The sequence below is a fragment of the Vombatus ursinus genome, unplaced genomic scaffold (assembly GCF_900497805.2).
Source record: "Vombatus ursinus unplaced genomic scaffold, bare-nosed wombat genome assembly UNPS02014801.1, whole genome shotgun sequence".
Lineage (NCBI taxonomy): Eukaryota > Metazoa > Chordata > Mammalia > Diprotodontia > Vombatidae > Vombatus > Vombatus ursinus.
In genome coordinates this window covers 310,214-382,302 of record NW_020954579.1, presented here as the reverse complement: position 1 = coordinate 382,302, position 72,089 = coordinate 310,214, and the positions used below count along the sequence as shown (strand labels likewise).

The 72,089-nt window shown below is 38.7% G+C and overlaps 1 protein-coding gene across 1 annotated transcript; it reads right to left on the bottom strand.

The window, feature by feature from the left end:
• Positions 1-18,678: 18,678 nt before the first annotated feature.
• Positions 18,679-40,922, bottom strand: KRT23 (keratin 23). Its single transcript, XM_027873135.1, has 8 exons — positions 40,441-40,922; positions 28,409-28,491; positions 27,022-27,178; positions 24,733-24,894; positions 24,515-24,640; positions 21,872-22,092; positions 20,562-20,593; positions 18,679-18,991 (listed from the first exon to the last, which is right to left on the bottom strand). Exons 1-8 carry the CDS (start codon positions 40,852-40,854, stop codon positions 18,906-18,908), a joined length of 1,281 nt encoding a protein of 426 aa, XP_027728936.1. The 5' UTR covers positions 40,855-40,922; the 3' UTR covers positions 18,679-18,905.
• Between the last annotated feature and the right edge of the window lie 31,167 nt (positions 40,923-72,089).

Sequence of the window (72,089 nt, the reverse complement as noted above, 5' to 3'; positions counted from 1 at the left end):
CTATAGGATACGGACCTAGTAGTGGTACTGCTGGATCAAAGGGTAATGCACAATTTTATAGCCCTTTGGCCGTAGTTCCAAATTGCTTACTGGAATGGTTGGATCAGTTCACAACTCTACCAACAGTGCATTAGTGTTCCAGTTTTCCCACATCCCCTACAACATCCATCATTTTCCTTTTTTATTAGCCAATATTAGTCAATCTGATAGGTGTGACGTGGTATCTCAGAGTTGTTTTAATTTGCATTTCTCTAATCAATAGTGATTTAGAACATTTTTTTTTGGCTAGGCAATGGGGTTAAGTGACTTGTCCAGGGTCACACAGCTAGTGTCAAGTGTCTGAGGCCAGATTTGAACACAGGTCCTCTTGACTCCAAAGCTGGAGCTCTATCCACTGCACCACCTAGCTGCCCCCTAGAACATTTTTTTGATATGACTATAGATAGCTTTAATTTCTTTGTCTGAAAACTACCTGTTCATATCCTTTGACCATTTATCAATTGGGGAATGACTTGTATTTTTATAAATTAGAATCATTCTCTATATATTTGAGAAATAAGGCCTTTATCAGAGATACTTGTTGCAAAAATTTCCCCTAATTTTCTGCTTTCTTTATAATTTTGGTTGCGTTGATTTTGTTTGTGCTAAAACTTTTTAATTTTATACAATAAAAAATTATCTATTTTGTAATGCTCTCTATCTTTTATTTGGTTATAAATTCTTCCCTTATCCATAGATCTCACAGATAAACTATTCCATGCTCTCCTAATTTGCTTATGGTATCATCCTTTATGAGTATGTTCTTCCAGATGACTTTTGTTATTTTTCTTAGCTTTACAAAATATTTTTTGATTGGTTTGGTTGGTTTGGATTGGTATGTTTGGTTGGTATGAATGGATAGATTAATTTAGGTAGAATTGTCATTTTTATTATATTGGCTTGACCTACTCAAGCCAAGGATGATTTCAGAAAAACCTGGAAAGACTTACATAAACTGATGCAAAGTGAAGTGAACTGAATTAGCAGAATGTCATACACAGTAACAGCAATATTGTTTGATGAAGAACTGTGACTGACTTAGCTATTCACAGTAATATAATGATCCAGGAAAATCCCAGAGGACTAATGATGAAACAAACTATCTGCCTCCAGAGAAAGAATTGATATTGTTTGAATATAGATTGAAATATGCTATTTTCACTTTCTTTCTTTCATTCTTTTTCTTTTATTCAAGTCTTCTTATACAAAATTACTAATATGGAAATATTGTACATGATTGTACATGGGTAACCTCTATCTGATTGCTTACCATCTCAGGGAAGGAGTGAGAGAAATAATTTGGAGCTCAAAACTTAAAAATATAAACAAATGTTAAAAATTTGTTTTAACATGTAATTGGGGGAAATAAAGTATATTAAATTTAAAAATTAAAAAAATAAAGATTACATAGCTAATAAATTCTGCAACTGAAATATGAAAAAAAGATGGATAATAATTCCTATAATCTCACAAGATTGTTTAGGATCAGAAGGAAGTATGTATAGTACTTAGAAGGAAAAAAAGTACTACATAAATGTGATCTATTGTTACTAAAAAAAAAACAACAAAGTAGCAGTTTAGAGGGAGGTCAGAAGGGATGGTTTATAATTTCCCCACATGACACCTTCAGTCCCCTAAAGAGCACATGCTGGGTGTCGAGAGTGTAAGAGGGCCAGTTATGATGGTGAAGAGCCTCTGTGCCTGGAAAATGCTTTTTTCCTCATCACCCCTTGGTGAAAACCTCTTGTTTTAAGGCTCAGCTTAGATGCAATGTCCTCCACGAGGCCCATAATCCTTTCCACATTATGCTCTCTCTCTCTCATTGCATTAATCTACGTCACTTTTCTCCCTCTTTTCATTGTTCGATCTCATTCTACCATGTATTAGAGTTATATATAGAAAGAGCCATCCCTGATAGTTGAGTGCAAACTCCATGAATGCTGAGGTTATGTAGCATCTACCTTTACATCCTGCGTGTAGCAATGTTTCCTTAATGATTTTTTATTGAATTGGATGTTCCTGTGTAGCAGCTATCCTTTGCTGTTCTGCTTATCTCCTTAAGTGCTGAGGGATAGGAACATCATTGCATTTATTGACACGAAGCCCCAATAGTTCTCATTCTTTTAAGCCACCTAAGGATTGAATCCTAGATAAATCTACCACATACTTCAGAGCCCAAGCCAGTCCGTGTCAGGCTGCAGTTACTACTTTGGCCAATAGATGTCACACTTACTCTTCATAAACCGACAGCTACCACGTTATTGTCAAGGCTGTAGGAAATCAGACGTTCCTGCAAAGAATAACATTAACCCACGGGGGAAAAAAAGCCCTCTGAGAAGTACATTTAGGTACTGCACAACTGTGAAAACAAAAAGCAGAATCTATATTCATCTTAAACCATTACCACCAGCACCACCAGCACCATTTGCTTAAGTAAGAGAATGTCTAGGTCATTTCATAAGGAGACAATAGGATTTCACCTCCCCCTAAAATACCCTTAAAAAGAATGCCAAATTTCCCCTCAGGCCCAGGAGAATGGGCCTTCAGTTATTGTTGGGATCCCTCTGCCAATGAATATGTTTCCCCCTGCTTCTTTAGGTCTAAAGTTCTTCCTTAAAAGAGGTCGCCTTTTCTTTCATAATCAAGATAAATGACCTAAATGCAAATTTAGTTATCTGTCTGGGAGAGGAGGAGTTTCAAAGGAAGGGTAATTATTCAGTCAACTAGTGTCATTGACTATCAAATTTACGACTGGGCACCTGAGGGCATCCCAGGAAGTTCTCAAAGTAAGATTGTAGGACTCAGAACTAGAGAGGGTGTAAGAGATGTTCCAATCCAACCCCCTCATTTTAAGATCAGGAAGGAGGCTCAGGAAGTAACTTGCCCAGGGATGTGTGTGCATGTGCATGTATATCCATATATATACACACACATATGCATGTATATGTGTGTGTATGTATTTGTGTATGTATATCTAGATATACACATATATACATACACATTCACACACACACACCTGTGTGTGTGTGAGAGAGAGAGAGAGAGAAAGAGAGGATTCAAACCCAGATCCTCCTGACTCTAAGGCCTGTTAGCTATCTAGCATGAGTCCCTCCATATACCTAACCTCCCAAGTAATGAGCGTCAGTTTAATTTGTTTTTACTTGCTTTATCTTCCATTGACTTTGAAAATGCTGTTACCCCTTTTTCTGTGTGTGTTATGCTTTTCTTGTGATCAATATTTTTTCCTATTTTCCCTGTAAATTATCCTGTGCAACTAAAAGTTGAAGGAGATAGAGGTCTGAGACATCTGTTTGGTTGTGTGTGTGTAAATGTGTGTTTGTGTATGTGCATGCCCAAGCTCAAACATGCATGAATGTTAATTTCAAAGCCAATTCTAAACCAGTGCAACTGGAATTGCAAAATGGCAATCCTTTTATTCATCTCATCCTTTAATCCATCTTTAAAAGGAAAGGTGTCTGTAGTAGTTTACAATAACAGGCTCTGGCTAGTTGAAATATCCCAGGAATACATCGTTTTAAGGTTTTTCAGAAGTTCATCCAAGAGTATCATGGTCTTTCTTTTGATATATTGAGAGGTATGCAAGATAATTATGGGAGCCTAGAACCCATAGATGTTGATGTGGAAATTCATTTTGACAAGAATTTCTGTCACTACTAATCATATTCATAAGAGATGCCTCTGTAGGAAAGGGCAAGGACTAAAGTTTCTTTGTCCAATGACTAGGTCCCTTAAGCCCCTCTTGTTTTTAGACTATTTGGCAATTGTGTTCCAGCTGTTGGTTTATTGGGGGCTTGAGTGGGCTGGGGAGGGATGGCCTTATTTTAACTCAGTATAGAATAACAAAACAAAACATGGTTGTGACTTTGAGGACCCTGATCCTCTTTCTTCATTCTCCAGCTTCCCACGACTGAGATCACAAGTGACATATTCACACCCCTCTAAATAATACAATCACAGATCTACAGTTGGAACAGACATCTAGTCCAACCCTTTTATTTTACAGATGAGGAAACTGAGCCTCAAAGAAGTGCAGTTACTTGTCCAAGGTCACTCAGACAGTAAGCAGCAGAGCTGGAATTGACCTCTAGCTTCATATTCAGTGACCTTGTCCCTGTACCATTCTGTTGGTGAGAAATTAAAATGAGGGCTGGTCATGGAGAGAGAGGTAATGGGAGGTGATAAAAAAGAAAGAGAAATTTTAGATGCTAGAGGCTAGACTTTGGTATGAACTTTCATTATGTAGTTTGTGCCCTGCTCTTACCCAAATATGAGTGTCAAAGTTGTTTCTTTCTTTGCTCCAGACTTGTGATTTTATTCAGTCTAGGGGTCTCCCACTGCAGAAACTGCCTCCACTAATGCAGAATGGCTACTCATCTATAACTTAATAGAATTAGAGAATTGTCTGGAGGACTGAGATATTAAGTGGTTTGCCTGTGGTTGGTTAATATATATCAGAGGCAAGACTTCCAAATATCTAGTTAGGCTCTCATCAGTATGACATGATGCCTTTCTGTTATGTAGCAGTAGTGGTGATGGTGGTAGTAGTTGGACGTAGAAGCAGTAGCAGTAGTAGTAGTGGTGGTAGTAGTAGTAATAGTAGTAGTGAAGCGGTGTAGAGGTTTTGGGGTGCTGAACCCCAAGATCGCGGGTCTGCCTGAATGAATTCAACCCAAATCTTCTTCCAGCCAGAGAAAAAGTTTATTAAAGATAAGTCTCATATAGGACAGGTCACAACTGTGAGGATGGGCAGGCATGAGAGTCTCAGCCTCCGGGAGTGAGAGGTTCTCAGTTTCTGAATGGGGGCTGGAGGCTAAGGTGACACCTGTAAGGACAGCGGGCATGAGAGTCTCAGTCTCTGGGCTTGAGAAATTCCCAGTGTCTGAATGGGGGAGGTCAGGTGATGCAGTCTCAGCCTTTGGGGCATGAGATGCTCAGCATCAGAATGGGGGCAAAGGTGAATCTTAAGTACAGAAAGACTGTGGGAGGGATCTAGGAGTGGCCAAGTAGTTTGGGGTGAGGGAGGAAGGGCCTAGGGAGATCTGGATGGGAGTGGCTAGTAAGCTGGGATGAACAGAACTCCTGGGTCCTGGACCTCATAGCACCTAGCTAGGAATAAGAGTGAGAAATGGCCAAAGGCCATAGGAAGGTAAAACAATGGAAAGGCCAGTTGAAGGGAGGAGGTATTTGAGAAAAAGAGGGTCAAGGTGAGGATTTCCTTTTGGAAGGTCTGAGAGATTTGAACAAACAATGAGAATAGATAACAAGGGAACTGGAGGAGGGGAAGTTTGCTTTCAAATGGAGCTGGGACCAGTAGAAAAACTTCTTCAAAGGTGCTTTCAAAGAGAGATAAAGTGAGTCTACAAGGAATCTAAAGTTCAAGGTTTTTCTGGGAATTGTAGACAAATCGGAGCCAGGTTCTTTTTAGGGCCAGGGAGGAAAGTGCATCTGAATAAGATCAAAAAGGTGGAGGTAAGGGGAATCTCACAAAAGAGCTTAACAATAAAACTATTACTGGCAAAGGTCTCAGCTTCTGAAACTGAATGAAACCCTCTTCAGTAGTAGTAGTACTAATTGTAGTAGTAGTAGCAGTAGTAATAGCAGCAGCAGCAGCAGTAGTAGTAATAATATCTAGCACTTTAAGTTTTGCAAAGTGCTTTAAACTATATCATTTGATCCTCACAACAATTCTGGGAGGTAGATACTATTATTATCCCCATTTTAGAGATAAGGAAACTGAAGTAGACAGACATTAAAAGACTAGCCCAAGGTCACAGAACGTCTTTGATTAAATATTCCCACTTTTGTTTGTTAGATGAATTAATAAATAGATGAATATTAGAATAACTAACAGTAGTTCACGTGTATTCAGAACTTTACAGTCTGCATTGACTCTGTAGTTAAAGGATTTGGATTCAAATCTTACATTGCATGCTTAATAACTATGACTTTGGCCTGTAGTATGACTATCTTTTTCTGGCACAGCAGATGCCTTTAATACTTACATTAGCTGTATGACGTTGGCCAAATCACAGAATCTACCTGGGCCTCAGTTTCCTCATCTATAAAACAAAAGAATTGAGCTAGATAGCCTTAGAAGTTCTTTCAAGTACTATATCTTTTTTCTCTTATGTCCTTGTAGGCCTTTTGGTGGCATAGTACATAAAGTGCCTGGGCCTAGAGTCAGGAAGACTTGAGTTCAAATCTGATCTCAAACATTTACTAGCATTGTGATTTTGGGAAAGTCACTTAACTTCTATTTGCCTCAGCTTCCTTATTGGTAAAATGGAAATAATAATAACACTTACCTCCCAGGGTTGTTGTGAGGGTCAAATAAGATAATTGTAAAGTGCTTAGCAAAATGCTTGGCACATAATAAGCACTATATAAATGTAGATCAACTCTGTGAGGTAGGCATAGGTATTATTATCACTATTTCATAAAAATGAAAAAAAAAAGAAAGTTACATGACAACTTTATTATGTATTTAAAAGGAATAGCAAGTTGTACATAATAGATTTGCAGTTTCATGTACAATCATACATCTTTTTTTCTATTCTTCTATGTTATGAAAATGCTTCTTTTAAGTTCAGAAAAAAAGGAGAATGACAAGTAAAAAGCAAAGTAGTTACATGATGTTCCTTATAAAATCAGACAACCAAATAGTCTCAAAATTAAATATTAAAACTATAACAAATAAAAATAAAAATAAAAATGAGAAAACCAAGGCTCAGAGAGGTCAAGGGACTTGTCCATGGTCCCAAAGCTAAGAAAGGGTACAGCTGATAGTTCTAAATGTTTCTTTCCTTTTTTTAAATTAAGATTTTAGGATTAAGATTTAGATCTGGAAGGAACATCATTGAGTTTAATGCCCTCACTTTTTAGATGAGTAAACTGAGGCACAGAGAGGTTACATGATTTGCCTCCAGTCACAAGGCTAGTAAGAGTCTGAGGCAGGAGTTGAATGAAGGCTTTTCTAACTCCATAACCAGAGCCTTATACACTGAACCACATTGCCTCTGTCACTCCCTCCTGAGTCATTTCTCAGACAATCCAGGCATTCCAAGGGAAATAATTAACCTTAGAGCCACTGGGCTGAGGCATCTCAACTTGGGTTGAGAAAGCTTCATTCTTCTGTACTAACTGATTACTGCTGTATGGGTCACTGCTGGTAACTCAGGTGTGAGTCCTACAAAGCTCTCTATTAGTGAAGGCTTCCACTGGAACCTGTCATTCCAGTAACGACTGCCGCCCTCAGAAAAAACACATGCCAAGGCATCATTAGGGGGCAGGTTTGTGTAGTAATGCATGGATATTTGAGAAGGGTGGAAGACTAGTAATAGGAATCTGTGTTTGGAACTAAGGTGAAAAGGTGCATAACCTTGAAAAGGTTTTTGAAGTAAAAAGAATTCCAGCAAGGAAAAGGTGTGTGTTTGGGGAGGGGGAATAATCTATCACAGTGAAAGAAATTCCTATTTTCTTTTTGTCTTTCTAAACTCAAATTCAATTACTTTTGTTAACTGGATAGGCAATTGGAGAAACAAAGGTAGTAATTATTGTGGTTGGATAAGCAGGATAATTCTGGTTGCCCAGAAATTTGCTTAGGCAAAGGTTGGGTTTCGGTTCCTTATTTTCTTCTCTGAACTTCCCATTTCTAGAGCTTTCTTGTCTTGAATACTTCACAGTGCCCAGCAATGTTCTAGGCACATAGTTGGGGCTCAGCCAATACCCACTGAAGGATTATCTATCCACTTAAATGGATTAGCTCCAAGAAACCTGGCCCAGTTTTTCTGGGTTGGGAATGGAATAAAACCAGAGTTTCACCGTTTATCTTCTCTACTTTCTTCTCTCAAATTTTCATTTAGTTTTTGGGTCCCTCACTTCAATACAGGGGGCAGCTATGTGGTGCAATGGATAGAGTGCTGGGCCTGGAGTCAGAAAGACTCTTCTTCAGTTAAAATCTAGCCTCAGACACTTATTAGCTGTGTGACCCTGGGCAAGTCACTTAATCCTGTTTGCTTCAGTTCCCTCATCTGTAAAATGAGCTGGAGGAGAAAATGGCAAACCACTCCAGTATCTTTGCTAAGAAAACCCCCAAAAGGGGTTACAGAGAGTTGGGACACCTTTGAAATGACAGAACAACAACAATATCACCCAAGGCTGTTTTTTCCCCCTACATTAAAGGAAGCAATGAAAAATGCTTGATTGGGAAAGTTGCCTTTCTCTTATAGTATTGCAATGTCTCAACTTTCATGTTAACATATTTACTGTGATATGAATCTAGATAAATTCTGGCCAGTAGCATCTTTTTTCCAAATGACATGATATGTGCAAAGTTGTTATGTACACCTTAAAGAGCTATATAAATATCAGGTATTGTCATTACTTTTGCTGTTATTATTGTTATTATTATTCCAGGTTCGTGAGTTATAACTCTCTGGCCACCTGTCTCACTGACAAACAGCACTGTTAAAGTCAATCCTTTTTCAGCTCCTTATATTCTGTGCAGGAAGCAAAGTGGGGTGAAGGGAAAGAGCATTGGACTTTCAGCACTGGATCAGACGGCTTGGGTTCAAATCTCCCCTCTGATACTAACCATGTAACTTGTGCCTCTTTCCCTCCCTGGCCCTGTTCCTGGCTTCTGGACTTCAAAACTACATTTCACCCATCCCCCTAGCTTTTCAGTTCCCTTTTCTGTATTGTCTGCCCCTATTAGAACATAAGCTCTTTGAAGACTGTCTTTCTTGTTTGTATTTGTATCTCCAGGGCTTAATAAATCCTTCCTTCCTTCCTTCCTTCCTTCCTTCTTTCCTTCCTTCCTCATAGCAACTCTGAAAGGTAAGTGCTATTATTATCCCCATTTTGCAGATGAGAAAATTGAGACTCAGGGAAGGGAACTGAGTTACCCAAGTTAACACAGATAGTAAATGCCTTAGGTGGGATTCAGACCTGGGTCTTCTTGGGTTCAAGCCCAACACTTTATCTATACTCATTTCTGATTCCTCTTCCAATAAAAAAAAATGCATATGTGTTTGTTTGTGTTAGTGTATATGCATATGCAGTCACCTGTATGATCAGCCTTTGTATGTTCTGTAGAACTGATATAAATTGCTTAGTTTTGTGATTATTAGCATATGATGAATAAAATGAGATTTTATTTTTAATGAGTATTACCTGTTGCCCAAATGGGCTCCTGAACCAGAGTGAATAGTGTCATCCACATTTGTAGAAAGGTATAGAAACCTCCTTAGGATGGTGAGGTCATCAAAGAATTAAGATCAGAAACCCTGGCTTCTCCCTTGGGCATGACCTCACTGAGAGTCTCTCTGGAGTTCTCTATTCTACTTGAGCAAGACCATGAAGGATGTCTCAATGAAGTACATGATGAGTCAGACTCACAGGAATGAACCCAGGTATGTCATCCCAGGGAAATAGAGAAACCAGTCTTGTTATGGCAAACAAATAGCAAACCAAAATATTTCAGAAGACTTATAAACACCAAAGACTTAAATAAGTCAGGATCATAGATTTAGGGGCCGTCTATTCCAGCTTTACAAATAAGAGACTTTAAGGGCCCAGGGGAAAAAAAAAGCTGAAGTGACTTGCCTAAGGTCATTTAGATAGTAATTGAAAGAGTCAAGATTTGAACCCAGGTCCTCTAACTCCAATTCAAGAGTTTTCTTTCTGTAATTTTCCCTCTTTATTTTCACCTTTGTGGGGTCTTTGATTTACATACATTCATTTTGAGAACATGGCAATTAATAAGATTTTTTGGGATGGCAATTGGGTTTAAGTGACTTGCTCAGAGTCATATAGCTAATAAGTGTCTGGGGTTAGATTTGAAGTGGTTTGCTATTTCCTTCTCCGGTTCATTTTACAGATGAGGAAACTGAGGCAAACAGGGTTAAGTGATTTGTCCAGGGTCACACAGCTAGTAAGTTCCTGAGGCTGAATTTAAATTCAGGGGCCTGGAGTAAGACTCTAGGGTCAGTCAGTTCTCTATCCCCTATGCCATCTAGCTGTCCAGTTAATGAGATTAAGAGACAATTGTAGTTTGCATAGAATGTTAAGCTTGGATTTAGGAAGACTTGAGTTCAAATTCTGAAATTCATTAGCTATGTGACCATATGCAAGTCACCTAGGTCCTAGAGTCATAGATTAATTTGAATCATAATTAGATAAATCATACATGGACCCCCCACTTAGGCAACCACAAGTATTTGATTCATTGACATGAAATCACAGAACCACAGAATTGTAGAGTTTGAAGGGACCTTATCCACCATCTAGACCATACTTTGCCTGAAAAAGAATTCCTGCAGAAATTATGTTATAAACTTATACTTATTCACATAGGCCAAATGGTCACCCAACCTCTAATTGATGACCTCCAATAAGAGTGCCCACTGTCTTCTGAAAAAGCCTATTTCGCTTATCGATGCTTTCAATTATTAAGAAGTTTTTATTTACATCGAGTCTAGGTTTTTCTCTTTACAACTTCTATCTATGGCTCCTGGCTCTGCCCTATGGGGCCAAAGAGAACATTTTAAGTCCCTCTTCCACATAAAAGTTCTTAAAAAACACTTGAAAATAACTATTATGGATAGATAAGTGGAGCAGTGGATGGAGTACTGGGTCTAGAGTCAGGAAGACTCATTTTCCTGCGTTCAAATTTAACCTCAGACATTTACTAACTCTGTGACTGTGGCAAGTCGCTGAAACCTGTTTGCTTCAGTTTCCTCATTTGTAAAATGAGCTGGAAAAGGAAATGACAAACCACTCCAATATCTTTGCCAAGAAAACCCCAAATGGGGTCACAAAGAGCCACACAAGACTGAAATGACTGAACAACAACAGTCATCGCAATCATGATTCTCTTTCCCCAGCCCCCTACCCAATTTTCTCTTAACCAGGCTAAACATCTTCAATTCCCCTATGTCATCCCCGTATGTAATGAGCTGGAGACTTTCTTCTGGGTACCCTCAAGTTCCTCAGGGTCCTTTCTAAACTGTCTCTTACTCTCAATCTCTATGTTCTCCAAACTGTGGTGGCCCAAACTAAGCCCAACGCTCAAATATGTTCTGACTGGAGCAAAGTGTACAGTGACTATCACCTTCTTGTTCTTGGGTGTAGCACTGTTTACATAGAACAGCTTGACTAGATAAACTGAGTCTCAGGATAGCTAGAGTCTAGGCCTAGCTTTATCCTAGGTCTAGACACAGCATCTCTCTTAGTGTAGCTAAGTGTAGTCTCAGGATAGCTAATCACAACCTTGCTGGAGTTTGGAAGAAACATGAGTTTGACTTTTTAAAGCTGACAGCATGCAATCCACTTAACCATTTAAAAAGCTTAACGCTGAAAACCTTGTAACGAAGTGCTATCCTTTATGTGGAGACAAATCACTTAGGGGATTCCCAACAGGGTTGACAGATTTCTTTAGGACATGTGATACTACTCACCCACCACTGAAATACAACCACCTTTGGTGAAACTGGAGCCATAGGTGAGTGCATTCACAAATATTGAAGGAAAGCTGGTCAACTCCCTTGGAATGAGGAACCTAAAAGGACTCTTGGTCAAAGGGGCTTGTTATCTGAAGATAAATATGAGTGATTGACCTTGGCAACCCACCATGCTTTCTGGGGGATGGGAAAATACATTTCCAGCTGCATGCAGGGGTGGACTGAAACTGAATGGCTCTGCCCATGCACTTTACTAGGCAGAAGGGAGAAAGTGGAGAAATGTCTCTGTCTGCTTGCCTGTCTGTCTCATACACTTAAATGCATAGAATAGTCCTGCTATTCACCGAGCTGCCATAAGGGAGCACATTCATTGAAACAAAACTAATTAAAGTCCTTTCTTGGAATCCCATAAAGTTTATTCTCATATTGCTGGGACAAGATTTGTGTCCAGTTCCATTTTATTCAATGACAGGAGGATAGAAATCTAAGTGAAAAACATAATGACTTAATAATAGTTTAGCTTTAAGACACTGGCTACTTGTTTTAAGAAAGTAGCAGCATATAATAATCATTCACATTCCTATTGCATTTTAATGTTTGCAAAGGGCTTTCCTTTCAACAATCCCATGCCATAGTTCAAGTCTGTAACCCTTCACCCAGGGATGTTGCTACACAAACTTGGTAGAGGGGAAATGGTACTATGAAGACATCACCCAGAGTTGCCTAATTTTCTGAGAGCATTTGACCTTGGAAAGAGCTTCCTTCCAAGGAGAAGCCATGTAGTCAAGACAGAGAAACCATGAAGGTAAGACAGAAGAGAAGGAAGACTGTGAGCTCTTGCAAATGGCCAAGAAACAGGGTGAATGGGTGCTATCTCTATGACAGAAAACAGGGAAACGAAGAGGAGCTAAGATTTCAAGGTGTGGTATAGGATGCATTAAGGCAACGAGAGACCACGGGCTGGGCTAGCACCAGTGCATTGGAGCAAAGAGCAGATCATGATTCATGAGAACTTAGAATCTAGTCCATAGCCCCTGTCTTCCCCCTGATTTCCTAGAACTCTTCTAAGGAAAGATCACAGCTCCTCTTTACCTATCTGACCACTGTACATCCTATTTCTCCTCTGACCATTAGGGAGAAGGATATTGGGAAAGGAAAATGTTCAACCTCCAACCTACAGCCAATTCAGCCTACAAGTAGAAGTCTATTCCTTTAAGTGTTTATTTGCATTTTTTGTGTTATTTTAAATTGCTATTAAAATAGACAGCCATTTTGAATGATTTAAGTCCAAACTAATAAGTGCACAGATTGAAAGTAGGGAAGGTTATCCAAGAAGGATAGCCTTGGATAGACTTTCCTTGGCTCAAGCTGAGACAAAGGATGAATCAGTTACAGAGAGAATTTCTCCAAGATTAGTAATCTCTGAGGTATATCGAAGACACTTTTATATATGGAGTGAGATTTAAAAGGAAATGAGCCAGTAGCAGGGAAAAGTAGAGGTCTGTGTATTTGTTCAGATAATCATACATCTTGCACATAACACAGTCAATGCCAGTCTTGATTGATAATTTTGCCATTATTCATATGAGGAAACTGAGGCTCGGAGATGTTAAGTGACTTAACCAGGGTTATTGTGGCAAGTGGTAGAGATGGGATTATAAATCCAGGTTTCCACATATCAAGTCTAACATTGTTTGCATTATTTTGAGCTACTTTCATAGCACTTATGTTTGTTTTGGGTCCAAACTTGAGACTTCTTCAGTGTAGGGGAACTCCTGGTGTGGAAACTCCCTCCACTAACGCATATACTCTGGCATTCTGCATAGAGCTTTGAGAAGTTGTACTCAGGGTCGCATAGTTAATATGTGTCAAAGGCAGTACTTGGAACCCATGTCTCTGACTACAACACTGACTCTCTGCCATACTCTGCTGCCTATCTTCCCATTATTTATATCCAGAAAGTGGTACCATTATTAGTTGTTATCTAATAGTTCATACTTTGTGTACACATCCATAATGTCAACATTAGCAAACATATTAGCTGGTTTGCTTTTTTAATTCACAAATGTACATAAAGGATCTGCATTAATTTATATGCCTTTGCTTGAAAGGAATTCTATACTAGTTCATATGAAATCAATTTTAATCTCCAGTGCTATAACCTTTGCTAAGTAATCTCTATAAGCCCTGCAATTATCTTCATTTACTTAAATGTTTACTAAGAAAATAACAAGTCAGAAATCAGTGGTGAAGTCTCCACCCAGGGCCTGCTTTTATTGTTTTTTTGGGGGGACATTATAGCTTCTGTCTTTAACCGTATCATAAAGTGATGACTATTATTCTTAACCTGTTTTCATTATTTAAAATGTGACATTCTAGTTTTCTTTTTGATATGTGACTGCCAGGTTTTTTTAGTGTCTTTTTCTACTGAACATTTTTCATTATTTGAATCAAAAACTTTTATTTTTCCCATTTTCTTGATATTTCTAAGGGTTCCTTTTTATACCTACTTTTTTGGTTTTATTTCAAAGAGGGGTTTTGATTTTTTATGTGTCATGGTAATCTGCCAAAGTCTATGAAATACTTCTTAGAGTAACAGTTTTAAATACATAAAATAAAATAGATTATTGTTGTTCTTCCTTCATTTTCAAAGAAGACCAGTGACATCACTGAGTGATATTTTGGCTTGCATGTGAATTGGAGTTATGTGAGGTAGAGTTGTACAAGGTCTCCAGCCTCATTTTATCTTCTAGAGTCATTGGAGTCCCGTGGCAGGACAAAAGTCAATATGACTATTGAGGGCCTGGGATGCAGTGGATGACCTTGTTCTGACCAAGCTCTAAGCTCTCCACAGCACCTGCTTTGGCTGCTTTCATGGCTATGGAAACAAGTTCCATTCCACCAGGGAAAGTCTTCACATGGTTGGGGTAGACATTTCCCTAACTCAACAATGGGTTTGAGACCTGATGGTTATTCTCACCCTGGTTTACCTAATCTGCTGAGATAGTTTTACTGGAGTGTGGCCTTTGCACATGCTACGCTTTTGGGAGTCACAGGTGAGAGTAATAACATTCTTAAATGCATAAAATCAAATACATAGGATAACAAAGGAAAGCAATCACATGGAATGAAGTTACAAAGTCATTAAAAAACAAACAAGTTTATAGATCCCAGGTTATGAAACTCTTCTTTAAAATACCCTTTATATATTATATTTAATATGTATTATGTATGTGTATGTTATTACATTTAATTAGGAGTCAAGAAACCTAGATTCTAGGCCTGACTATATCATTTACTACCTGCTTGACTGTGGACAAATCCCTTTAGCTCTCTGAGCTTCAGTGTCCTCATCTGTAAAGGAGAGTTGAATTAGATGAACTTAATTAAGGTTCTTCGAGCACTAACATTCAATTATTCTAAACTAGATGAAAGATTTGTCAAACGAGCATCATTCATAGTCCAAGGAATCTATGATCTCACTAGGTACTACCTCCAGTGACACAGAGCAGGTCACAAGCCCTTCTTTCTTGCCCATCCTGTATGATTTTTGTCTGTGTCCTCCTATAAGTTTGACACTGGGGGGCCCACCCAACACAGAGGTCTTTCCTCCAATTCTCTTTATATCACAAAGAGTTGGCTTATCCCATCAGTTGTAGCTCGCTCTCATGATCTGACAATTCTTCTTTCACTCACAGAGTTCTCTTTTCACACATAGCAGTAAAAAACAGCACTTTACCTTCACAATTCTTTATTTGCATCATGTTGCAACCTGCTCATGCCCAAGTCTCCATTGCTTTTTAGGATATACCTGTTTCAAAGCTTTCCAGACTTCAATGTTCTATGACTCATGCCCCTATGCTGCATGTGAGTATGGCAATATAATCTATCCACTCAGGTATATAATCCATATACCATTACTTTGTTTTAATCAGACCATTAAAATGTTGATAACCATTCATCAACTAGCAGAAAGGGAGAGAGTCCAAATCTAATCTTGGACAACTTGGCCTCAACTTGACCTCTCTAGCTTTGGTCATTTACTGCAACTTTTTATAGGTTAAGGACCCTATACCTAGCATATAATTCATATGCTCAGTGTTCCAAACAACACTGGTCAGCTAGACAGCTCATCATTTTATAGATGAAGAAACTGAGGGATAGAGATTGACCTCTCTTGTAACTTGGCCGTATCACACAGGTAATCAATGTTGGAGTTTTATATTCAGCTCCTCTCTGCAAATCCAGCAACTCTTTTTCTCTTCATTCTTATATTTTTGTTGAGAATTTTACATTTTGTCAGCATCTCTCTGTTGTCCTTAAAGTGTCTAGCATGTAGACTTAGTGTCTCAGTGTATTCCCCCAGTAGATTGTGAACTCCCAGAATGCAGCAATTCTGGTGCTTTCCATCTTTGTATTCCTAGGACAAGAACCTTGATCATTCCTCAGTACGGTGACTGCTTGTGCCATTGCAAATGTACGCATTGAACTTAGAGAACCAAGTGTTGCTCGATGCTTATGGGACTTGCCCATGGTCACATGATTAAGCATCAGAGATGGGATTTGAATCCAGATCTTCTGGACTCCAGATCTAGTACTCTATCCATTCTTGTGCTTCTACACACATAGATTCTTAATAAACATTGACTTGAATTTTGTTGAGTGCCATAGCACTAAGGAAGAAGAATCGTTATAGTTAGTGCCTCTCCCACCAAATAGAATGTAAGCTTCTTGAGGGCAGACACTGTTTCATTTTTTCTTTTTCTTTTCTTTTTTTTCTCTTTTTTTTGGGGGGGGGCTAGGCAATGGAGTTAAGTGACTTGCCCAGGGTCACACAGCTAGTAAGTGTTATTATGTGTCTGAGACCGGATTTGAACTCAGGTCCTCCTGAATCCAGAGCCGGTGCTCTATCCACTGTGCCACCTAGCTGTCTTTGTTTCATTTTTTGTCATTGCATCCTCAGCTCTTAGCACAATGTCTGACATAGAGCAGACACTTAATAAATGCTTGTTGACTGATTGATTCCTTATTATAAAAATCAGACAGATTCTTTCTGTTGTGGTAGAGTGGAACACGAATGACCCCCTTGTTATACATACAGGATTGTAGATCTGAGAAGGCACCTTTGGGACCATCTAATCCATTCCCTGTCATTTTGCAGATGAGGAAAGTGAGACCTAGGATGGTTAGGGACTTGACCAATGGCATACACATACATACACTGTACACACACATCAGAGGTGAGAGTCAAACTCAGTCCCTCTGACTAGAACCAATGCCCATTTTGACTGTACCATGCTGTTTCCCATTACTGTTTTAAGTATCCTAACACTGAACTGGACTGTCCAAAAGATTTTACTAGAATGGGAAATGCTGAATTGGGGCATGCAAGTATAATATCTGATACCTTTTTGTCATGAAGGACCAAGGCTCCACTGTCTTGCCCCTAAAATCTTTGCTCTACTCCCCATTTCTCCTTCAATTGCTGTACAGTAAATAGAGTGCTGGGTCATCTTTATCATTTCAGGAATCTAGGTGGCACAACGGATAGAGTTCTGGGACTGGACTCAGGAAGACCTGAGTTCAAATCAAGCCTCAGACACTAGCTGTGTGACCTCTGGCAAAGCATTAACCTCTATCTCCCTCAGGTTCCTCATCTGTAAAATGGGGATAATAATAGGACTTTCCTCTCAGGGTTGTCGTGAGGCTCACATGAAATAATAATTGTAAAAGTGCTTAGCTTTTACAAAGTGCCTCATGTATAATAAGCACCATATAAATGTTAGTTATTATTGTTTCTATTAAATAATTATTGATTAGTGCAGACATTCAAAAGATTAAAAAAAAAATCCAACTATTTTAGTCCTCTACCTGTGAGTCAAGCTTCCAGAGATTAATCTCATAGCCACCTGGGAAATACAGTTCCTTGTTACATGAAGGTATTTAATAGGATTTGAGACAGGACTGAAATCTTGCTGTTGAGTGACTTTATTGATGGAAGTGCTTGACTCAATCTGAAAACACTTCAAAATGGCATATGGTGTTACACTACACTGAGTTTTCAGTGATATCTATCCAAAGCCAAAAATTTAACATCTCTAGGTTTTAGCTTTTGCACCTGTATAATGAGGGGCTCCTCATAGTTTTAAATCCTGTGGTCCCATTCCTTCTTCATTCTTAAGGGCTCAGATTACAAGGAGGATTTAGGTTAGATAAACTTCCTGAACATAAGGAATGTGAGAGTGTAGGATGAGCCAGAGTGAAACTGTGACATCACCTCTGAAGACCTTTAAAAATAAGACAGTGTCCGGGCCATGTTGGGTATTTAAGATGGTTTGGCTATCACCATGCCAAGAGGTCAAAAAATGGGCCAAATCCTTTTGATTGCAAGAAGATTTCAGTGGACCACATACCCCAAGCTTGGCAGCATTTCCTAGAGTTCACGTTTTGCCCAGTCTTTCAGAACCCAAGGTTACCTTTACACCCAGATAAGGAATTGAAAGAGGACCTCATTGGAGAGAGGAGGCAGTTAGAAGGCATATAGAAATAACTGTGTAGGAGGACATGCCTGGGAGTCAGCAATAAAGTCCCTTCCTTTCCTTAACCCCCTTTACAAAGGCCAGGAGAGAGATGCAGGAGGGATCGTGCAGGCATGGTACCGGGAGGAAAAGACACCATTTCCTAGAACGTTGTGAGCCAAAGGCCCATAGTAGAAAGCTACCAAGCAGAGAAAGAAAAAAACCATAACAACAACAACACTCATTTTTCCAAAATGGTATGTGTCAGAAACCCATGACAGAAAGCACCAAGCACATAATGCTGGGAAAAGAGCCAAGAAAGAAGGAGGAATAAGGGGGAGGAGATCTGAGTGACTACTTTGGGTTTCAATTTCTTAATCTAAGATGACCTTAGGTGCTAAGAGGACCTAAGGTCCTCTCTAGCTCTACTTTCTATAAATCTTAGGAAGGGCCTTTTTCAACCACCAGTTCATGAAGTACAATCTGAAAACCCCTGAATTAGATGATCTTTTAATTTTCTCTCTTACTTTGTCATTAAAAAAAATCAGAAATCATTAAATTAAGTTAATAATAAATATACATCACAATCAACACAGAGTTTTATTGGAAACTGAGATCCAAAAATGAAAAGAATCTGGAGCTGATGATAAGAGGGGAGCTATTTATTAATATTTTTATTAATTTATTATTTTACTAATTTGGCAAGTACAGTGAGAAAGTAGTCATATTATGGAGAAAAAGGTGAGCTCTGAAATTTGATATGCTAATAACTCTGAATGCGACATGTACAACACTTTCATAAGTGGTTTAAGCCTGTCAGCATTTTCATGAAAAAAGTATTTACAACTGGCAAGAATTTTTATATGCTTCACTCAGGCTTCTGAATCTCATTGACTTTCGAAAGGATTACTCTTCCATTCACAGTTTCCTGCAGTATGGCCTTGATCTTTGGAGCTGCAGAGACAGAAAGAAAAATAATCAGAAAACACACGATGAGCATGTTCCTTCCTAAGTGTTTCCCCACTAAAAATGACCTTCTCTGAAGTTTGCATGCTTTGTGCTTTCTGACATAACAAGGAGCAAATATACTCAGCAAACCTGGCTCCATGTAAGCTTGTTAATGGGGAAAACCCCCAACCAAGGCTTCCCTTCTCTTCCCTAGTTTCTAGGGTGCAAGTATATTTTAAGAGAGAGGCACTCTGTGGATGACACCTTGGTTCTTGTGTTGTAAACTCACGTTTGATTCTAATGGGGATGGGTAACAATTATAATAACTGGACAGTGAAATGGGGATGCAAACTTAGATTTAAAAGAAATTCTGCTACAGCATCCTTAAATTTCAATTTGTAAGATTAATTCAGGTTAGCTTCTTGATTGGTGCCAAACCTCAGTCACTGGCTATGAGCAAACATCCAAAAATACTTTGCATGTATGTGTTTGGGAAGGAATGGGGTGGTTTTTCATATCACCTGTTTTCTGTACTTACAGAGTGTTACGTTTGGTTCTGGGCACCATATTTTAAGGGGAAATTGATGCTCTGGGATGTGTTCCTAGGATGACCAAGACGGGGAGGGATCTGGAAACATGTCATTTTAGGAACTCAACATAGTCAGTCTTAATAAGAGAAAATTTAGGTTTGGTGAGAAAGAACATGAAAGCTGTTCCTCAATTTTGAAATATTGAAGGAAGTGTCAGTATTTCACAATTCTTTCCAATAAGCATTTATTCAATGTATACTATGTGCAAGATACTGTCTTAAATGTTGGGGGATGCACAGATAAAGATGATACATACTTTGCTCCTAGCACAAAACACATGGAAAACAAATAACTGCAAAACAGAGGAGAATATGTTAAATATCAGCTGGAGAGATCTTGGCAAAGTATTGGTGGATGTTCAATAAATGAATGAATGTATGAATGAATGAATAAATGAATGAATGAAGAGTCTGGACAAGGTAAAATTATTCTCTGTTGCTTAGGATATAGACTTTATAGGCGGAAGGACTTTCTAGTAGAGGTGATGTAGGATAGAGTGGGTTGCTTTTCAAAAGAGTGATACACCTGTCACTGAAAGTGTTCAACAGAAATTGAATGACTATTCATGAAGGGATATCATAGAAGGGAGAGGGGATTGGTTCATTGGATAGGATGTCAGACTGTATGATCTCAAAGATGCCTTCTAACTCTGAATCTATGCTTCTTTGACTTCTGGGAAGAGATTTACTATTGACAGATGATGAGAGTAATTTTCTTTCCATTTCTTAGGACTCTGAAAAGCTGAGTCCCAGTCTGTAACAAGGATATAAGCAAAGGGATCCTAACTTATGTAATAAAGATATAGAGGGCAACCTGTTCCTTTTCATAGGTTCCTTCATACTTTGCTATTAGTCAGTAAAGTTAGTGCAGACTCCTAGTCATTCTTTATCAGACCTAGGAACATACCTAAAAGACAAGAACTTTTGATGTGTGCAAAACAGGGCAGTTAATTAGAAAAAATAGTTTGAAACAATAAAATTCTTTACCTTTCAACTCTGATTTGTAGTCTTCTATTTTTCTGTAAAAGATAAAAGAGCTTAGAGGGAAAAAAAACCCATCACGAATAATAAAAATTGACACAATAATAAAAATTGACAAATTGGGAGGATGGTACTATGTTATTATATGTGTTATTATACTCATTTTATAGGTGGAGAAACTGAGACTCCAAAAATTCAATAGACTTGCCTAAGGGCCAACAGTTAGAAAGCACCAGAGCATGTAGGTCTCTCTGACTCCAGAGTTGGCGCCTTTGCCACTAAGGGATGCTACCTCTCAAGAGTTTCCAAGTTTGTATATAGACAACTGGCTTTGGAGAGCCAGCATGATGCCTAGGATATAGGTGTACTACATTTTGTGTGTTCAAATCACAACTCTCAGAAGGTGCAAAGGTTTGGTTCAATAAATTTATCTCTGATCCCTTTCTTTATCTTGAAACTAGACTGAGGAGTTCATGGAATATTCTCTGTGAGTTAACTCTTGACATTTCTGGTCAGGGGCTGGTGAAGTCAGAAATACAGTTTTGAAAAGAGAAAACATTTAAAAATAATCAAAGTCTGAATTTGAAATGAAAAAACTTGGAGTCATCACAGAACTAGGTTCTAAATCTTATTGTGACATTTACTAGCTATACAGTCTTGGGCAAGCAAGTTTACTTTATTAGGTCTCAGTTTACTCATCTATAAAATGGTGATAATTCTTATACTACCTGCCTTACATGGAAGCTGATAGGAATGCATTTTGTAAAACTTTCAAGTGCTATATAAATGTGAATGGATACTATTATTGTTAATAATCACAATTCCTGGGATTCTACTCCTGTGGAGTTTCAGGGAAGTAATCCTAAGGAATGGGCCATTGCTCTCTGGGAGCAACTGCATCCATGGTTGGACTGTCCCTTAGTCACCACTGCTACTCTATCTTCTCAGCCACTGCCCCTTTCCTCTCCTGCCCAGGTCAAAGATTTGCCTCTGAGATCCTTTCCAACTCTAGAGTTATGATGCTAACCCCAGCTCCCTAATTAAGCCTCCACAGACAAAGCCCCAAATGGAATGCTTAAGCAGATACTGTTTTCACATGATTTAGGACCACAGTTTTAGAGTTGAAGTGATCTCATAGGCCATTTAGTTCATTTTGCAGAAGAAGAAACTAAGTCCCAGGGAATTTAAGTAACTTGCCCAAGGTATCAGGTAGAAAACAGCAAAGGCAGGATTTGAACCCAGCTTTTCTAACTCCAGAGTCGGTGTTCTCTCCATTGCACTGTGTGGGTCCTTTGTCAATGTCATCCCTGACATACCCTTTGTCCTCGCCCTCCATGAGGTGGCGGTAGGTGGCAATCTCATTCTCCAGATGGTTCTTGATGCCCAGCAGGATCTTGTATTCATTGTTCTGGCGCTCCAGGTCATGGCGCAGTTGCATCAACTCTTCCTCATAACGGGAGATGATTTGCTGCATGTCCTGGAGCTGGCAGGAGTAGCGGGACCGGGTGTCTGCCAACATGCCCTCCAGGACACATTTCTGAAACCGAAACAAATACAGTGGGATGGTCACAGCTATGCTTGCATTACACAGAACCTTTGTCTCAAGGGTCACTCCTCACATTCAGTGCTTCCTTCATATGGTACTCTTTGGCCAGTGACCATATCTGTCCACTGGGTTGGTCATCTATTTATGTGTATATGTGTGTATGTGCCTTGTCCAGGGCCACAACAAAGTAACTATGTGCCCTAGAAGAGGTCAGAAAATAGGGGCGCTGGAGCCAGCTCACATTGGTTAGCAAATGACAATTATTCAACTTCTAGTGCCTTGAAGATCAGCAAATTCTACAAAGCAGGGCTTTATTTCCTATTTTATTGATTATCTAGATGTTAGAAAGTGATGGGAAAAGTGTTAATACAGATTAAACTTAAAAGTGTGTCTTTTGGAGCCAATCATTAAACATTCACCTGTAGGAGCCTACTTGTATGATAGTGGGGGGCAATATTCCTCACCTTCACTCATGCAGACTGGGGGTCATTAACTTCCTCAGTGACACAGCAAAGAGAATGTCCTGGAATTAACATTCTGTGTCTTTATAAAAGGGAGCATCCCCTATTTTATTCTCTTTCATATTTTGCCTGACATGGTTGGCTCTCTACCTTTCCTATGTCTGGTCTCTCACATCTGGGATCTCCAGCTGGGTGGTAAACTTGAGGGCAAGGAACATGACTTTATGCCTTTATGTCTGTCTAAGTTCTTCCTTTTCATCATCCTTCAACTTAAATGTCATAATTTCCAGGAAGTCTTCCTGGATCACCTCTCTGGGTGGAATCTCCCTCCAAAAATTTATTTATTTTTCACTAATTTAAACATTGATGCCATTTGTTTTCTTCTTCCATCAAAGTCATTTCCTGAAATACTCCTTTTTCCTTTCAGTTGAACCCTGTTCCTAATGACCCTCCTCAAATTTCTCATGGCACTTCGCTGGTATTGTTCCTTATCTCATTCTTCCTTGCATCACAATTATTTGGTTTCCCTTCTTTTCCCCCCTGGAGATAGAAATTTATGTTATCCAATCTCAACAGGATCCTCAGTAGGCAAGGCAATTCTTTAATTCTCTCTAATTGATTCTCTATCCTACTTAGTGCAATGGTTTTTTGCAATCTTGCTCTTCTCTCCTCAACCTCCCATGGCAACCCTTTCCCTTTCTCTCCCAAACTCATTCTCTCCATCAAAAGACTTTACCTCATGCTTTACTGAGAAAATCAAGGTCATTCACTTCAAACTCCCTCGTCTCACTTTCTTCTCATCTCACATCCCCTTGATATTATCCCTTACTATTTCCTTCTTTTCTCCAGTTTCTTATAAGACTGGTGCATTTTAATTGCTTAATAAACGCTTAGTAATTGCTTGATAGATTGCTTGATAGAGTAAGACACTCTTTAAATTCTCATCATCTATTATAAGACCTTGCACACAGTAGGTGCTTAATAAATAGTGGTTGAATTATACTCCTTTGCACCTTCTGCCCCTCCCTCCCCAACTGCATAGCAAATAGAAAGAACTTAATAAATTGTTGTTGTTGTTGTTGTCAACATTGGACATGGATCAGCTCCATGTTCAGTACTCTAATAGAATAGAGTAACGTGGAAACAGTTATGTCCAAACACTTCCTTGTGCTGAAACATCATTAGCAATTGCCATTATTCTTTTGTGTAAGTGTATGTGTTTGTATGAGTGTGTATGTAACCCTACTAGATGACTAGCACAGTGTAACAACAATTATTTAATTTTAGCTGAAGTATGCTTCATAAACATTAATTATCACTCCTCAGAACAGCCCCAAGACTAGTTCAGTCCAGAAGTGTAGCATATAGCTTTTGTTGTTGTTCGTTCTTGTTCAACTCTTCATGACCCTATATGAGGTTTTTTTTTGGCAAAAATACCAGAGTGGTTTGCCATTTCCTTCTCTGGCTCATTTGACAGATGAGGAAACTGAGGCAAATAGAGTTAAGTGACTTACTCAGGGTCACACAGTTAGTAAGTCTCTGAGGCCATATTTGAACTCAGGAAGATGAGTCTTGCTGATGCTGGGTCCAGTGTTCTATGCACTCTGTCACCTAGCTTCCCCAACATTTAGCTTCGGTGATGAAAATCTCCGTAGGCTAGAATGCTGTTCATCCCTGACATCAGGACTATTTTAGTAGAATAAAAGCTCCTTGAGGGCAAGGACTGTTTTGTTTTTGCCTCTCTATCCCCGGTGCCTAGAATATTTTCCCTTACAGGTGGTAGGAATTTTCGGTGGTTCTAGCTCACAATGCACCCATGTCTTCCATATTGTTAACTTAACAAAGAGAAGTTGGTGCTCAGTTATACTGAAGGATAATCAGAAACTATAGGGCAGAATTGAGAAAGAACCTCACATATGAAATAGCCATGGGTTTCCTGAGCAGAGACTCACTTTATTCTTCTGGGTTTGAAGGTCAATCTCTAGGGCCTGGAAGGTACGTCTCAGTTCATGGATATTGTCCTTGCTGCTCTGCACAGAGGCTGTCCTGCTTTCCAACTCCTGGGACACTGATTCTGACTGTAAGGGCAGAAGAAAAGGACAGAGCACATCAGCATCAGCAAATGTCCCAGGGAAACAGCTTCCCCCTATCATCTCGGACTTTCTTTTACCTGCTCTTTGTACCATGTGTCCAAGTCTTGATGTTTCTTCTTAATTATTAACTCATATTCTTGCCTCATGTCCTGAAGAATCTTAATCAGATCTTCTCCTGGAGTGGAGTTCACTCTCACGTTAACCTTGATGTCATCTGTCATGTGCTGTTTGCTTATTTCCTGTTTATTTTGGAAGTGGAAAGAAGAATTCATAATTACAATAAGGTTCCCAGGCCTCTTCACTTATCTTTTGTAGCAGAATCATAACTAGGGTGGAGTGGCTGGGGCTTTGTCCAGGGTGTGACATTTAGAAAGTAGAAAAATTTAACAGGATACTCTTTCAGCAACTTAGAAGCCATGATAGTAAGTAATAAATAAGATATTAATTAATTAATTAGATAAAGAACATAAAGTGATTTGCAAACCTTAAAGTCTATATAAAGACTAGGTAATAATACTAACAGCTCTTCCAATTCAACTGTGAATGTCTTAATTACTTCCTGTATTTATTTTCTATCAGGAATTAAAAAGATATTTCAAGGGCAGGTTTTGTAATGTGACCCTCCCAGGTCATCTAGCCTAACTCAAGCATTTTACAAATAAGGAAACCATGGCCCAAGGAGGTTAAGCATTTGTGCTGCTTGCCTCAGGTGCCAAAATTGTGAGTTGCTGCTCTTTTTAAACCTTTGCTTTTAGGTGGGGGAAGCCATGGTGGTCTGCAGGGGCTGTTCTAACTCTCAGATATTACTTGCTTATCAACAAACAAACAAACCAAAATAAGTAAACTCTCCATGCCTTCTTCTTTATTATTTTATAAAAAAAACAGCATTAGGCTGTCAATCAAAAGACCTGTGTGGCAACTGTTTTAATCCTAATTGCAAAGTGCTTCAGGAAGAATTCAATTCCTCAAGTTCTTTTTCATAACCAGGAGTCTCATTTATACCTAACAAATAGCATTTACTTGTTCAGTGATTATGAAATTGACAAATTGAGCATTTTTAGGTCACAAGCTAAAGGATTTGGGAATCAGTTCAATAACCTAGAGCAAAAAGGTGTAATAGCTTTTAAAATCCTCTCATTGTAAATGCCTGTTGATTGAATGTAACCAACACCCACCAGCTCATCATGCAGCCAAAGGAAGGGTTTATTTTAATGGCCATTGTCTCTGAACAGATTTGTCAAAGTCAGTATACCCGAGCCTTGTTGGATTCCAATAAGGAGAAAACTTCTCTGTAGTGTCATTGGGCACAATGAATTAATTCAGATTGATGGGTTTTTTTTCCCCTTTGGATAATTTTTCCCCCTTAAGTCTATTTGGTGCTATTGGGAATGGAACATTCCTGGATTAGTTTAAAAATATTGTCCACTAGCATATTTCCATATTGGTTTAGTTAGAGAAGCTCAGCATTCACTAGATGTTTGTTCTCATAATAGTGTATTTCCAAGCCAAACTGTCTCCTAATCTTCACCAATCAATAATTCCTATTGTGCTGTTAATGCTATATTTTCATCAGTGATCTGGAAACTTGTAGGTATGGGAATTCTTTCCATCAACACAAATCATAACCCATCTATAACTTAGATGATAGTGATAATAATTATGATAAAACAATAATGGCTCTTGGTGGAGAGAGAGTCAGCCTTAGACTCAGGGAGACCTGGGTTCAGGTCCTGCTTCTAATACATCCTGACTATGTGACCCTGGGTTAGTCAATTTTATAACAGGCAACTCTGTAAGACTGTAAATAGCAGAACAGGTGTCCATCTGCAGGACTAGGAATTTCCTTACCAAGAATTCCTAAAACCAGTGAAATTACAAGATCTAGGGGAAAAAAAATCAGCAACCAGCATTGACATAGTGCTTTAAGTTTGCAAAACACTTTACATACATGGCTTCATTTGAGCCTTATAATTACCCTGTGAGGCAGGTGCTATTATTAGTCCCATTCTACAGACATGAAAACTGAGGTTCAGTTTTACATCTTATAGAGATGCCATTTACACATCTTATGGAGAACCCAGTTCTTCCTGGCTCTGAGGACAGCTCTCCATCCACTAGGCCACATTATCTATGATAAAGATGCATAATGGAGTTCTTAAAGTGAAGCGTTTTGAACAGATACATTTCCTTCTACAATCCAGGGAAGATTTTTTTCCACATTCTATAACTTAATGCATTATTAAGAGATTTGATTGACATTCTGTTATTGGTGCTTCCTTCTTCTTAGCCATTGATTTGACCCAAGACTTGAGGGTTTTTAAAGAATTTCTGGGTGAAGAGAACTTGAGACCATTGGTTTCCCCCACCTCCTCATGGTGCTTCTTCATGAGAATAAGCTCCTTCCTCATGCCCTCCACCTCCAGTTCCAGGTCAGTTGTGACAATCGTCATGTCATCCAGGATCTTCCGAAGTGTCTCTACTTCTGTTTCTAGGTCTTTCTTGAAGGACAGTTCATTTTCATACCTTTGAGTTAAAATGAAAGGGAATAGACCTTTATTGATTCAAGGCTAGAGAATCTGTAAGAACTCATCCTGGGCTAGATTTAAAGTTGTTTTTTTCCTTTAAATAAATCATTTTTGAATAGGTAAGTAAGTAGAACCAGGAAAACAATATATACAATAACTATACTGATATAAATGGGAAGAAATATAATAAAACAAGATTGGACTCTGAAATTATAATGAATCAGCTTAGCCCTAAAGAAGGGTTTAGGAAATATATTACATCTAGATTGGCAAACATGGTTGTTTGGTTTTGTTGAATCATTTGTCTCTTTCCTTTTTAGACTGTGTTATAAGGGCAGTTAATTGAGTAAGGAAGGATAGAGACAAATACAAAAGTGAGGATGATATAAAAACAAGGGAAAGTCAAAGAGAAGGAATTAAGTATTTATATAATGCTTACAGTGTGCGAATCACTGAACTAAGCATTTTTTACAAATATTATCTCATTTGATCCTCACAAAAACCCTGCAAGGCAGATGCTATTATTATCTTCATTTTACAGTTGAAGAAACTGAGGCAAACAGAGGATAAGATTCATTCACTGAATCATTGTAAATCTGACCAAGGAAACCATTTCAGTAGATTTGCCGTGGACTATAATCATAGCTGAACCAACGTTAGAGGCCATCATCCTAACTTCTTTATGGTCAGAGAGAGCATAGGTTTATAGATTCAGACCTGGAAGGGACCCTAGAGATCAGTTAGTCCAACTGCCCTCATTTTATGGGCAGCTTGATGGTGCAGCAGATAAAGCCTAGAGTCAGGAAGATCTCACTTCAAATCTGGCCTCAGATACTTACTTGCTCTGTGACTCTGGGCAAGTTACTTGACTGTTTGCCTCAGTTTCCTCATCTGTAAAATGAGGATAATAATAACATCTACCTCCCAGATTTGTAGTGAGTATCAAATGAGGTAATAATTGTAAATTGCCTGGCATATAGTAAGCATTATGTAAATGCTATCTATTATTATTATCATTATCATTTACACATAAGGCTACTGAAGTCATATAGGTAGAACTGAGCAGAGTTGGGGTTCCTACCCAAGGCCTCTAACTCCTAAGACTCAAAACCAAATCCAGCACTGTTTCTACAACCCCATGCTGTCCTTTAGGTTGACATTGACTACATGATGTTTTCTTGGAATTACTCTTTGAAAAAATTGAAAATGGTGGCAAGAAGGAACTCACTTGAGGCTGAAGTCATCCATTGCCATCCTGGCATTGTCAATATGGAGGAGAATCTTAGCATTTGCCAGTTTTCCATCCGTAATCTGCAAAACACACAAGAGTCAGTCCAATTGATTGTCAATTGTCCAAGTGCCCTGTCAGTGAGGAGAGGAACTTCCCCAGCTGAGGGTGACTATCATTTTCACTCTGGGTGGATCTTTCTTTTGGGGAAAATTGAACAAGACATCATGGAGCACACGCTTAGCTGAAAGACACCTCAGAGATCATCTATTCCACCCACTCCATGTTACACCAAAGGACATAAAGAGAATTATCCAACATAGTTAAGTATCATAGGTGGAATTTGCACCCCTCAAAGACTGGAGTACAGGATGGGGTCGTCTGGAATGAATTCACAGACTCAAGCATTCTTTAAGTCAAGTTGGCAAGAAGTTTATTGTTATGCTTTTCAGTAGGCAAGGATTCTTAAGGAACCTGAGACCTCAGAGGGGTACAGTTAAAGTTTATATAGGATAAAATACAATCAAACTTGTGCCAAATATGCTAAGTGTTCAGGGTGGGATTAGGGAGTGGTTAAGGAGTGGTCAGTTCTTAAAAGAACATGCACTTTTTGTATGTACTACGCAGGCATTTTACCCAGAATTCACTGGGAAAAGCCCATGGGGGGGGCACATGGAGGTGTGGTTTTAGGCCTGCTATGTCACTAAGTTAACTTGTGGTCAGGGGTAACAGAGAGTTGTCCAGCCTGCCACCAGTCAGTGTCTTGTTTGACAAGATAGATGTAGGGAGTATACCTATGTCTTAGGTCTAGAATATAGATAATGAGGAGTCCAGGATGTAGACAATGAGGTAGGGCAGTAGTATAGAGAGTCCAGTGGGTAAGAATATCTTTATGACCCAGTGCAAAGTCAATTCAAACTAATAATTCTTTCAGGTGCTGTTTGTAACTGCACTAGGGAGAGAGATAAGGGTCTTGCTGGGGCCCACTCATGGGTAATTACTAGGCACTGTATCCTTGGGCTGGGGAGAAATTGCCAGGTATAGTGTTTCTGAGGCTAGGGAGAAACATGGTCATGGAATTGGAGTCCCAGTACAACCACCCAAGCACCCCATCAATAGGATCATCAGTATAGATCTGGAAAAGATCTCAGAGGCCATCTAATCCAACCCATTTATTTTAGAGATAAGGAAACTGAGGACCAGGGATCTTAAGTGACTGGTCTAAGGTCATACAGGTGACCTTACAAGCATTAGTGGTGGGCTTTAAACCCAGGCCCTCTAACTCCAGAGCCTGTACTTATTCTACTGTATCATGATAATTAACAAATTGAAGGCCCAAGTTGAAGGCACAAGAATGACTTGACAGTAACATGAAGTTTAGGGACTGAAGAACGGTCAATTCCTGCATCTGTGTGGTGTGTGTGTGTGTGTGTGTGTGTGTGTGTGTGTGTGGTCATGTGCGTTCAGCAGACAAAGTCAGTAGGGATACAGCCAGAAAGTTTTGTTTTGTCTCTTACCAAATGACATGGCACCAAGATGTAGTAGACAGAGAATTGGCCTTATAGTCAAGAAGACCTGAATTCAAATCCTGCCTCTGATACATACTGACTTTCGTGACCCCAATCTTTCAGTACCCCAGGCAACTCTCTGAGACTATAGATTGCAGAGCACTTGCAAGTCTGCATTGGTAGGAGTTTTCACATTAGAAATGCCTCATACAAACAGGTCTATGAAGCAGTTGATGATGCAATAGGTAGAGTGCTGGGCCTGGAGACAAGAAGAGCTGAGTTCAAATTCACCTTTAGATACTTGCTAGCTGTGTGACACTGGGCAGGTTGCTTAACTCCTGTTCGTCTCAGCTGTTCAACTGTAAAATGGGGAAAATAACAGCTCCTACCTCCCAGGGTTGTTGTGAGAATTGACTGAGGTAATTAGAAAGCATTTAGCACAGTGCCTGGCACATAGTAGGTGTTTAATAAATGCTTATGCCCTTCCTTTCTCTTTCTTCTCTGCACTTCTCCCCACAAACAAAAACAGAAACACATCCCATAGATCATAATAGAATAGGCTAACTCAACTCCTCTTCCATCTGGGCTGAGCTGGAGTCAGCTCATACCAGCCCACAGGAATTGATGGTTAAATTTTCAGCGTGAGCCTTTACACCACAGAAACTGGCCAAGGCTACGATGGAAAAGATGTTAATAAGTCTGATTAAATTTAAAACTCTGTTGTGGGTATGGTTTTTCCCTAGAGAGCTGATTTTTAAACACTTACCAGTTTACTACTGTCTCCTACCCTATTTTGGCATTGTATTTAATGGGTTTTGTGTAGCCTCTAAAAGAATAAAATGAGGGCAGCTAGGTGGTGTAGTGGATAGAGCACTGGTCCTGGAGTCAGGAGGACTTAAGTTCAAATCTGGCCTCAGACACATAATACTCATTAGCTGTGTGACCCTGGGCAAGTCACTTATTCCCATTGCCTAACAAACAAACAAAAAACAAACAAACAAAAAAGAATAAAATGGGGCTCTGCTTCCAAGGTCTGTTCTTTATGGGCCCTTTCAGTTTGTATTAATCAATCCTACTATGGTTATTGCATTTTCTTAGGGTATTAGGTGATTTTTACTGGATCTACCTAAGCAAAGGCAACTGACTAATAATAAATAATAATAGCTAGCATTTATATAGCACCTACTATGTGCAGGCACTGTGCTAACTAAGCACTTTACAAATATCATCTCATTTGATTCTCACAACAATCCTGCAAGGTGGGTGCTATTATAATTTCTATTTTATAGTTGAGGAAACTGGGGCAAACAGGATAAAGTCACTTGTCCCAGATCACACAACTAGTGAGTGTCTGAAGGCAGATTTGAACTCAGGTCTTCCTGACTCTAAGCCAAGGGCTCATTATTCCCTGTGCCACCTTGCTGCTTCTGATTAATTTTATACATATATTAAATAACCAGTTAACATATAATAGTATTTTTTCATTCTCTGGTGGTTGTAGTTACTCACATGTAAACACACACACACACACACACACATACTTATATTCAGTAGCATTGCTTGGACATTCACCTTAGAGTTAGAATACTCCTTTCTGGATCTATAGAAGTAATCAGTGATGATGAGGCTGATAACCCACTGCTAATGCTTTACCAAGGACAGCTAGGAGGTGCTTGGAGTCAGGAAGACTCATCTTCCTGAGTTCAAATCTGACTTCAGACATTTACTAGCTGGGGGATCCTAGTTAAGTCACTTAACCCTGTTTGCCTCAGTTTTCTCATCTGTAAAATGAGCTGGAGAAAGAAATGGCAAACCACTCCAGAATCTTTGCCAAGAAAACCCCAAATGGGGTCATGAAGAGTCTGAAATGACTGAACAACAACTGCTTTACTTCCTATATGACCTTAGACCAGTCACATAAGTTTTCTGGGTCTCAGTTTCCTTTTATAATAATTTAATTTCCATATCCTTAAAGGTTTGCAAAGTTTTACAGGCAATAGCTCATTTGAGTCTCACGACCAGACTGAAGTGGGCGGTGCCTTAACAAGTCATTGTTGACCCTGAACCAAGCAGCACAGCCAAGGTAAGCACATGGAGATATATGTGGATAGACCTCAGAGTGAGGCCTTAAATGTCAGAAACAAAGTCCCACGTGATGTCTCTAGGGAGAGACCAAAGAGAACTTGGCAGGAGAAAAGGAAGGACACCAAGACGCTACTCCTCTGATGTATTTGGGGAGGCAATTATTGTTTTTACCTTCTGAGGGAGCAAAAATATTGTCCGCACCCTCTAATTTTCAGTTTCTTAGGGCAAAACCCTGATCATCCTAGTTATGGTCCCAGGGCAGGTAATTCCAGGTATCCTCATTTTTGAGAGGAGAAGAAGCTTTGAGGGTAAAGCATAAGTCAGCACAGCACAGTGAAAAGAAAATAGCCTGGGAGTCAGTGGATCTGCATTTGAATCCTGGCTCTGGGCGAACTACCTATGTGACCTAGGTCAAGTCACTGAATCTCCATGAGCCTCGGTTTCCTTTATCTGTAAAATCAGGGTGTTGGACGAGATCGAGGGTGGGGAACCTGCAGCCTCAAGGTTGGCCTCTAGGTCCTCATGTGCAGCCCTTTGACTGAATCCAAACGTCACAGAACAAATCCCTTCAATAAAAGGATTTGTTCTGTAAAACTTGGACTCAGTCAAAAAGCCACACCCGAGGACCTAGAAGGCCACATGTGGCCTCGAGGCTGCAGGTTCCCCACCTCTGGACTAGAAGAACCCTAAGATCTCTTCCAATATGAAAATGATTCTATCATCTGTTGTTGGTCTCACAACTAGTACATGTGACAGGAAGGGTTTGACATCAAGGATCAAATACAAAATACACTGTCATTCAAAGTCCCTTCACAGCCTAGCCCTCTCCTACCTTTCCAGTCTTCCCACACCTTACTCCCTGACACACAGTATGAGCCAGTGACATGAGACTCCTCACTGTTCCATCAGCAGCACACTCCATCTCTTGGGCATTTTCTCTGGCTGTCTCCCACAAGTGGAACACTCACCCTCCTTCACTCCAGCTACTGACCTCTCTGGCTTCCACTATCTCAAGGAAGTCTTCCCCATCCCTTCTTAATTCCAGGTCCTCCCCTCTGTTAAAAATTTCCTGTTTCTCCTGTATATAGCTTGCTTTGTATATGTTTGTTTGTATGTTCTCTCTCCCATTATATTGTGAGCTCCTTGAGGACAGAGGCTGCCTTTTGTCTCTTTTTGTATCCCCAGATAGCACAATGCCTGGAACACAGTAGGCAATTAAAAATGTTTATTTTGGCAGCTAGGTGGTACAGTGGATAAATCATCAGCCCTAGAGTTAGGAGGACCTGAGTTAAAATCTGGCCTCAGACACTTACTAGCTATGTGATCCTGCGCAAGTCACTTACCCCCATTGCCTAAATAAATAAATAAAATGTTTATTGATTGGTTGATTGAAATTGAGCCAAGTGTAATTTTCCATACCCATATATGTAACCTAATAATATTTCAATGCAAATCTTTTCCTCCCAACTAATCAATCAATCAATCAATCAATCAACCAATATTTATTAAATGTCTAGCACATGCTAGGTTCTGGAGATACAAGTAAGATGATCTGTGAGAACAGCTTAGGATATTTACTTTTATTGCATTTTAGAGAAACTTAGATTTGTAAATAGTTTGGTGCAATGGATAGAGTGCTAGGCCTGGAGTCAGGAAGACTCATTTTCCTGAGTTCAAATCTGGCCTCAGGTATTCATTAGTTGTGTGACCCTGGGCAAGTCACTTAACCCTGTTTGCCTCAGTTTCCTTATCTGTATAATGAGCTGGAGAAGAAAATGGCAAGCCACTCCAATACTTTGCCAAGACAGCCCTCAATGAGGTCATGAATAGTTGGACAAAATTGAAATGACTGAACAAAAATACCTAACACAGTGGATGTGTGTGTGTGTGTATGTGTGTGTGTGTGTGTGTGTGTGTGTATGTGTGTGTGTGTGTGTGTACCTGTATGTATGAGGCACAGTGGCATAGCAGATAGAACCTTAGTTGAATAGGGTCCTGGACTTAGAAAGACCTGGATTCAAATTCAGCCTCAGATGCTTCCTAGCTGTACAAATCACTTCACCTCTTTCTCACTTTCCTCAACTATAATGTGGATAATGATAGCGCCTACACCTCAAGGTTATTGTAATGATCAAATGATATAATATTCATGAAATGTTTAGCACAGTACCTGGCAACTAATAGGCACTTAATAAACATTTGCTTTCTTCCTGTGATTTCAGTGGCACAAGGAACTCTCAAGTGAGAGGAGAAGAAACCTTTGTTCCTGATATAGGCCAGCATCTCTCTACACCTACAATCCTAGAGAGTTACCTGGTTGATGGCAAGGTTAAATGATTTGCTCAGGTTCCCACTGCTAATGTCCTTGGCCATATTACGTGGTTCTGCCTCTTCCAGCTTGGGCTCCATGGGCACATCCTTGAGATGTGTCTCCATAATACGTCATTAAAGAATGACATGATTAATAGACCATGTGTGGCATTTAGTATAGTGAATAGATAATTATTTTGGTAATGTCCTTCCTAATGACAAATCTTTCATGAAGAAAGATTGAACCCCTGGATTTTTCCATTTTATCTAGAATACCCTGCACAAAAGAATTGCTTAATGCCCCATTGCACAAAAGGAAGCCTGGGGGGCTTGTAAAGGTCAAGAATGTTCTCCTTTACTTCTGATACTTAGCATTCCTGGCTTCCTTCTGGATTCAGCTCTGCACCATTCTGATTACAGCCTCTTTTGTTGCCAGTTCTCTCTCTATCCTCTTGTATTTACCTTCCTCCTCCTCCTCTTCCTTCTCCTCTCTTTTTCTCCCTCTTTTCTTCTCTCTCTCTCTCCCCTGTCCTCTCCTCTCCCCTTCTGTCTTGTCCTGTCCTATTCTGTTCTCTCCTGTCATCTCCTCACCTATCCTCTTCTCTCCCCTTTGCTTCCTTTCTCTCTCCCTCAACCCCAATTATCTTCATAAATGTAATAGAAAACATCTCCACATGGGTGTAGCCCAAGTCCATGTCTTGGAGCTTCTTCTTTTCTCTCTATACCCTCTCTTGGTGATCTCATCAACTTCAGTAAGGTCATTTTCAGCTAAGAAACTGATTCCCAGATTTATAGATCCAACCCTAGTCTCTCTCCTGAGCTCCAGTTATAACTGATTACCTCTTAGACATATCTAATTAGATGTCCCCTGAGCCTGTCACACTTAATAGTCCCAAACAATCCTCATTATCTTTTCCCCAGAACTTTCTCTTCTACCTAACTTCTCCCTTCTTCTTACTTTCCCTAGTTCTATTGAAAGTCCTGTATCCCTTCTAGTCACCCAGGCTTTCAACCTCAGTCATCCCCAACTCTTCCTGCTCTCTTTCATCCATTCCCGCTTCCAATCAGTTGCCAAATCTTGTCAAGTGTACTTGTGTAATCTATCACATTTATACCAATGTCCACTGGCTTAGTCATCACCCTAGTTCAGTCCTTCATCAACTCTCACCTGGAAGAAGACTCAGATTGAGAATAGGCTAAATGTCTTTTTGGGGAATCTTACATAAATCATATTAAGAAGGGAGAGTGGGTCTTCTGATTTAAGTATTATTCCCTGCATGGGAGGCAGTCAGATGGCATCATCGTGCACAGAGCACCAGGTCTGAAATCAGGAAGACTCGTCTTCCTGAGTTCAAATTTGTCCTCAGACACTGTGTGGTCCTGGGCAAGTCAATCCTGTTTGCTTCAGTTTCCTCATCTGTAAAATGAGCTGGAAAAAGAAATGGCAAAACCACTCCAATATCTTTGCCAAGAAAACCCCAAATGGGGTCATGAAGAGTCAGAAATGATGGAAAATGACTGAAGAACAACAGTTCCCTGAGTGCTATTGTGGTTGTTGACCTGGGTTCATTCCTTGAAGGCTGGCCCCTGGAGAGCTACACTTTATTGAGTGTTTCTTTATATCTCCTTCCTGAAAGTATTTAGCAAAACATTTATTTAAAATGATCTCTCATTAATTCAACCACACCAAATGGTGAAATTGCATCTGGGGTCAGTACACATCTGGCCTAAGACACCCGAACTATAGTAGTAGCATGCTAATTTACTTCCTGTCTCCTATTTCTCCTCTCTTTCATCCATTTTCCACATGGCTGCCAAACAATATTCCTGAAACACAGGTCTGACCATGAGGCAGCTATCTGGCACAGTGGATAGACCACTAAGTCTAGAATAAGGAATGTCAGAGTTCAAATCCAGCCTTAGACATTTACTAGCTGTGTGACCAGGGGCAAGTCACTCTCTCTGAGACTCAGTTTCTTCATCTGTGAAACAGGGATAATAACAGCACCTACTTCTCAGGGTTGTTGTGAGGAAAAAATGAGCCAGTATTTCCCTTGTTGTTGAGTTGTTTCAGTTGTGTCCAATTTTCTGAGACCTTATTTTGGGGTTCTGCTTCGCAAAGATTGTCATTTCCTTCCCTAGCTCATTTTACAGATGAGGAACTGAGGCAAACAGGGTTAAGTGACTTGTCCAGGCTGGATTTGAACTCAGGCCTTCCTGACTCCAGGCTTAGAGCTCTATCTACCCAGTCACCTAGCCACCCAAGGTTACACAGGTGGTAAATGTCAGAAGCAGGATTCATCACAGGAAGAGGCAATTTAATAAAATCCTGCCATTTCACAAACAAAGAAACTCAGGCCCAGAGAAATTGAAGTGACTTTTTTGCAAAACTTAGATTGGAAATCTAGCATTTTCCATTACAACCCAACATCTCTAGCTAATGTCTTGCCCCCTGTGCTGAAGCACACTGCATCTCATCTTGTACAATTATGTCTTATTATTTATCTGAGACAATTTTTAGGACTTAACATAGATATTTTTACTTCTTCTTATAAAGGTAGGAAGGAAACAAACATTTATTAAACACCTATTATGTACCAATACTGTGCTAAGTGCGTTACAAATATCATCTTATTTGATCCTAACAATAATCCTGGCAGGTAAGTGCTTTATTTAGCTCCATTTTATAGGTGAAGAAACTGAGGCAGACAGAAGTTAAGGGACTTGCCCTGGGTCACATAGCTAGTAAGTGTGTAAGGCTGGATTTGAACTCAGTTCTTCCTGACTCTAGGCCTGGCACTCTATCCACTGTGCCACTTAGCTATCCCTACATACATACTGTATGTCCTTATAAATATTTGCTGATTGATTGACTGAAAATGAGATCGCTGTGGTCCTGACAGAACTTTCTAACTATATAATGAGAGGAAGGGAAAATGCATTTATTAAACACTTACTATATACCATATGCTGCACTAGGTACTTTACATATGTAATCTTATTTAATCTTCATAATGATGCTGGGTGGCAGGTGCTACAATAATCTCCATTTTACAGATGGGGAAACTGAGGCTGAGATAGGATAACTGATTTGTCCAGGTCACATAGCTAATAAACATCTGAGGTGGGATTTGAATTCAGGTTTTCCTGACTGCAGGCTCTGTTCTCTATCCACTGTCCCATCAAACTCCCTAGACTAGGACACACTTGGAAATTTAGTCTTCTTTAGATTTTTGCAAGCCACTGTCCATTTTCTTCATCATTCTATTGGCCCTATTCCATTTTCAACAAGCTTGCTCAGTCTTTTTTGTTTGTCTGAATTCCTGCAACCTCTGCCAGGCATAGCTAATTAAGACCTTTTCAGAATAGTACGGTACATTAAAGTGCTTTCACTCCTTTTCATCTCATCATCTCCTCACAACAGCTCTGTGAGATTGGCAGGGCATAATGGTGCTACTCATTTTACTTAGAGGAAGACGACTCAGCCAGAAGAAGAGCTTTGCTCATGATCACAGGGTTAGTAAGTGAGAGAAGGCAGCACTGGAATCTGGTTCCCCAAAAGCTTTAGCTCATCTATTACAATGCTTTTCTTCTACCACTTGCAACTGAGATTTCCCAATTATATTGATTTGATAGTGATCTGATTAGCACTAATTTCCAATTTCTTCCCCCCCCAAAGCCATACCCTTAATGCATAGAATCATAGCTACAGCTCTAGAAAAGACCTTAGAGATACTCTACCAAACATGTCCATTTTACAGATTAGGAAACTGAGGTAGAGAGAGGTGAAGTGAGCTGCCCAAGGTCAAACAGGTTGCAAGCAGTAGTTCTTGGAGCTTGGAACTGACAATTTCCTACTCTCTCCAAGTTTTCCTCTTCTCAGACCAAAACATCATCATTAACCATAACCACAGTGAAGGATTGTTGAGTCACCTTGTTTTTTTCCTAACACCAACCATGCAGTCTATAGTTAAGATAATTACACAGTCAGTTATTAGGTTGATTATTCAATAATTAGGGTTCATTACGAGGACAGATTTGTATTATCATAATATGCAACTTGGGAATATGGGGTGTTATAATAGTAATACAAAATAGACTCAATAAAGCCTGTGATCCTCTTTTCAGTTTGGTTAAATCATGGTGGGTACAGTGATGAGAGTGCCCAATTCAGAGCCACAGGGTCTGGGTTCAAATCCAGACTTACTACTTTCTACCTGTGTGACCTTGGGCAGTTCTCATCCATCTATCTCACCTATCATTTCTCTGCATCTGCAAAAATACAGAGGCCAGACTAGATGAAAACTAAGGTCCTTTTCCACCTCTGAGCCTGTGAGCTCTCAGAACATTGGCTGAGAATACTTTATATTTGTTAAAATTACAAAGTGAAAAAAAAACCCAACAACTTATTAAATATTTCTTTTTCCCCCCTCATACTGTGCTTGTCTTTAAGTTATGATCCACTGGACAAAACTCAGAAAAGTACGTGATTTAAGTTTTCAGTGTTGAGATAGGCATTTGTCAGTAGTTCACCTCATAATATACTCCGGAGCTATCTTGTTCTCAGGAGAATAACAATGATACTATTTCTATTGTATTCTATTGAAAAGTCTTAGGGCAGTTTTAAATGATTAAAGCTTAAGACTATACTGCGATTTCTGGGACACTTTGTATCATCTTATTTGAGCCTTCCAAGAGCATTGGGAAGTCCTATTATGCCCATTTTGCAGATGAGGAAACTGAGGCACATAGCAATTAAGTGTCTGGCCCAAGGTTGCACAGTTTTTAAGTCCCTGTGGTGGAATCTGAACCTATGTCTTCCTCATTCCAAGTCTGGCAATCTAACACTGTCCTGGGCCAAGCCTCCTTTCAAACAATTCCCCAAAATAGAATATCAAGGGATGTCCCTGGTAATAGTCTTCAAAGGAGTGACAGTTTTTGTGTACAGTCCCAAAGATGACATAGCCCAGCCTGACGTGAAGAGAAGGTGGAACCATATTAGGGAAAGTGGTCTTGAGGGGGAAGCAGTTTCTCTTATTTTTTTTGCAGTAACATTTTGAGAAAGGTATGGAGGTACCCTCCTGGTGCCAGGAGAGGCAATGTGGATGGATCTGTCATCAGAGGACCTGGGTTTAAATCTTGGCTCTGCTGTTAATTATCTACGTGACCTTGTGAACCTCTTGAGGTTGTGTTTTTTGTCTGTTTTAGTATCCCCAGTGCTTGGCACAGTGCCTGGCTCATAGTAGGTGCTTAATAAATGTTAGTTGACTGACTGATGGACTGATTCAGCCTCTCTGGTCCTTGGTTCCTTCCTTTCTAAATTGAGAGGGTTTCACTGGATGATATCCAAAGTCTATGTTCATTATGTTATGACACCCTTGCCTAGAGCCAGGAATGGCTTGCTTATTATGTATGATTTTTATAGATTGAGGCTCCCTTATTTGTCAGATAAGTTATTTAAAAAGATTATTTCATACAAAAAATGCTGGGCCAACCCAACAACTTATGTCCAATTAGATTCTTAGCATCTGAATGTCTTGGGGCAGGTCACTTAACCTTGCTGGATTTCAGTCCTCTCATTTGCACAATGACAGGAGCTGGGGGTAAACGATCACTAAGGTCCTTTCTAATTCCAGATCCATGATTTTAAGGAAATATTTGGGGGGCAGCTAGGTGGTGCAGTGGATGGAGTGCCAGCCCTGGAGGCAGGAGGATCTGAGTTCAAATGTGGCCTCAGGCACTTAATAGTTGTGTGACCCTGGGCAAGTCACTTGACCCTAATTGCTTTCAAAAAAAGAGAAAGAGAGGAAGGAAGAAAGGAAATAAAAATACTTGGAAACATTTACAGTAGACTCAAATAAGGCTCTCATTTTGGTAGGATCATAGATTTAAAGCTCAAAGGGCCATCTAATCCAACCCTTTCATTTTATATAGGAGGAAACTGAGACACATTCAGAAAAGTTGAATGACTTGTCCAAGGACACACACAAATGGTAGCAGAGCTGAGGTTTAAACCCATGTTCTCTGTTTCCTGATTTGTATTGATTTAACATTCCCATAATTATCTAGGATAATTGCCCCCCAGAAAGGAGGGAACAGTGTAGTCACCTTAGTGCAGCTACCACTTACCTGTTCTTGCAGGTGGCTGATATTTTCTTCATATTGAGAGTAATCTTGCTTCTTGTCCAGATCCCTCTTCTTATGCCACTCCAGAATGCGACTTTCAAGTTTTGTATTGGCTGCCTCCAGGGAGCGTACCTTCTCCAAGTAAGAGGCCAGACGGTCATTCAGATTCTGCATCATCTGCTTCCCATTCCCACCAGTGAGGATGCTGCCTCCTTGGTTTACACCAAAGCCTGTTCCATAGCCCCCAGGTTTGGGGGATGACCAGAATGATGCTGTGGAGGAAATAGAGACTCGAACACCTCCTGCGCCTCCATGGACACTGGGTGCCCTGGGGAAGATCCCAGGCCTGGCCCAGCCATAGCCTGAGCCCTTGAAGGCACCCGAAGGGGACTGGAAGGGACTTCGGCTGGAGCTCATGCTCCCATCGGTCAGGGATACAGCACTGGGCTCTTCTTTCCCACTGGCACCTGCTTAACTGAACAGCCTCCAGCTGCCTGGGTCCTCATTCTTTTATGCCCTTCCTTCTCTGTGGGAGTTCCCTTCCCTCCCCAGGCCATGGGAGCAATAAGATCTTGTCTTGTGCAATCTGTGTTTCCTCTTGGTCAATTCTGGAGCCTTTACAGGCTGTTGTCATTGTCATTTGAAACAACAACATACGAGATTTTTTTTTCCTGTCCTCCTTTCTTGACCATGAGGTGTGTCCCAGGGCCTGGGTGTGTGTTAGCTTCAAGTAGGTTGTTAATCTTTGAGTAGATGCTCCATATGTTTCCCTTTGAGATTAAAAGAATCTGACAAAAGAACAGATTAAAATCCAGAAAAGTTGACTGGGTGTGGTGGTGGGAATTTCCTTGTAAAAGTTACAGAATTAAAACAAAAACAAAAACAAAAACAAGCCACCCAACATTTTTAAAAGGGAACAAAAAATTTCTAAACAATTAAACTCAACCAGTTCAGAACTGGTTTGAAAACTTTTAAGGATATCCCTTTATGTCAAGGAAATGGTAACACTGGTCAACCACTCTCAGTCCTGAACTTGGTTGGCATGAAGTAAAGAACATCAATGGAAAGTAGTTTCAAAGGGATAGCTTTTAACGTGCAAACCCTAAATTAGAATGAATTAATTAATAATTGTGTCCCTCATTTCCAGGGTGCCTTTCATCCCATCATACCTCAGAACTAAACAAACTCCTAGCTGAGTGATGTACGTAGCCCCTGGGAGGAATACTGCAGTTGCTTAACGATCTCTTGACAACTTGGCAAAGCAGTTGAGGTCAGAAAGTGGGAAAGATGTTGCATTGTCTGAAGACAACAGACAATTTGGGGAATTTGAGGAAATGATTGGGGAATGCTCTGCAGCATTTTCTTGGAAAAGTAAATTTTGTTAATCTTTTGTTTTTATAACACCTATATTATTTTTCTATTTTTATCATATTATATATCATTACTCTATTATTATTTGTTATATCTATATTTAGAATGTATTATATATGGAAAGAAATTGATATTTTATATCATATTTACATGTTACATGTAGCAAATATTTTATGTATCAAATTATAGATATAACATTTCATACATTTATATGGATATTTTATATCACCTAATGTATTTCTTACTCCTTCTCAGAGAGCCATATCTTCTAACAGAAAAATAGGAAAATTGAAAAAATAGTTTAGCAAAACTAACCAACATATAGAAAAGTCTGACATTATCAGCACGATTCTATACCCAAAATCTCGAGTTTAGCACAGAACCTAGCACAGGACAGGTGTTGAATAAATGCCAGTTGACTGATTGCCTCTGCGAAGAAGGGAAGGCGAGAGAAGTGCCTTCTTATATCTCATCTTTAGGACCAAGCCTAGTCTTTTTAATTTCCTAGCATCCAGTTTCTCTTGGTTTGTTGTTATTTGTCTTTTCATTGACATTGTTGTTGCCATAGTTTTCCACATTCTGCTTATTTTACTTTGGATCAGTTCATATAATTCTTCCCATGCTTTTCTATTGTCATCATATTCTTACATCACATTATACTCATGTACTACAACTCTTTTAGCCATTCTCCAATCATTAGACATTTATTTCATTCCCAATTCTTTGGCACAAAATTTTAAATACCATTTATTGTATTTAGGTGGCACAGTGGATAAAGCACAGGGCTTGGAATCAGGAAAACTTATCTTTATGAGTTCAAATCTGGCCTTGGATACATTTTAGCCATGTGACCCTGGGCAAGTCACTTAATCCTGTTTGCCTCAGTTCCTCATTTATAAAGTAATTTGGAGAAGGAAATGGCAAACTACTCTAGTACCCTTGCCAAGAAAACCTCAAATGGCATCACGACTGAAATGACACAACAGCCATAACAACTTTTCTTCTGCTTAGTTTGAGGTTGCTGTTGCTCACTCGTTTTAGTCATGTCTGACTCTTCATGACCCCATTTAGGGTCTTCTTGACAAAGGTACTGGAGTGGTTTGCCATTTCCTTCTTCAGTTCATTTTACAGATGAGGAAACTGAGGCAAACAGGGTTAAGTGACTTGCCCAGGGTCATACAGCTAGTAAGTGTCTGAGGTAGCATTTAAATTCAGGGAAATGAATCTTCCTGACTCCAGGCCTGGAACTCTATGCACTGGGCCACCCAGTTTAAGGTTAGATAATTAAATTAAATCCAAGTCAACAAATGTGTATCAAACATGTACCATATATGAGACTATATTAGGTGCTGGGAATACAAAGAGAAAAATGAATAGTGGTTTTCCTCAAAGACTTTCCACTCTACTGGGGGATATAATAGGTACACAAATAACTTTAGAAAAAGGAAAAGTGAGGACAGGCTATTATAGGGACAGGTAGAGCTTAGGGAAGACTTTCTGAAGGAAGTGGTAGCTGAACAGATTTTTGAAGGAAGATGAAGATTCTGAGAGGTGGAGGACATGAGGAAGGCACGTGTTCCAGGAATGGAAAACGGCTAGTCAAGTTTGGATGTAATATGGCATAGAAGCTGCAAAGGTAATTGGGACCCACAGCATGGAGGGCCTTAAACACTGGGTTAAGGAGTTTGTATTTTATTCATAGGCAATGAAGAGACATTGAAGATTTTTAAAGATGAGGATGACATGAATAAAATGGGATGGGGCCACTTCCAGGCTGTTGACACTTGAACTTGAAGGAGTCTTAAATAAGGAAGCACACACATACACACACACAAAGAATTTAAATATGTAGATCAGTCTTTTGCTGAGCACAGAATCATAAATATAGAGCTGTCTGAGGTAATTTTCTTCACCCTCCCATTTTACATATGGCAAAACTAAGGCATAGGGATTATGCCCTCAAGTGACTTACCCAAGGTCACAAAGGTAGTATCAGAGGCAAGATTTGAAACCAGGTCCTATGACTCTATAGCCAGAGCTCTTTTCCCTCTACTATGTTATTCTTCCTAATTCTTTCTCTATCTTTCTCAGGAGTTTCCTGATTTGTCCCAATGTCAGATTCCCCTTCACAGTCCATCTGTTGTTAATGCCTTCCATCTGAGATCCAGCTGCTCCGTATATATCTTATATGTACATATTTGTTTGTAAGCTCCTTGAGGGCAGGGACCTTGCATACAGTAAGCACTTAATAAGTGCTGCTGCTGCTGAATGTGAACTATGAGAAGTAGAGAGTAGGGCAAGCTAGGAGAAACAAATCAACTAGATTGCAGTTGTATGTAGAAATGTAGAAATATATTTGCCAGTTAGATGTCAACTAAAAATGCAGCCTTCCACCCAGGTCTTTATTTGGTTGGAAGCTGTTTGGAGAGTGTCATTTCTGATTTAGGGGACTCTTCTGAGAAGATACAATAAATATTAAAGGGGGCCACAAAGGAAAGGAAGGTAAACAAATATCCTCCTCTTTCTTGCATCTGAAACCAAGAATATGAGAAAAGAGAGAGATGACAGAGAGAAAAGCAAACAAAGGAAACGCCAAGACTTCATCTGACATGTGGGGGCAAGAACTGGTTTTGCTGCTTTGAACATTTCTTGGGAGACTGTTATGTTGGAAAATGACAGTCAGGACAATTTTTGCTATGGTACAAACAGATAGCCTTAAAAGGAAATGAACGAGGACCCAGGGCATTGGTAGGCTACATCCCAAGTTGCACTCATGTGCCCTAGACCCTTTAATTAAAGTCCATCATGGAAGGGATTAATTCTCTGCCCCTTTAGGGTCTGCTTGAGTGGCAGTGATTTAGAACCACAGCTATAGGGAAAATTACCTTCAGACAATTCTAGCTGGCAGACTTAATGTTATTCTGTCATGTCCTGTAATAAATCAAATGTTGGTAAAAGAAAAAAATTGTTTTGCCCAAGAATGTACCTACTTCTGCCAGGTTTTGAAGAAATAGGAGGGTATTTTTCTTGTAACTCTAAACTTGTGCAGTTCTGTCAAAAGATATGTCAGAAGTTTCAGACTCTGAAACTTTTCATTTTCAAGGAAAGTCAAATGGCCCATGAATTGACTTGAAACTTGTCTTATTTCAAGGACTCCTAAAATTGAGAGGAAGTTCAATAAGTTATCTGGTGCAGCTTCCTGATGCCTGCCAGGTCAGGAATGATTTCTGCATCCTATTTTCAAAGATCTCCAGAAATGGCAAACTTCTAGCATTTACCCATCCTTTCAGTCAAGAAATCCTTGACTTTTATAGACTCATGAATTGAATATTTTGTGTGCAACAAATCTGAACGCATAAATGATACTCTTTGGATGGCTTAACATGGAAAAGAATCATAGTTTGGGGTGTAATTTTGGATATCTAGGACAACATAGGGTATTTAACAACAGATTGTGTGTGTGTATATATGTGTATAGCATGACATCTTCCATGTGGTGCTTCTTTAATAAGTGTTTGTTAGATTAAAAATTGACCTGGAGCCTACATTCCCTCTTCCACCCATTTCTATGTCATCATTAAAAGAGGTCAGGATCTGGTGGATCTTATGGGAGAGGTGAGGAACGAGTGAGCTGGGGTTGTGTGGGTGTATCAGGAATCAGAAGGATACCTTGTCAACAATCATTAATTGGTACCAGAGCTTGTCTGCATTTTTAAAAAGCAAACATTCTATCACCGAATGTTTCCCTAGACAGGATTGCTGCAGATGACAGAAGGACTTTTGCAGCAAATGACATTTCAAGACACATGATTAATGGATCATTAGGTGTTATTGCTCTATTATTATTCTGTGATTCTTGGGATTACAATGAAAAGATGAGATACTTATAGAAGCAAACCTAGCTCCTACAGTGACACTAAGTTAGAGATTTTGCAAGATAGTATGGTCATTTGTTGTTGTTCAGTTAATCAGTTGTATCTGACTCTTTATGACCCCATTTGGGGTTTTCTTGGCAAAGATGCTGGAGTAGTTTGCCATTTCCTTCTCCAGCTCATTTACAGATGAGGAAACTGAGGCAATCAGCATTAAATGACTTGCCGAGGATCACACAGCTAGTAAGGGTCTGAGGCTGGATTTGAACTCAGGTCCTCCTGACTGCAGGGCTGGCACTCTATCCACTGTTCCACCTAGCTGCATAGAGACCCAAGAAGTCCAGCAAAGAATCCTTCCTATGTTTTCATTTCTTTTAGAAAGAAGTCAACAGATGAAAGATCTAGATTAAGGTGGATTAACAAGGCATTTGTTACAGTTTTTCAAAGCAGGAGGAGAAAACAATATGAGTCTTCTTCAGATGATGTAGCAAAATGACATCTAATCAGAATCTGGACTTGTGTTGGCCTGTGAAAAGTGCTGAAATCTGAACCACAAGGTGCTGGAAACGCCTACAAGAGAGAGATTTGTACGGTTAGAGATGTTTATGGAAAGATTCATTAAATCAAGCTGAAATCAGTAGCCCTGTGGTCCATTTTTACTAACTAGTCTTGTTCAGTCTAGCAGGCTGTAGGCCTTAGCTTCTTGGATTCTGAAGTCAGCTATGAATCCCTTCATCCCAGCTCCCCACCACCCCAGACTAAAGGTCCTGCTTTCAGACCAGTCCTCCTTCATTGCAGGTGAAGCAGCTCCTGTGTAGAGGGGGCCAGTCATCCCCACCAACTGTCAACCAATTTCCACCCATACCAGGCATCCTGCTCTTGCTGAAGTAGCAAGGCATCCTGAGGGAGCAATGAGGCGGGGGAGAAGATGGAGAGGAACATGTGCCAGGCAAGTAGAATGATCACCACCACTTTGACCACCATTTCCCCTCAAACCCTGATGGAGGTAGCCCAGGACACTGAACCCAAGAGCCTTGGAAATTGATTACAGGCCAGGGCCCACAGAAATCATCCTGGGAAACAACTCCTGTGGAGACCAAGCATGGCGGCTACTTCTGCAAGGGCTGTGGCCACAGCTACTGAAGACCCAGAAAAGAAAATTCTTGCCACAAAAATTCTTGGCACTGTCAGATGACTCAATATCAGAAATTGACATGATTTTATCAGTGGAAACAACAGTAAAGAAGAGTCATTACCATCTATTCTGTCCCTGTACCCTAAGTACCGTGGGACATTTCCATCTGGCTTGCTGCTGAAACCATCCATATGTGTTGTGCCTTCCATTGAAATGTGAGCTTCTTGCGAGTAGGAACTATTTTAATTTTCTATTTATATCCCCAGTATTTAGCACAGTGCTTTTGCACATAGTAATTGCTCAATAAATGATTCATTCATTCATTTATTCCACTAATATCTAACGTGTGGCAAGCAGGTCATTATCTCAGTACTGAGCGGTCCATCTTTCTTTGTTGTCCTATTATAGTATCCAAAGGAACACCATCAACTAGTTTATATCACTTGGGGGCAGTAATGGCTCTTCGGTTTCCAAGGGGCCTCTATCCTGAGCAGCAGGTTCTCATGCTGATTTCATTTTAGGTCTGTCTCTGGCACATGCAATGATTCCTAGGCCAATGCGGAGACATGGGTTCCTTCCTTACATTGCCCTGGGCAGCCAGATGGATACCCAGACCACACTTTGAGAACCACTGGATTAGATGATTCCTATGGTTTTTGTCCGTTCTGAAATCCTGTGACTCTATGAACATGAAATAATACATAATGAAATGCTTTTTAGGTAGGACTATAGGAAGTTAGAGATAAGAAGGACCTTTTTAACTTAGGGCAAAGAGAGAGGCTTCTTCGGCTGAGCTTTGGAGGAAGTGTAAGGATCCCCGGATCAACAAATTTTTCTATTTTCAATTATCAGGATACATACTTTCAATAAGAAACAAATGCCACATAAAAGAATCACCTAACATCCCAAATAGGAATTAACTGGGCATGGATACTAATAAATCTCCTTCCAGCACAAGTATGTGATTTATATCTTTGTGCAGGATGAAGGCAGAGAGGGGCTAAGGCAAAAGATATGAGAAGGCTTTATCTTTGGGAGAAAGGTACAGTCAAAAGCTTTGAGAAAGCTGATGTCCTAGAAGCAGGGACTTAAAGCAGAAATACAGCACTCAGGGCATGATTACCTATCATACAAGCAGTCAATGGAGTTACTGAAAACTCCTATCTTTTGCAGGATTCTATGGACAAATTTATCCACATATAGTATCACAAGAGTAAAAATGGAAGAGACCTTAGAAGTTATAGAGTCTGATCTTGTAGATTGAGGAAACTGAGGCACAGAGAGGTTAAATGGTGTGCTTAAGTTCACATAGCTAGTAGGTAAATGAGGTGTAATTTGAACCCAGATTTTCTTTACAAAGTCCAGTGTCCCATATACTACATGATACTGCCTCATACTGTAGGTCACATACAGTCAAAATATCTCTAAGAGTATGCTAGTTTTGCCAGAAACAAAAGACAATGGAGTAATTGTGGTAGAAACTTTTCTTTATTTGGCTCTTAAAAACTAAGAGAGGTTAGTAGAAAATTTCAAGGCAGGCACAAATTTTGTAAGTTCATTGTAGCATTTGGGATTCTGAGAGAGAAAATAGAAAGGAGGAAGGGAGAAAGTAACAAGAAAAAGGAAATCAGATTTTAACAAGAAAAAATTGATGGGAGGTTAGGTCATAAATTTGCTATGAACACACTGTGGGTAGTTAGTACCATAAGAACACACAGTATTCAAGGAAGAACTGGGAATGTTCAGCTTAGCAAAGAGAAGAATTAGGGAAACATAATAGCTGCCTTCAATGATAACACTAGCTCAATTTATATAGGACTTTGAGATTTGCCAAGTGCTTTACAAATATTATGTCATTTGATCCTCATCATCCTGAGAATTAGATACTATTATTATTTCCTTTTTACAGATGAGGAAACTGAGGCAGCAGAGATTAAATGATTTGCACAGATATAAGGCTAGTACATGTCTGAGGCTGCATGTGAACTCAGCTCTCTTGTCTTCAGGTCCTGCACTCTATCCACCCAGTCTCTTAGCTGCTTCTAGTACTTAAAGTATTTAAAGGAAGTACAAAGCATACTGCTTTGAAGTATTTAAAGGAAGAAGGATTGGTCTGGCTCTGTTTGATCCCAAAAGACAGAATTTAGAGTGAGGAGTGGAAACTTCAGAGAGGTAAATTTAGGTTTAATAATAGTAAGATCGTTAGGAAAATCTTCTCAACAATTAGAATTATTCAAAAATTGGGTGGGGAGGAGGTGGAGCCTAGATGGCAGAGTAAAGGCAGGGACTCACTTGAGCTCTCCCCCAACCCCTTTAATACCTTTAAATAATGACTCTAAACAAATTCTAGAGTGGCAGAACCCATAAAAAGATGGAGTGAAACAATTTTCCAGTCCAAGACAACTTGGAAGGTCAGTAGGAAAGGTCTGTTGAGCCAGAGTGGGAGAGGCCTGTAGTCCAGCCCAGGGTGTGCCAGCAGACCTGGCCCCAGCAAACCAGGAACGTTTTTCACTCAGGGTGAGGGAATCAGTGGCAGCAGTGGCAGTTTCCAGACTTCTCAGCCCACAGATGCCAAAGACAACTTAGAAGGTCAGCAGGAAAGGTCTGTTGCATGAGAGTTGAGTAGAATCTAATGCAGGTTGTGCCAGCATAGCCCCGGCCCCAGCAAACTAAGAGCAGGCCTTGGGAGCCACTGAATCAGCAGTGGAAGCAGCTGCTTTTGGAACTCTTAGCCTATAGACAGTAGGGGGTTGAACAACTGGTCAGAAAGGGATTACAGGGGTCTCTTTGCTAGTATTGAGGCAGGACTCTGTTGCTTTGCCCATACTCAGATCCAGGTCACTGTCCTAGGGGCAGTTCCAGGGCAGAAAAGAGTGATTGTGGTCACTTACAGACCATAGTATAGGCCAAGAGAGTAGTAAACACCTCTCCTCAGATCATACCACCTTCAAAGAACTGACAACTTACAGGTCTTTAGAAGTATTTCTGAAAACCTTTGCACGAAAATCCTGAAGCTTGAAATAGTGCATCTTACACCCTAGAAGCAAGGCCCTACTTTAACACAGAGTTAAAAGTCAAGTAATAGGCTGGGAAAATGAGCAAACAACAGAAAAAAATTCAGACCATAGGAAGTTACTATGGTAACAAGGAAGATCAAAACACACACTCAGAAGAAGATAACAAAGTCAAAGCTCCTACATCCAAAGGCTCCAAGAAAAATATGAGTTGGTCTTAGGCCATGGAATATCCCAAGAAGGATTTGAAAATCAAGCAAGAGACGTAGAGGAAAAATTGGGAAAAAAATGAGAGTGATGCAAGAAAATCATGAAAAATGAGTCAACAGCTTAGTAGAGGAGACACAAAAAATACTGAAGAAAATAATACCTTGAAAAACAGACTATGCCACATGGTAAAAGAGGTACAAAAAGCCAATGAGGAGAAGAATGCCTTAAAAAGCAGAATTGGCCAAATGGAAAAAGAGGCACAAAAGTTCACCGAAGAAAAAAAAAATTCTTAAAAAGTAGAATTGGCCAAATGAAAAGGAGGTTAAAAAACTCACTGTGGAAAATGATTCCTTAAAAATTAGAATTGAGCAAATGGAAGCGAATGACTTTATGAAAAATTAAGAAACAATAAAACAAAGGCAAAAGAATGAAAAAAAAAAGACAATGTGAAATATCTCATTGGAAAAACAACTGATCTGGAAAATAGATCCAGGGGAGATGATTTTAAAATTATTGGACTGCGTGAAAGTCATGACCAAGAAAAGATCCCAGATATCATCTTTCAAGAAATTATCAGGGAAAACTGCCCTGGTATTCTAGAACCAGAAGGTAAAATAGAAATTGAAAGAATCCACTGATCACCCCCTGAAAGAGATCCCAAAATGAAAACTCCCAGGAGTATTATAGCCAAATTCCCCAGAATTTGGGAGCTCCCAGGTCAAGGAGAAAATATTGCAAGTATCCAGAAAGAAACAATTTAAGTATGGTAGAGCGACAATAAAGATGACACAAGATCTAGCAGCTTCTACATTAAAGGATTGGAGGACTTAGAATATGATATTCTAGAGGGCAAACAAGTTAGGATTACAACAAAGAATCATCCACCCAACAAAACTGAGTATAATTCTTCAGGGGAAAAAATGGGTATTCAATGAAATAGAGGGCTTTCAAGCATTCCTGATGAAAAGACTAGAGCTGAGTAGAAAATTTGCCTTTCAAATATAAGACTCAATGGAAACATAAAAAGGTAAACAGAAAAGGGAAATCATAAGGGACTTAATAAATTTAAACTGTTTACATTCCTTCATGGGAAGATGATACTTATAACTCATAAGAACATTCTCATTATTAGGGAAGATAGGAGGAGTATATATAGACAGAGTGCACAGGTGTGAGTTGAATATGAATGAATGATATCTAAAAAAAATAAATTCAGATATAAGAGAGAAAAGTACTGGGAGAAAGGGAGAGGGAGGGGTGGAATGGCATAAATTATCTCACATAAAAGAGGCAAGAAAAGACTTTTACAGTGAAGGGGAAGATGTGGAGGTAAGGGGAGTGAGTGAACCTTACTCTCATCAGAATTGTCTCAGAGAGGGAATACATATACACCCAGTTTAGTACAAAAATCCATCTTACCCTCCAGAAAAGTAAGAGGAGAAGGGGATAAGAGAAGAGGGGAGGTGATAGAAGGGAGAGCAGATTGGTGGAAAGGATAGTCAGAAGCAAAACTTTTGAAGAGGGACAGAGTGAAAGGAGAGAGAGAATAGAATAAATGGGGTGGGGGAGGAACTAGGATGAAGGGAAATACAATTAGCAATAGTAACTGTGAAAAAAATTTTGAATCAAGTTTCTCTGATAAAGACCTCATTTCTCAAACATATAGAGAAACTGATTCAAATTTACAAAAATAAGAACCATTCCCCAGCTGATAAATGTTCAAAAGATATGAACAATTTTCAGATGAAGTAATCAAAGCTATCTATAGCCATATGAAAAAATACTCTAACTCACTATTGATTGGAGAAATGCAAATTAAAACAATTCTGAGGTATAATCTATTAGATTGGCTAATAAGACAGAAAAGGAAAATGACAAATGGTGGAGGGGATGTGGGAGCAATGGGGCATTAATACACTTTTGGTGGAGCTGTGAATTGATTCAGCCATTCTGTAGAGCAATTTGGAATTATGCCCAAAGGGCTATAAAACCATGCATAACCTTTAACCTAGCAATAGCACTACTAGGTCTGTATCCCAAAAGAGATAAAAGATGAAAAGGGAAAGTACCTACATATACAAAAATATTTATAGCAGCTTTTTTTTGTGGCAAAGAATTAGAAATTGAGAGAATGCTCATCAATTGGGGAATGGCTGAACAAGTTGTGGTATGTGATTGTGATGGAGTACTATTGTGCTGTGGGAAATGATGAATGGGATGCTCTTGGAAAAGCCTGGAGAGACTTGCATGAGCTGAGGCAAAGCGAAATATACTGTGCACAAAGTAACAACAACATAAGATGATCAGCTGTGAATGACTTAGCTATTCTCCACAATACAGTGATCCAAGACTTCAGATCCAAGATCTGAAGGACTTAATGATGAAAAAAGCTATCTAGCCCAGAGAAAGAACTGATGGTGTCTGAATACAGACTGAATCATGCTTTTTTTGCTTTCCTTATTTTTCTTTTTTCTTTTTGTCTATGTTTTCTTTTACAACATGACTATTATGGAAATGTTTTGCATGACTACACATGTATAATCTATATCAAATTTCTTGCCTTCTCAATGGGGGGGATAGTGGGGAGGGAGGAAGGGAGAGAATCTGGAACTCAAAGTATTAAAAACAGAATGTTAAAAATTGTTTTTACATATAACTGGGGAAAAATAAAATACTAAATAAAAATTTGTGAAAAGAATTTAAAAAATATATAATTGGGAAACGTTTAACAAAATAAAAAAATTAAACATTAAAAAAGTGGGATGGAGTGCCTTGGGAAAGTAGTGGGATCCCTCTCCCAGGAATTTTTCTAACAGGGGCTAGCTATGCTATTCTAAGTAATATTGTAGAAGAGATTTTTGATTAGATCTGGTTTATATTTAGAGCAGAGGTTTTTCAGATTTTGTGGCCCCTAGACCTCTTTACACTCTTTTTTTTTTTTAATTTAAAAAAAAATTATTTATTTATTTTTGGTTAGGCAATGGGATTAAGTGACTTGCCCAGAGTCACACAGCTAGTAAGTGTTAGCGTCTGAGGTCAGATTTGAACTCAGGTCCTCCTGAATCCAGGGCTGATACTCTATCCACTGTGCCACTTAGCTGCCCCCACCTCTTTACACTCTTAAAAATTATTGAGGATCTCTCTCCCAAGAGTTTTTGTTTATGTGGCTTACATCTATTGATATTTACCATAGTAGAAGTTAAAACATCTTGGCATTGTTGTGCATATGGTTTTTGACTCCACAGGCCCCTGAAAGGGTCATAGGGATCCTAAGGAGTGCTCAGACCACATTTTGAGAACACTTGGATTGGATGATCCTTGAGGTCTCTGTCCCACTCTGAAATCCTGTGATTCTGTGAGCATAAGACAATACATGATAAAGTGTTTTTCAGGTAAGCACTATAGGAATTCAGAGATGAGAAAGACAATTGTAGCTAAGGGTAGTGAAGAAGTCTTCTTAGGCTGAACTTTGGAGAAAGTGCAATGTTTGACTTGACAGAGAGGAGTAGGAAAGGTATGTGGAAAAATACTCCCTGAAATGATTATGATAGTAAGATCAGTTAAGGGCAAAGGTAGATGTGATAAAATGTAAATGTTTATTCCAAAGAAAGGAGAGTAATGAGGGATTTCCCAGAACAAAATACTGATTATGCATGACATGCTAATGTTTGAGCTTCATGGAATGTTGAGGCAGGGGAATGTTGACCTCCTACAAGGTAGGGAGGGAAAGGAATCTCCAGAGTATGCCAGTTGGATTGGTGATGAAGTGGGGATCAATTTCTGAGAAGCTGTGGCAGGAGTGAAAAACATGAGGGAACTTTTCAGTGAAAACTCTGGGTTGAGAAAGAAATTAGCATCAGTATTATAAGTTGATTTAGAATGGTGAGGATGGAGAAACACCCTGCTGGAGAACCATAAGGGTGAGTAGGGAGAAGAGTTAGACAGGAAGCATGAGGTGTTAAAGAGAAAGGAAAACAGGATTTATTGAAGAGAGGTGGGTGTCTCAACTCAGGGACCCTGAATATACTTTGTCAAGAGAAAGCCATTGTCAGAGATGTCCTATGGGCAGAGCCCTCATTGCCGGTACAACAGGTTTAGTCTCCAGACAAAGGGAGGTAGATTTGATACAAAGAATAAGGAAATTCTGACTCTGGAGAAGAGATGTCTCCCTTTTTAAACTCTGGGTGGTGGCAGAAGAAAGTTACACAGCAATCAATGATTTTGTAAGGAGGTTGGGTGGGGACTCTTGGGAACCTGAGGAAGGAGCTTTATGGTTAAAGAGTATCTCAGGGGAGAGGGGTGAATGGCACCTTGATTTGTCATTGGTCAGGTAGATCAGTGTGATGGAAGACTACAAATACCAGGGTGAGAAACTGGAATTTTAGTTGAGGCAACTACAGGAGACTCATCAGTCTACAACTTCAAATGAATATTTACCAAATAAATTCATGGAACAATGTTCCTCCCCTACTCTAAAACTTCCTGTGACTCCCCTTTACCTAGATGATATAGTCTAGCATTGAAAGTTCTTGTAATCTAGTCTGTAAGGGTCTGAGGATGGATTTGAACTCAGGAAGATAAGTCTTTCTGACACCAGTCCCAGTGCTCTATCCCCTGTACCACCCAGCTTCCTCTGACTGATCTCAAAAACAGTTCAGTTCATTTCAGCTTAATTCAATTCAACAAACTTTTTTTTTTTTGTTAGGCAGTTGGGTTTAAGTGACTTACCCAGGGTCACACAGCTAGTAAGTGTCAAGTGTTTGGTCTCAGGCCGGATTTGAACTCAGGTCCTCCTGACTCCAGGGCTGGTGCTCTATCCACTGCACCACTAAGCTGCCCCTCAGCAAACATTTATTAAGACCTTGAAGCCTTCTTGTGGTAGAATAAATATTTGCTAGTAATTGCCTGTTTGTCTTTTCTTAATCCTTAGCATGTTCACTAGAATTGTACATCATTCTCCTTCTTATCTTAGTGGTGATGCTAGTTTCTCCAAGGTTATTCAAGAAGTAGGCAACTCTGGTAGGGCTGGAGGGGTTGTGATCTGCCTCAGTGGAAGGATTGCTTGCACTGATGAAATTACGGATCCTTGAAGTGTGAAGAAATATTCCCCAGCACACACTAACTAGCTTCTTCATCCAGACTGGTACTCTCATTATTCTCTAAGCAGGCCATACTTTTCATTAACTTTAAGCCTCTGGTGATACTATTGTCACCTGCCTAGAGTGACCTTCCTCCTCTTCTTCACTGATCTATCCTTCAAGTTATCCTTCAAGGCCCATCTTTGGTTCACCTTCCTTATGAGGCTTTTGCAGACTCCTCTTATCTCTCTTTCTATTCCCTCTTCTCCAAAATCCTTTGGTATTTATTGTCTGTGTCATTCATTAGAACTCTTCACTACCCCGTTTGGGATTTTCTTGGCAAAGATACTAGAGTGGTTTGCCATTTCCTTCTCCAGCTCATTTTACAGATAAGGAAACTGAGGCTAACAGGGTTAAGTGACTTGCCCAGGGTGATACAACTAGTAAATGTCTGAGGCTGGATTTGAATTCGGGAGGATAAGTCTTTCTGACATCAGTCCTGGTGCTCTGTCCACTGTGTCACCTAGCTGCCTCTGATCTCAAAAACAGTTCAGTTCATTTCAGCTTAATTCAAATCAACAAACATTTATTAAAATCTTGAAGTCCTCTTGTGATAGAATAAATATTTGCTCATAACAACTCCCACCATATGTGAACTAGGAAAAAGGTGTTGAAACTATCTTTGAGACTTGAATGGCTCAGGGGAATAAGGCCCAGGCTGTTGACATACCTTTCTGGTCACCTAAGTACAAAAAAAATCACATGGAACTCCAGTAGTTCTTTGAGGCTTGAACAGTGGATTAACATGGGCAACACATTATCAGAGAAGCTTTGTTCAACTGAATCAGGGCTGCATCTGCATCTGAATATCCCTTCCTGGCTCTGAATGTTTTTCCTCTGCTTACTTAAACCTTCTTTTTGTTGACTGTTACCTTTGTTAACTATGGCCAATATGGGCAGCTACATGCTACATGGTGAAGTGGATAGAGCGCCCTGCCTGGAGCCAGGAATACTCATCTTACTGAGTTCACATCCAACCTCAGACACTTATTAGCTGTGTGACCCTGGACAAATCACTCTCACTTAACCCTGTTTGCCTCAGTTTCCTCTTCTGTAAAATTAGCTGGAGAATGAAATGGCAAACCTCTCCAGGATCTTTGACAGGAAAACCCCAAATGGGGTCGTGAAGAATTGGACGTGACTGAGAAATGACTAAACAACAGTAGTAACCTGGGATTCTGTGGTGTCCCAAAGGACATATGTGTCCAATTATTACCCAGAAATTATATACCATCTTGCATTTTAATGTTGCTGTGCTTTTTTTCTACAGCTTTATTGTGAACTTTTGGATTATGTGAACCACTCCCTACATCTCAGTTATCTTGTATTTATTTGAAAAACAGTGTGGCCTAGTAGATGGAAAGCAGACTTTGGAGGTGAGAAGATATGAGTACAGAACTCACCTCAAGGTGGTATAGTAGACTTGCAGTCAGGAAGACCTGAGTTTGAATTTAACCTCAGACACCTACTAGCTACGTGACCCTGGGCAAATCATTTATCATTTGTGGCCCCTAAGGGCCCTTCTAAATCTGAGTCTATGACTATCGCATATTGGCTTTATGACCTTGAACAAGTTAACCTCCCCAGGCTCTAGGTAACTCTTTTTGACTCTTAATTGCAGAGAAAGTGCTGAACTGACCTGTGCTGGTAGAGGAATTTCCCAATGCAGGATTTCCCTATACCAATGAAATCACAGGACTAGGGCCTCTTTCTATCCTTAATTGATCTGTGTTCTTGTTGTATCACCCAGTTGTTTGTTGGTTCCTTGAAGTCAGAAACTGTTAATCAGCATGTCATCATGTTCCATGTTGGGTCAATTCACATAAGTCTTCCCATGCTTTTCTGAATTCTTCCTATCCATTGTTTCTTAAGGCATAGTAATATTAGATTATGTTCCTGAAGTAAAGGTTGCTTAGCTGTTCTCTCAGGATATGCCAGAGCCCGCTGAAGAAAAAAATTGTTGACGAGGAGGGAAGAAAAAAAAGAAAAAAAAGAAATTTACATGATAACTTTATTATATATTTAAAAGGAATAGCAAACTGTATATAACAGACTTTCAGTTTTATGTGCAATCATCTTTTAATCATACTATGTCATAGAAATGCTTGTTTTACTCCATAAACTAAAAAGAAAATAAATAAAAATTTAAAAAACCAATTGTTAAGTTTTCAGTGTGAGCATTTACACCTCAGAAATATCAGTTACTACAAATCTGGGCTTGATGCATGATTTAATTGATTGATTATCTAGACCAAAGGTTCCCAAACTTATTTGACCTACTGCCCCTTTTTAAAAAAAATTACTCAGTGCACCCCTGGAAATCTATTTTCTTTAACCCTTTAACATTGTTTAAAATATATATATATATTTTAAAATAACACATTTTAAATTTAATAATTTATTGTAAACTTGTGGGTTTTTTCCTGCATTGAAATTTTGATGATGCAACACTGCATCATAATATCATATTAAAAACAAGTTTTTACGTGCACATATTCCTGCCAGTGCATACTGGACTTCCCAAAAGTGTGTGACATGCTCCCCCACTAATACTTGCTTGTTAAGACCTGTCAGTGGATTTGACCACTGATTGGTTATAAGTTGCATTTTGTGTGTTTATTTGGAAAATAATATAATCACTATGACTTCTACTCTTACACAACAGATGAAACATCTATGAAGGGTTTTTCAAAATTTTCTTCTCTTCTTATGCTTCCATGCCCCCTCATTTATATTCAATGACCCCCAATTGCACCCGAGGCTACTACCACCCCACTGGACTGTTGCAGCACCTCCCAGGGATCAGTATTACCCACTTTGGGAACCTATGATCTAGACCAAAGAAAGTATTAATAATGCACATTAAAGTTACAAGTGTATGTGCAAACAATTTTTTTCCTTGTTAAACATTTACTAGCACATTCCTGTATAACTCTAAAAACAATGCTTGATCTCAGTAGGAATGCAATAGAAGGCCTGGAGAATGAAATTATCACCAGACTGGAGGTTACTGCAACTATTGATTATTGGCATTAATGCTTTAAGATTTACAAAGTGCTTTACATCCATGATCTCATTTGTGTCTCATAATACTTGTGTATTCCCCAATTACTGGACATGTAAGTTGTTTCCAGTTCTTTGTTACCCCAAATAGTGCTACAATAAATATTTTGGTATGTATGGAGTCTTTCTATCTTTGATCTCCCGATACATGCCTAACAATAGGCTCACTGGGGCAAATGGTATGAACATTTTATGTCAAGTCAACCATTTTAGTCATTTTCTCAGTATAATTTCATATTGCTTTTCAGAACCATTTTGACTGCTTAACTAAACAAAATCTCAAACTTAATATAACTCATATAGAACTAGAAATATGTCCATGAAATCCATAGGATTATAGATCTCAAACGAGAAGGGACCATCTTAACAATACCCCCTCATTTTTCGGACAAAGTAAATGAGGTCCAGAAAGGATAAGTTGACTTGCCCAAAGTCACATAGGCTATAAGCATGGGATCTGAGATTTGAACCCACATCTGACTCCAGAGCCAATGTTCTTTTCACCGTACCATGCTAGTTAGCTACTTTGTAAATAGTAAGCATCTTAATGGTTTCGAAAATGTTTCCAGAACAGTGGCCTAATTGAAACAATGCACTGTCCTGGGAGCCAGCAACTCCGGGTTTTAGTCTCAGCTCTGTTCTCAGGCTACTGAGCAACATTATTGCCACTCCCTGCCCCACCCCCTCCCCGCCTCCCCTTTGCTGACTTTGTTCACAATGTGTCTACTCTTCTTTTTTTTTTTTCCCTAAAGTTATCAATAAGCCAGAGAATCTTTCTAAGTTGGTCAACTTTAGCAGCCTTAGTTTAACATCAATGTTGTGGCTCACATTCCCTGAAGTCAAGGAATTGACCCTTTTGACCCCAGCTTCCAATTATCTTGGCAAATGTATAGCATTCAGTTCCTCCCAATTAAATAAGAGGAGTTTCTTAATGGTTCAGAAGAGCCCTTCCCTCTATTCACAACTGGGCCCCACCAAAGCCTCTGATTTTCTTCACATGTCAGGGTGAGCAAGGCTTCATTAAAGAACCACATAGTGAAGTTTGTAAAGTTTGTTTTAAAAAATTATCTTTGCAACTGTGTGAATGCATATGTGCATACACGGTTCAGGTATGGCTTGGTGCAGAGGAAAGAGCATTAGATTTGTAGTCATTGGGTTCAAATCTTGGTTCATTACTTACTACCTGGATGGCCTTAGGCTAGTCGAGGGGCAGGAAACCTGCAGCCTCAAGGCCACATATGGCCTTCTAGGTCTTCAAGTGTGGCCCTTTGACTGAATCCAAACTTCACATCCAAGGTTCCCCACTCCTAGGCTAGTCAATTAACTTCTCTGGGCCTCAGTTTCCTCCTTGGTAAAATGAGAAATTGGCTATATGTTCTCTATATGTCTTTTCTCTACAAACATGGTCCTATGGACTGAAACTTGTTTTAAACCATATAAATTCCATTTGGAACCTTTTTTACCCTCTTTTATATTTCTTCACTTTGTTTTTCCCATGACCCCACCCCCATGAAAATTATAAGATAGACGTATGTGTTGGAGAAAAATAATTTACTATAATTCCTGTGAAGGACTAAGTCATATTCCATAGAAGAGTAATTTCAAGTGACATTCTCTCTTGTTTATTTAAGGACAAGCCCAGTTCTCTAGTGTAGGATCCTGGAGAAGCAACCCAGCCCATGGGTGGATGGGGAGGGGGACAATGGCTAAGGTCATAGAAAGGCCCCTATTCTATTTTTCTTCCCACTCTTCCAACTCTGAATTAAAAGTTGGACTATCCCTGTGTCATGCGACAATGCAGGGAGGGATATCTTGTAATAAAGAGGTTTCATTTGTTAGCATTTTCTCCCCTGGGAAATCCACTACTACTTTGTTTATACTTTATATTTTCTTATAGTAACAATAACTAACATTTATATAATGCTTTAAGGTTTGTAAAGTGTACTACATATCTTGTCTTATTTGATCCTCAGGACTACCCTGTGAGATAAATGTTATCACTACGTCCCATATTATAAATGAAGAAACTGAGGCTGAGAGAGGGGTTAAGTGACTTACCTTGATCACATAATAAGTATGTGAGGTAAGATTTGAACTCAGGCCTTCTTGACTTCAAGTCCAATGCTTTATCTACTGTGCTACACAGTTGTCTTAATGTGATATTCCAAAAGGCAAAAGAGAAATGATTACAACTAAGAATAACACACTGGAAAACCAAATATAATTCTTAGGGGGAAAATGGAGCTTATAAAATAGAATAAAAACCTTTTAAGTATTCCTGATGAAAAGACCAGAGCTGGATAAAATTTTTGGATGTATGTTCATGGATTTTTTCCCTCCCAAAAGAAGTCAAATTCCTTGAGGGTAGGATTTCATTTTTGTATCTGCAGGTCCTCGCACAATGACCAAAAAACTCAGTGAGTTTATTGGATAAACAAATGAATGAACAAATGAATGAAAAGAGATTGCTAAGGTCTTTTTAGCATGCGTGGGTATGATATCATTGCAAATAGATAGTGAAAAGGCTGATCTTTGATGCCTTAAGATCTTAGGTATAAGCCACTGGAAGAAAGGATCAACTAATTCTTTTAACCTGAAAGTGCATTCTCATGCCAGTATCTACTCCATGAGGTATATCCATTGCCTTCCTCTTGCCAGATTTTTATTTGTGCTGACACTGAGACTCTCAGAAGGCAAGAGAGATTTCATCCAGATAACCCTCTTTTGAATGCAGTGCCAAAGAAAATTGGCACTGAGGAAGCTTTGAAAATAACCTTAAGTTCTTTCACCTTGGTTTAGCCTGACGCCAGTCTTATCCAACAGTCTTTGCTTTTTATGGCTGTATAGGAAATGTGACCAGGGAAAGAGCTACCCATGTGTGTATGACCTCATCCTAATTAATAGGTTTAGGAATCAAATACTTTATAAAAAGATTTTTTAAATTATTAATTCAACTATCCCTGAATTTATATAAGGTGTGGCACTATACATCTCTATGATCTTTAGTATTTATTGGGTTTAACTCTCTTTTGTCTTATAAGGAAATATTTCAGATGTTATCAGCAGGATAATTTTGCAGATTTATCTTCTCATGTCAATCTGTGGAGATTTTGTCCATCAGACTGGGATTTTTTTCATAGTAAGTAGGCCATGTCTCATGAAGAGTATGAGAAAATTTTCAGTAGTTTTAAAAAAAATCTTTCTCTTTTACCTGGTGTCTGAAATTTTACTATTAAAGATTTATTCTAGCTCTCAAGTCAAGGAGAAAATACTACATGTAGATAGAAAAGAAAAACAATTTAAATATAATGGAAACAATGCATAATTTTAGCAAAGTAGCAGGATAAAAAATAAACCTACATAAATCATCATCATTTATATCACCAACAAAATCTTGCAAGAAGAGATAATAAGAGATACACCATTTAAAATACCTGTAAACTGTATGAAATACCTGGGAATATACCTGCCAAGACAAATCCAGGAACTATATTAACATAATTATAATCAATTTTTATACAAATAAAGTTATGTTTAAATAATTGGAGAAATATTAAATGTTCATGGATGGGCAGAGCCAATATAGTACAAATGACAATTCTACCTAAACTAACCTACTTATTCAGTGCCATCCCAATTAAACCATTAAAAAACTTTTTTTACTGAGCTAGAAAAAATAATAATAAAATTCATTTGGAAAAACAAAAGGTCAAGAATAGAAAACAAATTAATGAAAAAATGTAAAGGAAGGAAGTTTAGCAGTGCCATATCTTAAACTGTATTTATAAGACAGTAATTATCAAAACTATCTGATAATGACTAAAAAAGCAAAGCTACAGTGCACAGTAACAAATGATTATAATAATCTTGTGTTTGACAAAAGTAAAGATTTAAGCTTTTGGAATAGGAATATACTATTTGGTAAAAATTGTTAGGAAAACTATAAAGCAGTCTGGCAGAAATTGGGTATCTATCTATCTATCTATCTATCTGTCTGTCTATCTATCTATGTATCATCTATCTTACATCATTTACCAAGATAAGGTCAAAATGGATACGTGACCTAGATATAAGGGGTGACATCATAAGAAAACTAGAACATGGAACACATTGCCTGTTAGTCTTATGGCTAGGAGACAAATTTATGAATAAGTAAGAGATAAAGACCATTGTGAGATGTAAAATGGCTAATTTTGATTACATTAAATTAAAAAGTGTTTGTATAAATAAAATCAATGTGGCCAAGATTAGAAGGAAAGTAGAAAATTGAGGGAAAATTTATAGACAGTTTCTCAGATAAAGGTCTCATATAACAAATATATAGAGGACATTGTCAAATTTATAAGAATGAGTCATTCAAAATGGGAGGGAGGTTTAGGATGAAGGAAAATAGTTTTTCACAACATGACTACTATGGAAGTGTTTTGCATGACTACACATGTATAACCTGTATCGAGTTGCTTGTCTTCTCAATGAGGGTGAGTGGGGAGGGAGGGAGGGAGAAAATTTGAAACCCAAAGTTTTAAAAACAAATGTTAAAAATTGTTTTTACATGCAACTGGGAAATAAGATATACAGGCAATGGGGTGTAGAATCTATCCTGACCTATAGGAAAATAGAAGGGGAAGGGGATAAGAGAAGGGGGCATAGATAGAAGGGAGGGCAGATTAGGAGAAGGAGTATTCAGAAAGCATGCCAACTTGGGGTGGGGGTGAGAGATGAGATGGGGAGAAATTTTGGAACTCAAAATCTTGCGGAAGTGAATGTTGAAAACTAAAAATAAATAAATAAATTTTAAAAATAAAAAAAGAATAACAAATAAATAAATAAAATAGAAAAAATTAAAAAAAGAACAAAAAAGAAAAAAAAGAATGAGTCATTCCCCAATTGATAAATGGTCAAATATGAACAGACAGTTTTTCAATTAAGAAATCAAAACTATATATAAAAATGCTTTAAATCATTATTGATTAACAAAATGCACATTAAAACCCCTTTGAGATATCATCTCATATCTTTCAGATTGGCTAAAATGATAGAAGGAGAAAATGACAAATGTTTGGAGGAGATGTGGAAAAGTTGGGACATTAATACACTAGAATACATTGATGGAATTGTGAACTGATTCAACCATTTTGGAGAGCAATCTGGAATTATGCCCAAAGAGTTATAAAACTGTGTAAATCCTTTAACCCAGAAATACCAATACCAATACCCAAGGTGGTCAGGGAAGAAGGAAAAGAACCTATATGCTCTAAAATATTTATTTATAATATTTTATATTGATATAATTTATTTAAATTATATAATTTATTTAAAATAAATATTTATAACAACTCTCTGGTGGCAAAGAACTAGAAATTGAGGGGATGTCTGTCAATTGGGTAATGACTAAACAAGCTGTGGTATATGACTGTGATGGAATACTACTGCATTGTAAGAAATGATGGGTAGGTTGATTTTAGAAAAACATGTAAAGACATATGAAATAATGAAAAGTGAAGTGAGAAGAACCAAGAGAACATTGTATACATTAACAGCAATATTGTTTGAAGCATAATTGTGAACAAACAACTTATTCTGAGTACTATAAATACTTATATCAACTATAAAGGACCCATGAAGGAAGATGCTCTCCACATCCAGAGAAAAAACTGAAAGCTAAAAATATGCCTAGCATGGTTTTACATATATTTATAAATCTGCTTCAAATGGTGGCCTTCTCTAGTGTGAGGTGGAGACAGAAGGAAGGAGACAATGTGGAATTTAAAATGCAACAAAAATAAATAAAGAACACATTCTTTTGGCTTAACAGATACTACCTCCCTCCCTTCCACCTTCCCCTAAACTACAAAAAGAGGTCAAACAAAAAGCAAAATTCTTTCCATATCTAACAAAACATTTGTAGGCATTCTTACTCTTTGAGGAAGAAAAAACAAAAACTGGGAAAAAGCAAAACAAAATATGCCAATTGATCAAGGAATGGCTGACTAAATCATTGTATTTAAATGCAATAAAACGTTGTTGTACTGTAAGCAACAATGGATATTACTTTTCATAAGTTGTAAAACATCAGAGAGGAGCCAGTCTTTCCCAGCAAAGACTTTAAAAGGATACTGGACAGAACAATGATTTAGATGATCAAAAAGAAGGTGGCCTGAAACATGTGTACATTCTGAATGGTGACCCACACAGGGATCAGATGGGAAATATTTGTTGTAGAAATACATTAAATTTAATAGAAAAATAAATAGGTATAGAGAAAGGGGAGAAAAATATTTCAGAAAGAAGGGAGAGTCAGGGAGAGAATAGTCACAAGTAAAATGAATTTCAGCTTTTGAGGGTAGATCCTAAAGGGAGAAGACAATTAAAAAAAGAGAAAGTGTCAGAACTAGTGAGTAGGTCCTGCACTTGAGTAGAAGAAGAGCAGAGAAATGGGATTAGATCACTTCAATGATGGATTACTAGTGTTGATTACCACCACATTTCTTTCTTTCACCATCATCTTCTTTGTAAAGGAGAAAGAGGACAAAATGAGAAATAAAGTTAAAAAAAGATAAGATGGAGGGAAATACATAATCAATAATCATAACCATGAATGTGAATAAGATGGATTCATTCAAAAAATGGAAGAGGGCAACTGAATGGGTTAGAAACCATATTTAAACAATATTCTCTGCAGATATTCTATAAAAGTGACATCAGCTTATTTGTTGTCCTTATGCAGAATATTCCATTTCTTGACTGGGAATTCCACTGGCTATTCTCCCATGTCTGAAATGTTCTGCCTCCTCACCTCTGCTTCCTGGATTCTCTGGCTTCCTTCAAGTCTCAGTAAAATTCCACCTTCTAGAAATCTATCTCAATCTTTTTTTAATGCTAGTGATATCCTTTAAAATGACCTCTAATATACTGCACACATACACACACACATCCATATACATGCATGTACTATATGTATGGTACATTTTTGTTTGCGTGTTTTCTCCCCGATTACAAAATGAATTCTTAAGGAAGGAACTGTATTTTGCCTTTCTTTGTATCCCCAGTACTTAGGACAGCGCCTGGCACATAGTAGATGCTTACTAAATTTTTGTAGACTTGATTTGACTACAAGAAATAGATATGAAATTTAAGGTCCAAAAAGAGTTAGAATGAGGGGTTAGAGCAGAATTTATTATGACTCAGGAGAATGCAAAGAAGCAGAGTAGGCAGTTATGATATTAGATGAAGCAGCAGTAAAAACAGACAGGTTGAATGAGACAATAAGGAAAATTATATTATACTCAAAGGTAATAAGGATAATGACATAATATCAATACTGAATATATATGTACACTGAATGACATGGCATCTAAGTACTTTAAAGCAAATCCAATTACAGGGAGAAATATAGCAAAACTATTTCCAACAGAGAGAAATAGATTAAAAAAAAAACTAAGAGGACCTCAACATGCCCCTTTCAGACTTAGAGAACTTAACAAAAAGAAGAAAAAATAAGTTAAGAACCGGAATATAATTTTAGGAATCTTAAATATGATAAAACTCTGGCCATTATTGAGTATGACTAGAAAGGAGTATATATATTTCTTAGTTGTCCATGGCACAGTTATAAAAAATTGTTTATGCACAAAAAACTGAAAGAATAATGTTCTAAAGCACAAATATTAAGCACATTCTTTATTGACATTTATTATATTACATACATTTGTTTATTGCATTTATATATTGATTACATTGTATTTATTATATATAATAAAGTTATAATCAATAAAAAGCACTTAAGGAAAGAATTCAAAATTCAATGGAGACTAATTTAATTTTAAATAATACGTAAACCAAAGAACAAAAAAAAAACAAGTCATAAAAATGACAACAATAAGATAACATATAGAAATATTAGAAATTGGAAATCTGCACAGTCAAAATAGTCCTCAAGAAAAAAATATTTCTTGGAAAAAAAACACTACATAAGCAACAAATCATTAAGTATCCAACTACATTTAAAAATTAAAATTCTGAAAATAAAGAGATGAAAATGAAAACTAAAAAAAATTGAATTGATAAGACTAGAAATTTATTACTTCAAAAAGCTAATAAAATAGTTCAACCAAGTTAATTTTTGAAAAAGAGGTGGACCAAATATTGGAAAAAAAGGATTCACTAGTTGACAAAAAAGTGCTGAGAATACTTTAAACTAGTATGGAAGAAGTTAATTATATGCCAGTGTCTACCACTATAACCTCAATAAATCCAAATGGATAGATAACCTAGATATAAAGGTGATATAAACAAATTAGAGGGAAAAGAGAAGGATTTTCCTTTCAAGGACGTAGATAGGGGAAGAATTTTTGACAAAACAAGGAACAGAGATGCTTACAGAAGATAAAAGGGACAATTCTGATTACATAAATGGAAACTTTTTTTGCAAAATCAATACAGTTAGAATTAAAGGAATCAGTAAATTTGGAAATACTCCTTATAGCATATTTCTCTGATAAAATTCCCATATCCAATTTATGCAGAGAAGTGATACATACATAGGGGTGTGTGTATGTGTGTGTGTGTGTGTGTGTATGTGTGTATTATACACATATGTAAACAAGAGACATTCTCCAGTAGATAAAAATGTAGAGGCTGCTAGGTGGTGCAGTGGATAGATGGATAGGTGCTGGACCTGGAGTCAGGAAGGCCTATTTTCCTGAGTTAAAATCTGGCTTCAGACACTAACAAAACTAATAAGCTGTGTGATCCTGGGTAAGTCACTTAACCCTGTTGGCCTCAGTTTCCTCACCTGTAAAATGAGCTGGAGAAGGAAATAGCAAACAACTCCAGTATCTTTGTCAAGAAAACCCAAATGGGGTCACAAAGAATAGATATGACTGAGAATGCCCAAACAACAACAACAAAAAGATATGGACAGGAAGTATCCATGGAAGAAATGCGAGTTATCAATAATCCCATCAAAATGCTTTGAATCAGTAATAATAAGAGAAATGCAAATTAAAACATCTCTGAGGTTCTTCCTTAACTCCACTGGTTTGGCAAAGGTGAAATAAAAATAATGACAATTGTTGGAGGGGTTGTTGGAGGACAAGCTCTCTAATACACACTTGGTGGAGCTGTGAATTAGTCCCATTATTCTGGAAAGCAATCTGAACTTTACTCCCCAAAGCACTAAATCCAGTAACACCATTATTAGGCATATACCTTACAGAGATCAAAGAAAGAGTGAAAGGTTTCATATGAACAAAAATAATATTTACGCCAGAATTTGTGTTTGGCAAAGAACTGGAAACATGGTGAGTATTCACTGGGAAATGGGAAAACAAATTATAGCACATGAATGTAATGGAATACTATTTTACTGAACAAAGTGACAAAAGGGGTAAATTCAGGCAAACTTAGGAAGACATATATGAGCTCATGCAGTGACAAGGTGAGCAGAACCAGAAGCACAGTTTTTATGATGACTACCATAAAAAGTAAATATGTAAGTAAAACACCGGTGAAAGGCTTAAGGACTTTGTAAAGATGCCAAGAAGACTGATGATGAATCACACTTTCTTCTTTTTGGCAGAAAAGTGATGGTCTTAGTGGCACAGGACAAGGCATGCATTTTCAAACATGTGTGACCAATGGGTGGGTGCATAAAGCTTGATTGCACTTATTTGGTATAGGGAAGTCTTTTGGGGGGAGGGGATTGAGAGTTATGGAGTGATTGAAGATGTATTTGTAGTCATATCAAAAACAGAAAAAAAAGTATTGTTGAAACATTTTGAAAATATACAGGGGTAGCTAGGTGGTGCAGTGGTTAGAGAGCTGACTCTGGAGTCAGGAGGACCTGAATTCAAATATGACCTTAGACATTTACTAGCTGTGTGACCCTTGGCAAGTCACTTAACGCCAATTGCCTAAAAAAAAAAAAAAAAAGAAAATATATACAGCAGAGGGAAGAAGCAAGTTGAGAAGATGATACAGACAAGCAAGGCAATTTTGAGACTACTGTATTATATTGAGTACATTCTTTAAAAAAGAACAAGTGGTATGTAATAGAAATTCATGGTTCCATATACCATATACCAACTTTTCTATTCTTTGTATACAGAAATGTTCATGTTTGTCAAGTTCATAGCAAAAAAAAAGAGGGAAAGTCTAAATGAAAAGAAACAATGAAAATGAGGATTTTAGAAGACTTGTATGAAGTCATGCAGAGTGAAGTGAGAGGAGAGCTATACACCAAATGATTGTCATACTATAAAGGCTATGGAACCCTGATGAACTAATTGTAATGAGCAATCCAGGTAGCAGAGAACTGATAGGGCAATAATATACCCTTGTCCCCCCAGGAGAGTAATGGGAGACTACGGATTTTAAAGGCGCTGTTGGATTCAGTGGTTGTGCCAACTGGCTTCACTTAAAACGTTCTTTGGAAGGTTTATGAACTCTGACCAATGAAATGAACACACCTATGACTCCAGAGGAATGATGATAAATCATGTTTCCCATCTCTTGACAAAGTGATGGTTTAGAGTTCTCAAAGTGTGATCTGCAGACCTCTCAGGGTCCTGAGACCCTTTATAAACATGGGTTTATTATTATTTTTAAATGAATTAATAAATACTTTAAAAGTATATTTTAATTTCTAATACTATAAAGATCAAAAGATATAACCCACATGAACAAAATTTCTTTGGGTTAGAGTTAGGGGTCCTTAATAATTTTGGAGTTTGGGGTTGGGTTTGAGGTTCTTAATAATTTTTAGGGTGCAAAGTGGTCCTGAGACCAGAGAGTTTGAGAACTGTTGGCCAGGGATGCAGAATGAGGCATGCTTTTTTTCAGATATGAAAAATATGTGGATCTATTTTGCTTGACTATACTTATTTTTTACAGGGGAGGGTTTTTTTCAAATAAATTTATTTTTTGTTTGGGGGGCAGTTATAGAGGGAGGAAGGAGTAATAGTAATATAATAAAAGAAGAAACAAAAGGGCTTTAACAAAGTATTTATAAAACAGAAGAGGGCAGAAGGAAAGTTAGAAAGTGACAAACAGGACAGTATTAGAATTGTTGTTGATCAGTTGTTTCAGTTGTGTCTGACTCTTTGTGACCCTATTTGGGATTTTCTTGGCAGAGATACTAGAGTGGTTTGCCCCTTTCTTCTCCAACTCATTTTACAGACGAGGAAACTGAGATAAATGAGGTAAAGTGACTTGCCTAGGGTCACACAGGTAGTAAGTGTCTGAGGCTGGATTCAAATTCAAGATGAGTCTTCCTGACTCCAGGTTCAGGGCTTTATCCACTGTGCCCCCTAACTGTCCTGGAATTGGAATTACTATACAAATTTATAATATGCTTTCTAATAATCCCAAAGTATACATAATTGAGATTCAAGGATTTAGATGTAAATCTTTCTGTCATTTGCACATGGAAATGATCATTTGAATTGATGTCTTTCACAATCATAGTTTAAAAAAAAGAAAATAAAGAAAACAAGAAGCTAGTAGGGATAGGACAAGTGGAGGCACGTAGTGTAGATGGCTTTCTCAAAGAGTCTGAGAAGTGGAGGACAGATTTAGAACAATAAAGCTATTAAGAATAGTAGGTTCTAGTGAAGGTTGTTTTTGTTTTTAAAAGATGGAGGAAACATTGGCACATTTCTAGGTATAAGAGGAAAGCTAGTTGATCAAGAGATATTGAATATTAGAAGGAGGAGAGGTAACAGTGGGCACTGCTGGAGAAGATAGGAAAGGATGGAAGGTGGAGGGCCACCTCTTCATCAGCAACTGAATTAAAGGAGGAAATGGGGGATGATGCAATAGGAATGTGAGATAAGGAGGAAGGGAGAAGATGAACCTCTGCTCAATTTTGGGGATCTGATGTAAGGTCTTCCTCTGAGAGGTTTGGGAAAAATGATACTGTGGGAGTCTTGAGGAGAGAAGAGGTTTGGAAAAGTGGCTGCAGTGAGTGGGACAGTAGATCAATTAGGCAAGAGTAGAAAGATTGCTTTGTAGCAATAAAGGCCCAGTTGATATTAGAATATATACATTTGTAATGACTCAATCAACTTAGCTCTGAGATTTCACCTCTGTTCAATAGCATGTGGGTAGAAATGACATGTGAGTTGGAGAGAAGGAAGTTGCTGGTAGGAGTAGTTCAAAGCTAGGGGTTAGAAAGGTTCCAATGTTGATAAGAAGACCAAGGGATAAGAGAAGAGTGTAGAGTCAAACTTTACCCTTGAACAGGTCAAGATTAGGAGGGCAGGGTAGTATAAACAGTGCAGGGGTGATGGACTGGAAAAGTACTGAAAACTGAAAAGATTAGGGGTTACAATGGGGATGAAGAACAATAAAGCTTAGGGAGAGAGTGAATGATAAAAAAAGATTATGATCATTAATGGAATTTCATGGTTCTTGAATGCAGAAGTTGGAGCTATTGTGGATACCAGCAAGACTAGTTCCATCCCTGTGAGTAGCTAATTGTAGGAGTAGGTCATGGGAATTGAGTGAGGGAGAAAATGAGAATTACATATCAGCATTTATGTTGAAGTCCCTTACTATGAGGACACAAATTGGGATGAAGAAGAAGACAGTAAGCCAGGCGTTGAATTCACTAAGAAAGTAAGAAGAGTGTTCTTGGGGTCAGTATATAATAGACAAAAGGATCTCTATGAGGTGCTAAACTTTGTTTAGAGTGAACCTCAAAGGAGGAAAGGTTGCTGAGTGATGACAGTAAAGGGATAGACTTGAATTGGCAATGAGGAGCAAGGGGTATTCTTAAGTCCCCCATGGAGACCAATAAGAGAGTATGAAAAAAGATGTAATTAGTTAGAAAGGATGGCCAGGGTTGCAATGTCATTTTGGGAGAGCCAGGTTTCAGTGAGTGCCAAGAGATGAAAGGAGCAGGAGAGAAAGTGGTCTAAAATGAAAGGAAGTTTGTTGATTAATGAGAAGTAATTTCATAGGGTACAATGGAGTGGAACATTGTTGAGAGGGCAGGCTTTAGATGTATGGGAATGAGGGAACACAGACGGGAAGGGCTAATTAGGAGTTTCAGTATCACTGGGTTGGGGAGAGTAAGAGCAGATGGGAGTATGCCACCATTATGGTATGAGCCCGGGAAGAGTATCAGTGGATGGGAGGAGCTCCACTGATGAAAACAGGTGATAAGTAGTTCAACGTCTCTGCCTGTTCTGGGGGCGTAAGGAAACCTGACCTCTTGGCAGGTGGCATCATTGTATCTTGAGTCCCAGACAAACAAAACCTGGAAGTGTTGTAAACTGAAGTGATGTAAACAGAACCAGTAAAGTAATATACACAGAGACTACAACAGTGGAAATAGAAAGAACAACGATAACAAAACAATTGAAACTAAATGCTGTGAAATGACAATGACCAAGCTTGGCCTCAATGAAGAGATAGAAGAAGGCATCACTCTCCCTCTTTGCCAGAGTTAATGTGAAACATTGCATGTAATAGCAGACTTCTTCAATGTGCTTAGTTTTCCTGAACCTTAAAACAACCCTTTAAAAGTACAAATATTATTTCTTTACAAAGCTTAATTTTTTTTGCATGTGTTTGGTTTTTCTTTTTGTTTTAAAATTTGTTTAAATTATATTTTATTTTTCCTTTAATCACATGTAAAAACAAAATTTAACATTCAATTTTTAAAATTTTTGTGTTTCAAGTTCTATCCCTTTCCCTCCCTCCTCTCTCCCTGAGAAGGTAAGCAATCTGACATAGGTTATACATGTATAGTCATGTAAAACATTTCCATATGTCATTTTGTGCAGGAAAACTCAAAAAAGAAGAAAGAAAAAGAAAGAAAGGAAGGAATGAAGGAAGGAAGAGA

Coding starts and splice junctions, on each gene's coding strand:
- KRT23 (XM_027873135.1), bottom strand. CDS start 40,854: ATGAGCTCCAGCCGAAGTCCCTTCCAGTCCCCTTCGGGTGCCTTCAAG. Junction 24,641..24,732: donor ACACATGGTACAAAGAGCAG/GTAAAAGAAAGT, acceptor CTGCCCTTACAG/TCAGAATCAGTGTCCCAGGA. Junction 20,594..21,871: donor ATGGAGGGCGAGGACAAAGG/GTATGTCAGGGA, acceptor TATCTTTTACAG/AAAAATAGAAGACTACAAAT.